Here is a 51629-nt window from a genome sequence, read left to right on the forward strand (position 1 = left end):
CCACTCTCCCAGAGCACAAGTACTGGGGAACTCAGAACCCTGTTGTCATCCACAGAATCTGAGCAGACTCTTCTCCTCCTGCCTCCAGGGCACATGTCATGGGCTGGATGGTGAGTGTGGAGGTTGGACATAGAGGGTCTGTGTTGCAGTAGAAAGAGCCCAGGTTCTAAGATTCAGAGAGAACTGGGTTTAAATTCAGGCTTCAGGACTCCAAGACTGTGTGTTTTAGAAAGAATCTTAATCTCTGGAAACCTCCATTCACACAGACAGGGTGGCCATGAGGGTCAGTGGTCACAGAGCAGGTGCTCAAGTCTTGTTTTGTTTCCAGGCCCACAACTGCAGCGTTTCTGAGCATGGATATGACTGTCACAGCCTGGGAGGCCGAGCTCACACCAACCAATGGAATTGATCAGGCCATCCGTCAACATTATACAGAGTTCATAATCCTACAATTACTGACAGTCATCGTGGCCCTGGTGGGGCTGGCAGGGAACGCGGTGTTGCTCTGGCTCCTGGGCTTCCGCATGCGCAGGAATGCCTTCTCTGTCTACATCCTCAACCTGGCGGGGGCCGACTTTCTCTTCCTTTGCTGCCGATTTATACGTAGTCTAGTTTTACTTTTCGACGTCATCTATGTTAGAGTAATTAGCAAATTTCTCTTGCCTGTGTCAGGCCTTGCCTATATCTCAGGCCTGAGCTTTCTCAGCGCCATCAGCACGGAGCGTTGCATGTCTGTCCTGTGGCCCATCTGGTACCGCTGCCACCGCCCCAGACACATGTCCTCTGTCCTCTGTGTCCTGCTCTGGGCCCTGTCCCTGCTGCTGAGCATCCTGGAAGTGAACTACTGTGGCTTCCTGATGAGGAATATGCATCATGTTTGGTGTCCAGTGTTGGATTTCATCAATGTGGCGTGGCTGATTTTGTTATTTGTGCTTCTCTCTGGGTCCAGCCTGGCCTTGATGACCAGGCTGTTGTGTGGCTCCCACCGGGTGCCACCCACCAGGCTCTACATGACCATCGTGATCACGGTACTGGTCTTCTTCCTCTGTGGCATGCCCTTTGGCATCCACTGGTTCCTCATAGTCTGGTTTCCAAATGAATCTAATGCCCTCTTTCATCTTTCCATGATTGTAGCACTTCTGTCCTCTATCAATAGCTGTGCCAACCCCATCATTTATTTCTTTGTTGGCTCCTTCAGGCAGCGATGGTGGAAGCAGAGACACACCCTGAGGCTGGTTCTCCAGAGGGCTCTGCAAGACACTCCTGAAGTGGATGAACATGGAGAAAGCCTTCCTGGGGAAACCCTGGAAATGTCGGGAACCAGTCTGGGGCAGTGATGAAGAGCCTGTGTCCTGATCAGTCTGAAGTAACTTTGAGACTTACTACTGCCCTGCCAAGCTTGGAAAGTATCTAGTCTTCTCTCAGCCTCAGCCTCAGAATGCTTCAGTGATTCCCCAATCTCTTCAAATAGTTTGTTTTTAATCTGGCTGCTCTAGTTTTTCTCAGAGAAAGCATTAGTCCGAACATTATACCTCTCCATGGTTCTTGACATTACCAATAAATTTCTCATGTGATCTGAATTTCTTTATTGAATGCTTTTTCTTTACAATCTTCATTGCAACAAAAAGAACCCTGTACAAATCAGACAAATCCAGGTCTGAAGTCCTGGTTCTGCAGCTCTCCTCTCCAAGCCTCAGTTAATTCATTGGAAAATGCTATGAAATTATCTACTCATAGGATCATAGTGGGGAATAAATTAGAAAACAAATGAAAAGGACTCCACCAGGTGCCAAATATGACAAATATTTCATAAACATCAGCAGTTAATTCATGTAAAGCCTCTAATATATTATTGACTTCTCAGGTAATATTTAATAAGTTAAAACAAAAGAATCCCTGTCCAAAATCATAGATAGTCATTCAAAAACTAGAGGCTCGATGCACGAAATCCGTGCATGGTGTGTGTGTGTGTGTGTGTGTGTGTGTGTGTGTGTCCCTCAGCCTAGCCTGCACCCTCTCCAATCTGGGACCCCTCAAGGAATGTCCTACTACCCGTTAAGGCCTGATGGGGCCTAAACGGGCAGTGGGACATCCCTCTCACAATCCAGGACTGTGGGCTCCCAACCACTCACCTGCCTGCCTGCCTGATTGCCCCTAACCACTTCTGCCTGTCAGCCTGATCACCCCCTAACCACTCCCCTACCAGCCTGATAGATGCCTAACTGCTCCCCTGCTGGCCCGATTGCCCCTAACTGCCCACCCCTGCTAGCCTGGTCACCCCCAACTGCCCTCCTCTGAAGGCCAGGATGCCGCTAACTATCCTCCCCTGCAGGCCTGGTTGCCCACAACTGCCCTCCTCTGCTGGTCCGGACACCCCTAACTTCCCTCCCTTGCCAGCCTGGTCACCCCTAACTGCCCTCCCTTGCCGACCCCATTGCCCCTAACTGCCCTTCTCTGCCAACTGGTTCACCCCTAACTGCCCTTCCTTACTGGTTGCCCCTAACGGTCCTCCCCTGAAGGCCTGGTCGCCCTCAACTGCCCTCCCCTGCTAACTTGGTCACCCCTAACTACCCTCCCCTGCCAGCCTGGTCACCCCTAACTGCCCTCCCCTAACAGCCTGGTTGCCAACAATTGCCCTCCCCTAACAGCCTGGTTGCCAACAATTGCCCTCCCCTTCAGGCCTAGTCATCCACAATAGCCCTCCCCTAAAGGCCCAGTCACCCCTAACTTCCCTCCCTTGCCAGCCTGGTCGCCCTAACTTCCCTCCCATGCCGGCCTTATTGTCCCTAATTGTCCTTCCCTTCTGACCTGGTCACCCCTAACTGCCCTCCCCTGCTGGCCTGGTTGGCCCTATCGGTCCTCCCCTGAAGACCTGGTCGACCCCAACAGCTCTCCTCTGCTGACCTGGTCACGCCTAACTGCCCTCCCTTGCCAGACTGGTCACCCCTAACTGCCCTCCCCTGCCAGCCTGGTCAACCACAACAGCCCTCCCCTGCAGGCCTAGTCACCCTCAACTGCCCTCCCCTGAAGGCCTGGTCACCCCTAACTGCCCTCCACTGCTGGCCTGGTTGCCCCCAACTGCCCTTCCCTGCAGGCCTGGTCCCCTCCAACTGCCCTCCCATGCAGGCCTGGTCACCCCCAACTACCCTCCCCTGCTGGCCCAGTCATCCCTAACTGCCCTCCCTTGCCAGCCTGGTTGCTGCTAACTGCCCACTCCTGCTAGCCCCATCACCCACAAAGGCCCTCTCCTGCAGGCCTGGTCACCCCCAACTTCCATTCCCTGAAGGCGTGGTCACCCACAACAACCCTCCCATGAAGGCCTGGTTCCCCCCACTGCCCTCCCCTGCTGGCCTGGTCACTCCCAACTGCCCTCCCCTAAAGGCCTGGTTGCCCCTAACTGCTCTCACCTGCTGGTCTGGTTCCCCCAACTACCTTCCCCTGCAGGCCTGGTTCCCACAAACTGCCCTCCCCTGCAGGCCAGGGTCCCCTCCAACTGGCCTGCCCTGCAGGCCTGATCTCCCACAACTGCCCTCCCTGCTAGCCATCTTGTGCTGGGAATCTTGTGTCCAAATTGGGGTGGCCATCTTTGACCACATGGGGGCAGCCATCTTATGTGTTGGAGTAATGGTCAATTTGCATATAACCTAGTTATTATATAAGATTGTTCTACCTGATTGGGTAGGAAAGGAAGATTCCCTATGTTTCTCTCAAACTATAGGTCCCTTAGTTTCATGCTTAGTGCTGTGGATTGGGGCATTCTACAGGGTAAAAGTTTGAATAAATGAGTTGGCCTACCTCTAATCTCATTGGGTTTTCTGGGTTTAGGGGAAATGATATCCTTAGATAAGCACAGTCAGGAAATTGGGCCTGCGAAAGGTCCTTTGGTAGCATTTGTCCACGGGCTCTTCTCTGCCTGGATCACCACCTGGCACAGTATAGGCACACAGTACTAGTAGAGTTGGGTAAACAAAGAAATGAGTGAATAAGTTTCTCTCATTGTTTCAAATGCTTCATAGTTAAGTTTTTAAGGAAATGTCATGTACCTCAATTTGGCTGCAGCATGAGCACATGAAAGGAAGTCATAGGAGCTAAAGCTGAAAACACTGTTTGTCCCCACATCATGTGAAAATAATCTAGCTAACAAATACCTTGGGGAAAGAGAGAGGTGAAAAGTTGTGCCTGTGGTGTGCTACATTCTTTATCTGTTAAAAGGGAACACAATATACACAGTTGTTGATATCGATAAGTCACAACTAGAAAGGAGATTTCATTACAATTACACAAAGCAATAAAATAACTTGTAAAAGAGTTAAAATGGGAACTGTAAACATCGGTTGCTATTAGTGATTGAGATTAGGAGAGACTTTACATGTTTATTTTATACTAGAGGCCCAGTGCACGAAATCTGTGCACGGGGGGGCGGGGGGGCGCAGTTTGGGGGGGGGGGCGGTCGGGGGGTGGTGTCCCTCAGCCCAGCCTGCACCCTCTCCAATCTGGGACATCCCTCTCACAATCCAGGACTGCTGGCTTCCAAATGCTCACCTGTCTGCCTTCCTGATTGCCCCTAACTGCTTCTGCCTGCCAGCCTGATCACCCCCTAACCACTCCCTTGCCAGCCTGATTGATGTCTAACTGCTCCCCTGCCATCCTGTTTGCCCCCAACTTCCCTCCTCTGCCAGCCTGGTCACCTCTAACTGCCCTCCCCTGCAGGCTTGATCGCCCCCAACTGCCCTCCCTTGCAGGCCTGGTCCCTCCCAACTGCCTTCCCCTGCTGGCCTGATCGCCCACAACTGCCCTCCTTTGCAGGCCTGCTCCCTCCCAACTGCCCTCCCCTGCTGGCCATCTTGTGGTAGCCATCTTGTGTCCACATGGGGGCAGGATCTTTGACCACATGGGAGCAGCCATCTTGTGTGTTGGAGTGATGGTCAATCTGCATATTACTCTTTTATTAGATAGAATAGAGGCCTGGTGCATGGGTGAGGGCTGGCTGATTTGCCCTGAAGGGTGTCCAGGATCAGAGTGGGGGTTCCCTTGGGGCATGGGGCAGCCTGGGCGAGGGGCCTGTGGTGGTTTTCAGGCTAGCCACGCCCCCCCAGCAACCCAAGTGAAGCCCTGGTATCTGGGGTTTATTTACCTTCTATAATTGAAACTTTGTAGCCTTAAGCAGAGGCATGAGCCGGCCAAGGTGTAGAAAGCTTGGCTTCCTCCATCACCTGGTAAACCCAAGCCTCCTTCCTGCTTTCTCCATGGCTGCAACCATCTTGGTTGGGTTAATTTGCATACTCTCTCTGATTGGCTGGTGGGCGTGGCTTGTGGGCATGGCTTGTCGGTGGAGCGGAGTGATGGTTAATTTGCATATTACTCTTTTATTAGATAGGATACACTTGTGTCCTCTGAAATAAACTAATGTGCTTACATCCCTCCTGGGAGTAAATGGAAACAGATCAGATGAGCTCGGCCATGAAAGCCCTAAATGCCAACAAACTCTTCTTTAGCTATGGAAGCTCATGTTGCTTCTCGGGTGGGCTTCCTGCACACGCCCACAGTGGGCAGTAACAGGCTCCATTTCAAACATTCCTCACATGAGGGGGCCCAGATGGGGTAAGATGGAGAGAGGAAGAGATAAGTCATTGAAATTAGGGCAAATGGGAAACATCTTGAGAGGCCCTTGTCTCACATCTTTAGAATCTCACTTGCCAGGGTCCCTTGACAGGAAGTCACAAGGGCTGCTCAGCATCTTGATAAGCCTCTCTTGGTCATTAGATTCCACTCCTGCTCCTGCAGACACCTCCTATCCAGGGGTAGGAGAGCATCCTCTGGTGTTCAGCACTCCCTGGAAAGCTCCTCTTTTTCTACTCAGCACCTTCAACTGGAAGAAAAGAGTTGCTCAGGTAAGGGTCCGCTCAGAACTATCTTCTTTCAATGGCAGTTTTGTTTTCTCCCTTTTACTCACATGGTCATGAGTACATCTTGGGGTGGAGCATGGAAGGAGCCACGGGCACCCATGAAGGAGAGTCCAGAGACATGAAGCTCCCTCAGGGAGGCTTTGGATGCTGGTAGCTTAGGCTGTGAAGGACCCAGGTCCTTTCTGCTTCACAGACTTTGTTTTCAAACATGAATTTTTGTTAATAACCTCAAGTTTCTCATATTACCTTGCTGTTCTATGCATTTGTTCATTTGTTTGTTCTATGCATGTATCTTTCCTGTCCCAGCCAAAAACACAAGGCACAAACACATAAGGCAATTGAAGAGAGTTTAATAAAAAGACTGTGTATAAAGGGTGAGCAGCACTAAGGGAAATCAATAGAGGATACAGAGGCCCCTAAAGATAAGTCATAATAGGGAGCTATTGCATTGCACATCCTGAAGTATAAAGGGAATGATAGGTTGCCAGAACACAGGGAGGGCTGTGGCTGTACCGGTGGTCGTCACTATGACCAAAAATAAAGGCCCACAGCCAGGGGCTCTCCCCTTAGGTAGAGTAACACCACCATGGCAAACTCACAGCCTGATAGCAGAGAGGCAGGGAGTTGAAACTCAATCAACCTCCTCCTGCCCTACAATCAGCTGTCAGTGTCAGCCTTTTCTGAGAGCAACCAGGAGCAGAGGGAAAGGGAGCCCAGTGGTGAGGCAAAGAGATGTGTCCTCCCAGGATGCAGCGGTGGGTAGTGAGCCTGGAAATGAAATTTGACGTCAAATGAAGAGAATCTATTTTTCTTATAAACTCTTCCTAGTTGCTTTTCCGGGGACTTTTTCTCTCTCACTGTGATTAGATCAACTTGTTATTACATCTCATTTATTTGATCTGTTTTCACCCACTACTGGGTGTCATGTCTTAGAAATAATATCTCATCATAAATGCCTTGAGGATAGAATGTATGTTGTTTTAAAAGAGGGTTGTATACAAATATTATTAAGAATTTCAATTGATGATTTTGGTAGCACTGAAAGGAAATGCAAGAGAGGTTACTAGAAATTGACTGGTGATTACAAGGCATCAGACACCAGTGCTCTTTCAAATCACTGCTCCCCAGCCCTAGAGAGGTGACTTCATTCTCATGCAAGACTTCCAGACTCATCAGCATTCCATCCAGAGGAGAAGAGGGGAAGGAAAAGCACAACCTAAAATTGATTACATCCCTTGTGCTCACCTCCCATTGGCTACCACCTGGTCACATGATGCTATCAAATGGGAATAAAAACTCGGATTAGAATCCATATTCTGGTCTAAAAATGTCAGAACTATTATGTAAGAGAGAAGGAAATGGGTATTTAGACCAACGAGTATTTTTTACACCCCTGCAGTTCTCTCATGTTCTGAGCTCACATGAAGATTTTGCTCAGGTGCTCATCCCACAATGAGGCAGAGAACAGTGGTAAAGCCTCAGGCTGGGCTCCAGGAGACCAGGGCTGGCATTGGAACTGCTGTTCACCCTGTGATCTCAGGGAAATCCCTTGGATCTTTCAGCCTCAGCTTCTTCCTGTGTTAAAGGATGATATTATAACAGATGGTCTCTGAGGAACATGTGCTCGATGCCAGGGATACAATAGTGAACTATCACAACAAAGAAAAAAGACAAAGCCCAGACAGATCTAGTCATCATTATTAAGTTTTGAGTTTAAATAGGGAGACAAGCCCTAGCAGGTTTGACTCAGGGGTTAGAGTGGCAGCCCACAGATGGAAGGGTAGCGGGTTCGATTCTACTGGGTGAGCCTGCCCAGGCTGAACCTGGCAAGAATTGACTGATTGGGTCTGTCCAGAGGCAAGAAGGGGCTCCTGGAATCTCTGGTCTGTTCTCAGCTGGATTCCACCCACTTCTTCTTCCACACTTGATAAGCTTCACTTCTTTGTTATTTTTGAAATTTGCCTATTCCAGTCTAATAAAACACACAAATGAGTTCCCATGTTAGATTTGTCCCTAAGAGTTACTTCCTTCCTGTGCCACCACCCCCTATGTGTACTGGAAAAACCACCCTGGTAGTGGGACTGCAGGGCAGGCGAAGGGCGAATAATCTGACACAGACTTGTGGTCCAGATCCAGGCTCTTCCACTTGTGTACGTGAGAACTGGAGCATGTCATTCAGCCTCCTTGTACTTGTCTTTTCTTCTATGCCAGATGGGAGTAAGCACAGCACTGCCTCATAGGGCTGTTAGGAGGATTTAAAGAGGTAATACCATGTAAGCACTCATCAGCTGCTACTCTTCACCTATGTGTGAGTTGGTTTGTGTTCCTCACCTAAATTCTGCAAGAGCTTCCCTCTTTTCATCCAAAGCCCTTTGTAAATTAAAACTAAGCACTTCTTAACTCCACCACCACCAGGAGAATTCTCTTACACAATGCTTTGATCTGCAAGGAAATCTCTACTCCAAATCAAACGCAGGGACAATGAGTAGGTTTCCCATTTAACGTATCATAGGAAAACCACTTAATAATGCCCCTTCTGTATTTCTGTCTCAACTACCTCTGTTCACACCCTTGGCCATCTCTGTCTCTCTCCTTCCCAAAATGGCTTCTTTCTCCTCTAAAATGCAGAGAAGTTTAATTGCCCTGAATCCTCTCACACTTAATAGGAGGTGTCTACAGGCATAAAAATATTCTTTCAAACACACAAGAGCGTTTCACAGAATGAATGCTTAGAAATGGAATTTTGTTTCTGTTACATATGTGTTTTTTGGTGGTGGAATTACAAGTGCTGACTTCTGTTTTACATTTAAAATTCTTCATTTAAAAAATTATGATATTATATTCTATCCAAATTTTTTTCATCCCTTGGACTCGTCATTTTTTCATTTATGCATTCATTCATTTGTGAATTTAAATTTTACTGACAGCCCCATTGTGTTCCCACACAGACTTGAACCGTGGGGATAAAACAATGGGAAGAATAATCACTGTCTATCCTCATAAAGATGACACACTGGGACATTTCTAATGCAAGAGTTTTGGGTGTCCTCACTCTGACCTAACAAGGGGTCTCATTCCCTTCATGAGCCTAAATCATAACCTCCTTTCTGCCTGGTGAGTAGACCACTCTCAGTCACTGAGATTGCGGGGTCAGTGGTCACAGAGCGGGTGCTCAAGTCTTGTTTTGTTTCCAGTCCCACAACTGCAGCGTTTCTGAGCATGGATATGACTGTCACAGCCTGGGAGGCCGAGCTCACACCAACCAATGGAAGTGATGAGGACTTTTATCAGCATTATACAGAGAACATAATCCTGAAAGTACTGTCAGCCATCGTGGCCCTGGTGGGGCTGGCAGGGAACGCGGTGGTGCTCTGGCTCCTGGGCTTCCGCATGCGCAGGAACGCCTTCTCTGTCTACATCCTCAACCTGGCGGGGGCCGACTTCCTCTTCCTCTGCAGTCAGATTATATATTTTTTAGAGACAATTTTCGACTTATATTTTGTCCCCAGTGTAGTCTACAGATTTCTCTTGCCTGTGTCAATCTTTGCCTACATCTCAGGCGTGAGTTTTCTCAGCGCCATCAGCACAGAGCGCTGCGTGTCTGTCCTGTGGCCCATCTGGTACCGCTGCCGCCGCCCCAGTCACATGTCCGCTGTCACGTGTGCCCTGCTCTGGGCCCTGTCCCTACTGATGACCATCCTGGATAAAATTAACTGTTTCCATCTGTTCGATTCATTAAACCATCCCGTGTGTCAGGTATTTGACTTCATCAGAGTGCCGTGGTTTATTTTTTTATTTGTGCTTCTCTCTGGGTCCAGCCTGGTCCTGATGACCAGACTGCTGTGTGGCCGCCACCGGGTACCACTAACCAGGCTCTACGTGACCATCATGCTCTCAATGCTGGTCTTCCTGCCCTTGGGCATCACCTGGCTCCTCTCATTCTGGTTTTCAGATGACTTTAATACCAACCATCTTTCCATGACGATATTACTTCTGTCCTGTGTTAACAGCTGTGCCAACCCCATCATTTACTTCTTAGTTGGCTCCTTCAGGCAGCGATGGCGGAAACGGAAACACACCCTGAGGCTGGTTCTCCAGAGGGCTCTGCAGGACACTCCTGAGGTGGATGAACCTGGAGAAAGCCTTCCTGAGGAAACCCTGGAAATGTCGGGAACCAGTCTGGGGCAGGGATGAGAGCCTCTGTCCTGATCAGTCTGAAGTAACTTTGAGACTCACTGCTGCCCTGCCAGGCTTGGAAAGTATCTATTCTTCTCTGAGCCTCAGCCCCAAAATACTTCAGTGATGCTCCAATCTCTTCAAATAGATTGTTTTTAATAAAGCTTTCTAGTTTTTCTCAGAGAAAATATTAGTTCAAACATTATACCTCTCCATTGTCCTTGACATTACCAATAAATTTCTCATGTGCTCTGAATTTCTTTATTGAAGGCTTTTTCTTTACAATCTTCATTGCAACAGAAAGAATCCCTGCCCAAATCAGACAAATCCAGGTCGAAGTCCTGGTTCTGCAGCTCTCGTCTCCAAGCCTCAGTTAATTCATCTGCAAAATGTAGTTGAAATCATCTGCTCATAGGATCATAGTGGGGAATAAATAAGAAAATGGATCAAAAGGACTCAGCCAGGTACCACATATTACTAAATATTTCATAAACATCAGCTGTTAATATTCGTGACGCCTCTTATATATTATTGGCTTAGAGGCGATATATAATAAGTAAAAAAAAAAAAAAAAAAAGAATCCTTGTCCAAATACATAAACTAATGTTCAGAATTTTTCTACCTGATTGGATAGAAAAAGAAGATTCATTATTTTGCTCTCAGACTATATGCCCTTTAGATTCATGTTTAGTGCTATGATTGGGGGCATTCTATATGTAAAAAGCTTGAATAAATGGTTGGCATACTTCTAATCTCATTGGGTTCTCTAGGTTTAGGGAAAATATCCTTGGAGAGAGTCTCTACCTGCATAAGCACAGACCAGGAAATTGGGCTTATGAAAGTCCTCCAATGGCATTTGTCTACAGCATGGTGACAAGTTGGCTTGTAGTAAAGAAAACCATGGCCTTTACCTTTGAGAAATGATGAATGGTTATAGCTCTCACCTCGACCAGTGTAGAGTCTAGCACTATGTCCCACCAATTCCAATGTGGCCATTGTAAACTCAGGATCAATTTTAAAATAGAAATTATCTTGGAAAACAATTTTTAGTAGCATGCAGATAGTAGTTTTGGTATACTCTGTAAGCCTCGAGATGTTGTACAGATTATTCTGGCTGTGGATTGTAGTCAGTTTCAAGGCCAATCCCCAGGAGTTGAAAACATCTGATCCTGCCCTGTTCATGTCATTGTATTGGTATAAACTTAGGTTCATTACAGAATTGTGGACTATTCTCTGACACTGGTTACTCCTTCCTCAGAGAACTCAGGCAGACGTGGAGGGTCCACTATGACAATGTCTCAACAGACAGGGCTGTCTGTTCTTCACAGACAGTCACGATCTCCACTTACTACATATTTCTCAGGGAGAGAAATTCACAAATGAATATGAGTCCTCTGGAGACACTACAGGTAGCTGTGAAAATGATACTAAATACAGTTTTCAATTTTTCAAACCAAATATATCCATCAGAACTAGGTCTCCCTACACTTGATGCAATGCTCTTTCCAGTTCATCACTCTACTGATTCTGTGCCCTACATGCACCCCCTTCTTTTCCAGATGCTGTATTAGGCATGGCTGTAGGTAAGGGGTTCTTCAGCTGGATGACAGGGTGGTGGAAGAAGGTAGGAAGATTGTGCATGTCATCACTGCACCAGTCGGAGCACTTTGATGTGACACCACCAGCTTACACTGAGGGTGCTTATGAGATTCAGCCCTGTGAGACTTATGATCCTTTCCGATGTACAGCTTTGAAGAACCCTGTAGGAAAATTTCACCACATTTTTTTGAACCAAAGACTGTTAGGTTTCACCTGGGCAACTGGTTATTTTTATGTCAGGGGCATACCTCTTCGTGTTGTCTGCAAGAAAACATAAGACTTCTGGATGCTCAAGCCCAGACATTGCAGCCACAATGAACACATGTGGCCCCAACCTTCCTCTATGGAACACTTATAACATTGTCCCAGAATGTCTGGTTTATATGTCTCCCTCTTCCACCACATTGTGAGGTCTTGAGGAACAGATAGCATGCCTTTGAAACCCAGTGATGGTCTGGGCCTGCAATGTAGGAGACGCTAAGCAACAATTTTTCTCAAGAAGCTCCTGCCTGATAATCATGATGTTTTCTTGAAAAGATTGGATTTTAAAAAAAGGAAAAAGAAAAGACTGGCTCTATCATAGGTCTCACTGAAGCTCCTGCAGGCATCTCCCACTCAAGTTAACAGAAAGTGTTCTCTGGAATCGGTCAATAGGAGGAAGGCACTTAACTTTCATTGCAGTCACATCGCTGCTTCCAGGGAGAAGAATGGAAGGGAGGAAAGAGTCTGCTCATTAGCTGCCTCCTTTCCAAAACCAGTGCTGGCTTTTCCTGTGACTTCATCTTGGGTGGGTCATGCAGGACATCCAGGAATTTCCTTCAGGAAGAGAGGAAGGATATGAAAATCCCTCATGGCACTTTTTGGGAGCTGTCATCAACAACTATTTATTTATGCATTACTTCAACAAGCATCATTAAAACATTTGTGACCAAGCACTGTATTTCTATGCAGAGCAAAAACCCTTTCTAAAATATTTTCTCAGTAGAATGTGTAACCAACCCTTTCCATTCCATTGAGAAAAGGTATTGATTTACATCCAATAAATGCTGAGCCCTCAAGGTTACTCACTGATTCCCTAGTGCACATGGACCTCAGAGCCCTGAGTTATCTGCTTCACAAGAAGCAATTGGGTCTGTTTCCAATACTCCTTATGCCATTGGGCTTATCCATGTACTTACCTCATTTGTCAAAATACAATGTAAATCAATAAAAAATGATTATGAAGGGAAAATTATAGTTCTAATGAAAAGTAAATGAGTGTTCAATTAAGAGAAGTCTCAGAAATATTGTTATTGAAATGGGCATACATCTGACAACTATTCTAGATAGAAAACATTTAGCAGTATTGAGAAATATCCTCATGCAGGATGAAATACACATGATTTTATGATCTCCACTTACTACATATAAATAACAAATCATAGGCAAGGGTTGATGGATGTGCTTTCTGCAAGCAAGACACAGTGCAATTCTATATGCTGACCCACACTCCAAGGAAATTCCTTCCCTCTCTTTTATTTGTGGTGAATGAATTCAAGGTAATAATATAATATGTATATTACAAATATATCCTTCTTCATAATTGCTCTTTAACAGATCTTTATAGTGAACCTATCCAGTTGAATATATCAAGCATGCATTTTATAGCAAATTCACTCAGTCACTCTCCTGTTATTTCTATAAGTAATAACTGAGCATCTGCTATACTCCAGCCCCTGTGCCAGGCCTTAGAGATTCAAAGACAGCATCAACTCCAGCTGTAGAAGAAAGCAGTCTAGTGCAGTGCACTGTCGTACAATATGGTACATGCCATCATAGGGTTATGTTTGGGGAGCAGAGGAGAAGTCATCTAAAAATTCTAAGTTGCCTTGCCTCCATCATGAAAAGACCAATAGCCAGTCCAGGAGATGCATGACAATATAGATCCAGGTGGCTCCTCCTATTGGAAAACATCCTCAGCAAAAGCTTTACCATTTATGAAATAGCAAGAGTCACTATACCAAATCTACTAACAGCCCCCAGTCTACACTCTGACATCCACCAATACACAATTCATGAAGACATTTTTCAAGGAGAGTGCCTGCAGGAGCTTAGGTCACAGGCCTTGCTCCACTACCTATTCCCGAACCCGTTGGTCCAGCAGAGGAAGCCCTGTCTCCACCCAGCCCACTTAGCAACCAGAGACCCTGGAATATGCAGAAATGCAGAACCTGTGTGTGCTAGATTTGGATCACTAGACCTGCAGTTTAGGAATCTAGATTTTCATGATGACTCCCTGAGAAACTTGGGTCACAAGCCCAGTCTAGGCAATCCAAGAAATAGTGAGATTAGGAGGTTGCCTCAGCCTGAATCACATGCCATTTGTGCTCAGGTATCAGTTTTCAAATAAAAAGGTAGACTTTGACTTTACCAGAGATGTGGACTGGAGGTAACTTCTGTTGCAAGTCAGGCTGGAAGTAAATGACATAGAGACTAAAACAAAACAAAACAAAACAAAACAAAACAAAACAAAACAAAACCATGCCGGTTTAGAACAGTAGATGGAGTGTTGGCCCACAGGCTGAAGGGTGCCAGGTTTCATTCTGGTCAAGGGCATGTACCTTGACTGCAGGTTATGTACCCGGTTAGTGTTCCTGCGGACATAGATGTTTCTCTCCCTCTCTCTCTTTTTCTCCCCCTCCTTTCCTCTCTATCTAACAATTATGGAAAAATATCCTCAGGTGAGATTAAAAATAAATAAATAAAAATAAAAACCATTAAACTTTTAATTTAAAAAAGCCCTAGCCTGTTTGGCTCAGTGGCACTCCACTTTTCCAGTGCTGCTGGCCCTCACTGGGCAAAGCCTCCTCCCAGGCTCTGACCAGGCCAAATCAATGACTGATTCTCCCCTGCCAGACTCAGCCACAGAGGCCCAGGTTTTCCAGCCCACAGCCTTGCCCCTTGACTCAGGTCGCTGCAAGGCAGGGGAGAATCAGTCATTCCACAGGGTATGGAAGGCAGGCCTCCACTGCTCTCCAGGTGGACAGGACCTCCTTCCCAGGCCACACTGTCCAGTCTCCATCTGGCTCTCCTTCAAACATTCCTCTAGACAGGACACTCCTCAGGACCACTGGTCAGGGTGCCTGTCTGACAGCTCCACAGGCCCTGAGCTGCCCTGCATGGCTCCCACCCACAGACTCTCATGAAAGGAACTCCTGACGAATGTGCTTTGAGGAATGGAAGACATGAGATGTGAAATGCGAAGGTGAGAAAAAACATTGGATATTATGAAAATACATTTGAACAAACACTATGGAAAACAATACCTGTTTATTGTCTTTGGGGAAAACAGAGTCAAAATCCAGTCCTAGGGCCCAGTAGGTTGGGAGGATGGAAACAGAGGTTGAGTTTCCTAAGGTCTTGGTGTTTGGTGTTCATGAGTATGGCAGACTTCTGGGGTGAGCTGTATGGTTTGCCCACTGCACCAAACAAAGGCAGAGGAGGGGAAGGGGCCCACATACAATCCGCTGGTTGTGTCCAGGTGCAGGGCTCTGACTACTGGGAAGGAAGGGGCACATTTTTCTTCACACAAAGGCAAGGTCAGGGCTTCTCAGCTCAGAAAGAAGACCTTCTCCTAATCTGCATTAATGTGCTAGAAGCGGACACTTTTACAAGGTAAAACTACTCATTTCTTTAGTTTTTACACAAATGTGTTACGTAGCTAAGGCATTTACTGGTGTTTACTGGAAAATAGACAGAGAGTGTAAAACTTCCATACAAAGTGAGGAGAAAATAAACATGCTGTGTAAAGCCCCTGATGGACTGGGCAGCACAAAACTTCCTACGCAGCTCCCACTCCTTTATGAAATCTTCCAAAAATAGGAAGATCAGAGACCTGTTTCTAGGGAGACGAAGGTTTTCATGCCTGCTGACTAAACTGGCAGGGTGTGGCAGCATCTCCTACCAGTGTGGGTCTGTGAAAAGAGGCTCATGTGAGCAGATTCCCTTTTCAGGCAGAGTTTTGCTTGGAATGGCCAATCCCATAAGAATAGCACTTTCCTCACGGCCTGAAACACAGGGTATTGGACTAACGGATATATGATCATCTGAGGTGAAAATATCTCAGTGGAGATTCTTTTTCTCTATGTGTGTGTACTTTTGGACTATGATTTTGCCAGGCTTTACTGAGATATATTTGTCATATAACATTATATTAGTTTCAAGTGTACAACAAAATGATTCAATATTTGTGTATGTTGTAAAATAACCATAGCAATATGCCTAGTTAACATCCATCACCACACATAGATTTTTTTTTTCTCTTGTGATGAGAACAGTTAAGATTTACTTACTTGGCCACTTCCCAATATACAAAACAGTATTATAAACTAATAGAGGTTGGGTGCACGAAATTTGTTTAGGGGAGGTGGGGCAGGGGTGTCCCTCAGCCCAGCCTGCACCTCTTCATTCTGGGACTCCTCAGAAGATGTCCAACTGCTGGTTTAGGCCCAATGCATGTAGAATCGGACCTAAACTGGAAGTCAGACATCCTTCTCACAATCAAGGACTGCTGGCTCCCAATTGCTAGCCTGCCTGCCTGCCGAATTGCCCCTAACCGCTTCTGCCTGCCAGCCTGATCACCCCCTAACAACTTCCCTGCAATGCCTAACTGCTCCCCTGCCAGCTCGATTGCCCCTAACTTGCCTTCCCTGCTGGCCTGGTGACCCCTAACTGTCCTCCCGTGCTGGCCTGGTTACCGCTAACTGCCCTCCCCTGCCAGCCTGGTTGCCACTAACTGTCCTCCCCTGCAGGGCTGGTCCCCCCCAACTGCCCTCCCCTGCAAGCCTGGTCCTCCTCAACTGCCCTAATCTGCAGGCCTCGTCCCCCCCCCCCAACTGCCCTCCCCTGCAGGACAGGTCCCCCCAAACTGCCCTCTGCTGCCAACCCGGTCACCCCTAACTGCCCTCCCCTACAGGCCTGGTACCCCCACCTGCCTTCCCCTGCCAGCCCGATTGCTCCCAACTGCCCTCCCCTGCTAGCCCGGTCACCCCTAACTGCCCTCCCTTGACAGCCTGATCACCCACAATGGCCCTCCCCTGCCAGCCTGGTCCCCCCAACTACGCTCCCCTACAGGCCTGGCCCCCCCACAACAGCCCTCCCCTTCAGGCCTGGTCCCCCTCAACTGCCCTCCCCAGCAGGCCTGGTTCCCCCAAACTGCCCTCCCATGCAGGCCTTGTTGCCCCATAACTGCCCTCCCCTGCAGGCCTAGTCCCCACAAATGCCATCCCCTGTCAGCCTGGTCACCCCTAAATGCTCTCTCCTGTTGGCCTGGTCGCCCCCAACTACGCTCCCCTACAGGCCTGGTTCCCCACAAATGCCCTCCCCTGCAGGCCTGATCCCCCACAACTGTCCTCCCTGCAGCCCTGGTACCCCGCACCTGCCCTCTTCTTCTGGCCATCTTGTGACGGCCATCCTGTGTCCATATGGGGGCAGCCATCTTTGACCACAGGGGGGCAGCCATCATGTGTGTTGGAATGATGGTCAATTTGCATATACCTCTTTATATAGGATACTCTTGTGTCCTCTAAAATAAACTAAAGTGCATACATTACTCCTGGGAGTAAATGGAAACAGATCAGATGAATAAGGCCATGCAAAGCCCTGAATGCCAAGCAAACTCTTCTTTAGCTATGGAAGCTCACTTTGCCTGTTGGGTGGGCTTCCTACACAGCTACAGAGGGCAGTGACAGGCTCCAGTTCAAACACTAATCACTGGAGGAAGACCAGATGGGGTAAGATGGAGAGAGGAAGAGATAAGTCATTGGACATCTCATGAGGCCCTTGTCTCACATCTACAGAATCTCATTTGCCAGTGACCTTTGGGCAGGAAGTCACAGGAGCTGCCCAGCATTTTGATAAGTCTCTCTTGGTCATCAGGTTCCACTCGTGCTCCTGCAGACATCTCCTATCCAGGGATAGGAGAGCATTCTCTGGTGTTCAGCACTCCCTGGAAAGCTCCTCCTTTTCTACTCACCACCTTCAACTAGAAGATGGTGCTCAGGTAAGAGTTGGCTCAGAACTATCTTCTCTCAAAAACACTTTTGTTTTCTCCCTCTTAGTCCACATGGTCACAAGTTTATCTTGGGGTGGAGCATGCAAGGAGCCATGGGCACCCATGAAGGAAAGTCCAGAGACAGGAAGCTCCCTCAGGGCAGCTTTTGGTGCTGGTAGCTTGTGCTGTGAGAGACCCAGATCCTTTCTGCTTCAAAGACATTGTTTTCAAATATTAATTGTTGTTAATAACCTCAGGTTTCACACATTACCTTGCTGTTCTATGAGTTTGTTTGTTATATGCGTGTATCTTTCCTGTCCCAGCCAAAAACACAAGGCACAAACAAATAGAACAATTGAAAAGAATTGAATAAAAACACTGTACAGGAAGGGTGAGAAGGATGAGACACCTAAAGATTAGTCAAATAGGGAGCTATTGCCATTGGGCATCCTGAAGTGTTAAGGGAAAGATAATTTGCCAGAACTCAGGGAGGGCTGTGGCTGTAGCAGTGGTCATAACTATAACTGAAAAAAAAGCCTCAGACAGGGGCTCTCCCCTTAGGTAGAGTAACACCACCATGGCAAATTCACAGCCTGACAAAAGAGAAGCAGGGAGTTAAAACCTCAATCACCCTCCTCCTGCCCTCCAATCAACTCTCAGTGTCACCTTTCCTGAAAGAAACCAGGAGCCAGAGGGAATGGGAGCCCAGCGGGGAGGCAAAGAGATGTGTCCTCCCAGGATGCAGTGGTGGATAGAGAAGCTGAAAATGAAATTTGACATCAAATGAAGAGAATCCAGTTTTCTTATAGCCTCTTCTTAGTTCTTTTTCCTAGAACTTTTTCTCTCTCACTGTGATTAGAATAACTTGTTATTACATCTTTTTTTTAGTTTAATTTTATTTTATTGTTTAAAGTATTACACATAGTAGTACATATATCTCCTTTTTCCTCCCATTGACCTTCCCCCAGCCTCCCCTACTCTTTCTCTCATGCCCTCATCCCACCTCCCCCACAGTGTCTTGTGTCCATTGGTTATGCTTATATGCATGCATACAAGTCCTTTGGTTGATCTCTTTCCCCCACTCTCCAACACTCCCCAGCCTTCCCGCTGTAATTTGACCATCTGTTTGATGCTTTACTGCCTCTGTATCTATCCTTTTGTTTATCAGGTTATAATGTTCTTTATTTTCCATAAATGAGTGACATCATGTGGTATTTTTCTTTCATTGCCTGGCTTATTTCACTTAGCATAATGCTCTCCAGTTCCATCCATTCTGATGCAAATGTTTAGACTTCCTTCTTTTTTATAACAGCGTGGTATTCCATTGTGTAGATGTACCATAGTTTTCTAATCCACTCATCTGCTGATGGGAATTTAGGCTGTTTCCAAATCTTAGCTATAGTGAATTGTGCTGCTATGAACATAGGGGTTCATATATCTTTTCTGATTGGTGTTTCTAGTTTCTTGGGATATATTCCTAGGAGTGGGATTACTGGGTCAAATGGGAGTTCCAGTTTTAGTTTTTTGAGGAAACTCCATACTGTTCTCCACAGCGGCTGCACCAGTCTGCATTCCCACCAGCAGTGCATGAGGATTCCTTTTTCTCCGCATGCTCGCCAGAACTTGCCATTTGTTGATTTGTTGATGATAGCCATTCTGACCGGTGTGAGATGGTACCGCATTGTCATTTTGATTTGCATCTCTCGGATAATTAGTGATTTTGAGCATGTTTTCATGTGTCTCTTGGCCTTCTGTCTTCTTTCGAAAAGATTCTATTTAGGTTAGTTGCCCATTTTTTTATTGGATCATTTATCTTCCTTTTATTAAGTTGTATAAGTTGCCTATAGATGTTGGAAATTAAACCTTTATCAGTGATAACATTTGCAAATATGTTCTCCCATACAGTGGGCTTTCTTGTTGTTTTGTTGATGGTTTCTTTTGCTGTGCAAAAGCTTTTTATTTTGATGTAGTCCCATTTGTTTATTTTCTCTTTAGTTTCCATTGCCCTAAAAGCAGTATCGGTAAAGAAATTGCTTCAGCATATGTCTGAGATTTCACTGCCTATGGATTCTTCTATTATTTTAGTGGTTTCATGTCTTATGTTTAAGTCCTTTATCCATTTTGAGTTTATTTTTGTGTATGGTGTAACTTGGTGGTATAGTTTCATTTTTTTGCATGTATCTGTCCAGTTTTCCCAACACCATTTATTGACGAGACTGTCTTGACTCCATTGTATGTTCATGCCTCCTTTGTCAAACATTAATTGAGCATAGTGGTTTGGGTTGATTTCTGGGTTCTCTATTCTATTCCATTGGTCTATATGTCTGTTCTTGTGCCAGTACCAGGCTGTTTTGAGAAGAGTGGCTTTGTAATACAGCTTGAGGTCTGGTATTGAGATCCCACCTACTTTGTTCTTCTTTCTCAGGATTGCTGAGGCTATTCGGGGTCTTTTTTTTTTTTATTCCAGATGAATTTTTGGAGAGTTCTTTCTAGGTCTCTGAAATATGCCGTTGGTATTTTAATGGGGCGTTCATTGAATCTATAGATTGCTGTGGGTAGTATGGACATTTTAATGATGTTGATACTACCAATCAATGAACATGGTATGTTCTTCCATCTGTTTATGTCTTCCTCTATCTCTTTTTTCAGTGTCGTGTAGTTTTCCACATATAGGTCTTTTACCTCCTTAGTTAAATTTATTCTTAGGTATCTTAATTTTTTTTTTTTTGGTTTGATGGTAAATGGGATTGCTTTTCTGGTCTCTCTTACTGTAAGTTCACTATTGGTGTATAGAAATGCCATAGATTTCTTGGTGTTAATTTTGTATTCTGCTACATTACCGAATTCATTTATTAAGTCAAATAGTTTTTTGATGGAGTCTTTGGTGTTTTTTATGTACGATATCATGTGATCTGCGAATAGGGATAGTTTTACTTCTTCTTTTCCAATTTTGATGCCTTTTATTTCTTCTTCTTGCAAAATTGCAATGGCTAATACTTCCAGTACTATGTCAAACAGGAGTGGTGAGAGTGGGCATTTCTGTCTTGTTCCTATTCTTAGGGGAAATGGTTTTAGTTTTTGCCCGTTGAGTATAATGTTGTCTGTGGGTTTGTCATATATGGCTTTTATTATGTTGAGGTATGATCCTTCTATTCCCACCTTGCTGAGAGTTTTTATCAAAAATAGGTGTTGAATTTTGTCAAATGCTTTTTTTGCATCAATTGATATGACTATGTGATTTTTATCTCTCAATTTGTTTATGTGATGTATCACATTTATTGACTTGCAAATATTATACCATCCTTGCATCCCTGGGATGACTCCTACTTGTTCATGGTGTATGATCTTTCTGGTGTACTGCTGGATCTGATTTGCTAGAATTTTGTTGAGGATTTTGGCATCTATGTTTATGAGGAATATTGGCCTGTAATTCTTTTTCATTGTGTTGTCTTTATCTGGCTTTGGTATTAGGGTGATGCTGGCTTCATAAAATGAGCTTGGAAGTGTTCCTTCTTCATTAATTTTTTGGAATAGTCTGAGGAGGATAGGTTTTAGTTCTTCTTGAATGTTTGGTAAAATTCTCCTGTGAAGCCATCTGGCCCCGAGCTTTTGTTTGCTGGAATCTTTTTGATGACTGCTTCAATTTCTTCAATAGTTATTGGCCAATTGAGATTTTTAGATTATTCCTGATTGAGTTTTGAAAGGTTGTATTTTTCTAGGAATATGTCCATTTCCTCCAGGTTGTCCAGTTTGTTGGAAGAGAGTTGTTCAAAGTATTTTTTAACAATCCTTTGTATTTCTCTGTGGTCTGTTGTTATTCCTCCTCTTTCATTTCTGATTTTGCTTATTTGGGTCCTCTCTCTTTGCTTCTTGGTGAGCCTGGCTAGAGGTTCATCAATCTTGTTTATCCTTTCAAAGAACCAACTCTTGGTTTTGTTGATCTTTTGTATTGTTTTTTTGTTTGTTTGTTTTTGGTCTCTATGTTGTTTATCTCCACTCTGATCTTTATTATTTCCTTCCTTCTGCTTACACTGGGCTTTTCTTGTTGCTCTCTTTCTACCTCTTTGAGTAGTAGGGTTAGGTAACTTATTACTATTGTTTCTTGTTTTTTGCAGTAGTTTTGTAAAGCTATGAACTTCCCTCTCAAGACTGCTTTCACTGTGTCCCATAGATTTGGGATTGTTGTGTTTTCATTGTCGTTTGTTGCCATGATGTTTTTTATTTCTTCTTTGATCTCTCTGGTAACCCAATCATTGTTTAATAGCATTCTATTTAGTCTCCATGTGTTTGATTTTTTTTGTGATTGTTTTTATTGTAGTTGATTTCCAGTTTTATGCCATTGTGATCTGAGAAGATGCTTGATATGATTTCTATCTTCTTGAATTTGAAGAGACTTTGCCTGTGACCCAATATATGGTCTATCTTTGAAAATGACCCATGTGCACTTGAGAAGAATGTATATTCTGTGGCTTTGGAATGAAATGTTTTGAAAATGTCAATTAATTCCATCTGGTCTAGTGAGTCATTTAGGATTGATGTTTCTTTGCTGATTTTTTCTTTAGAGGATTTGTCCAATGGTGATAGTGGGGTATTAAGGTCCCCTACAATGATTATGTTGCTGTCAATCTCTCCCTTGATATCCTCCAGGGTTTTTTTTTTTTATGTATTTGGGTGCTCCTGTATTGGGTGCATATATGTTTACCAGAGTTATTTCTTCTTGTTGGATTGCTCCCCTTAGTATTATGAAGTGGCCTTCTTTATCTCTTATTATGTCCTTCACTTTGAGATCTAATTTGACAGATATAAGTATTGCTACCCAAGCTTTTTTTTCTTTTCCATTCGCCTGAAAAACCCTTTTTCCATCCCTTCACCATCAATCTGTATGCGTCTTTTTTTCTGAGGTGGGTTTTCTGTACACAGCAGATATATGGGTTATATTTTCTTATCCACTCAGTTACCCTATGTCTTTTGATTGGGGCATTTAATCCATTTACATTTAAAGTTATTATTGATAGGTACTTGATTTTTATTCTTTACCCCTGAGTTCCTTCTTTACTTCTTATTTCTTCCTTTTACAGCAGATCCTTTAGCATTTCTTGCATTGCTGGTTTGGTTTTAATAAATTCCCTTAGTCCTTTTTTGTCTGTGAAGCTCCTGACTTTACCCTCAATTTTGATTGATAGCCTTGCTGGGTACAGTATTCTTGGATTCAGAAGCTTTCTTTGCATGACTTTGTATATTTCATTCCATTCCCTTCTTGCCTGATGTGTTTCTGTTGAGAAATCAGTCGCTAGTCTGATGGGGGTCCTTTGTAGGTAACTTTCTGTCTTTCTCCAGCCACTTTTAAGATTCTTACTTTGTCGTTGGTGTTTACCAATTTAATTATAATGTGCCTTGGCGTCGGTCTTTTAGGGTTCATTTTGTTTGGGACTCTGTGAGCTTCTTGGATTTGTGTGAGTTTTTTCTTCCCTGTATAATGACAGGGAACTTTTCCGTCATTATTTCTTCATACAGATTTTCTATTCCTTGCTCAGTTTCCTCTCCTTCTGGCAGCCCTATTATGTGGATGTTGTTTCATTTCGTGTTGTCCCAAAGTTCTCTTAGACTCTCCTCCTGCTTTTCAATTTTTTTTTTCTAGAAGCTGCTCTGCTTGGGTATTTTTTCCTACCTTGTCTTATAGCTCACTGATGCGGTCCTCTGTTTCTTCTAGTCTACTATTGATGCTTTCTATTGAGTTCTTTAGAGCAGCAATGTCATTTTTTCATTTCTTCTTGGTACTTCTTCATTTCCTCTTGGTTCTTACACATATTATTGAATTTGTCTTCCATTTTTTCAACCACCTTATGACCATTTCTCTGAATTCTTTCTCTGACAGGTTGCTTTCCCCCATTTCGTTTACTTCCTTTTCTGGTGATGCCTGCTTTTCTTTCATTTGTGGGCTGTTTCTTTGCCTCCCCATGATCTCTCTTCTCTGGGTGTCTAGTTATGTAGTTCTCTCTCTCCTGTGTTGATTTAAAGGCACAAAATACAACACAACAAGGCACAACGCACAAGACACTGAACACAAATGTATTCACTATACTAATAACCCCTAATAAAGGTGACCACCAGAGGAAAAGATTTAGGGGATAAGAAAGAAAGAAGAAGAGAAGAAAAAAACAAAAAGAGAGAGAGAAAAAAAAGGAATGCAGAAATGAAATTGGGAAAGCAAAGTAAGAGAGAAAAGAAAGAGAATAAAAAAGAAGAGGGGGGGGAAACTATATGGGGAGAAAACTCCAATAAAACAGCCACTAATCCCAGCAAATGCAGCAACAAATACCTAGAGATGAATGCAAACTACAAACAACAACTAATATCAAGTGAGGTGAGTGAAAACAGAAGCAAAAATCAAACAAAAACAACAACAAAAAAGAAAACAAAAAGCAATCTCACAAACAAGGATTAAAAAAACCAATATACTCAACAATCAAGCAAACAACAACAAAGGACAGAGAGAACAAAATTTTGGATAGTTAAGAAAGAGAAGAGAGAGGTGTGTATGGACTTAGTGCAGGGGATTGGAAATTAGATATATAAGTAGGGTGAAATTTTAACAGGAGGTAAAAAGAAGGAATGGGGAAAATCTAAAGCAGGAATAGGGTAAGAGAAACAGGACAACAAAAGGGGGAAAGTGAGGAAGAGAGTGATGGCATAAAGGTAAAGTTGAGATAGAGTAAAATTATGCTAAAGGAAAGATGAAAATAGAATGTAGAACACTACTCCCAAAATAAAATAAAGAGAAAGTAAAGTTACACTTTAAAGAAAAGGTAAATATTAGTAGTAATAATACTGATTAAAAATAAAAATGTAATAATTAAAAAGGTAAAATCAAGTGAGGAAAAAAAGAAAAATTTTAGTTTCTTAAGCAAAAGATGAAAAAAATAAAAATAAAAATTTGCAGTAGTGAAGGTCATTCACTTCCTCTACTGTTCTGTTTGGCACGCCTGTTTCCTAGTCAGGACAGTATTGAAGTTCCCTGTGTTCTACTGCTCCTCAATGTTCTAGGCCAGTGGTCGGCAAACTGCGGCTCGCAAGGCACATGCGGCTCCTTGGCCCCTTGAGTGTGGCTCTTCCACAAAATACCACGTGTGGGCATGCACATACAGTGAGATTGAAACTTCGCGCCCCATGCTCAGAAGTCGGTTTTCGGCTCTCAAAAGAAATTTCAATCATTGTACTGTTGATATTTGGCTCTGTTGACTAATGAGTTTGCCGACCACTGTTCTAGTCCACAGTCCTTATTTTCAAGCAGGCATTATTTCTCTGTTTCTTATACTCCTTTATTTGTGTATACACAAGAGTCAATTTGTGATTCAACCCCTGGATGGCAGTGTTTCTGGATTGACCTCTAGGACTATAGCCTCTCTAGCTAGTGTTTAGATTTGGGGGAATACCAGTTTGGGGGAATGGGCTGCCCCAGAACTGGTTCTCTGATTGTTATTCCCTGCTCTGATCCCCAGGTTCCACAAAAACAACTTTCCCCTGCAGTCTCTTAGAGTGTCCCCAATTGGGTGATCCTATGTATTGGTCTTAGTAATCAAAAGCACAGATTTAAAGAGGAAAAAAAAAAAGGAGAGAAAAAGAGCCAGAGTAAGTGCACAAACTCCGGTGCTGTGGCACAAGTCTGTGCAGTCTTTTCTTCCCCTTGGGTCTAAGCAGCCAGCACACTGTTAAATTTTTTTTTCAGGCTGCCCTTTTGCACCCAGTTCACCTATGGGTTGCTTTTTAAAGTTCCCTTCTGTTAGCAGCCCTGCAGATTCCCTTCCACATTCGTGCATCACGCCAGCCCCAACAGCCATGGACTTTTTTCTAGGTGGAGACTTCCCAGGTCCTCCAGCTCCCGTGTGCACATTTCTCTCTCCTGCCAGGACCACAGACCTCACCTTATCCCAGGTGAAATCTGACCTTTCCGTGAGCTGGCACAGAGCTCCTCCGAATCCGCGTGCTCGTACCACTTGGGGACTGGTGTTCCCAGGTTCGCAGCTATTCACTGGGTGCCGTTATTGTAGGGTCCCAGAATTTTCAGGTTTTGGACAACATCCACTCTCCCCTTCAAGATGGCGTGATCTCCGTGTCAGAGCCAGTCACTCCGGAAGGGATCCCAGCAGCAGTGGAGGCTGTCTGGTCAGGGGAACCCCGCCTGGCAATCCCCCACAGTCCCCTGGAGTATAGCTGTGCCTTAACTCACAAACACACCCCATGCGACCATACACTCTCCCTTTGTTCTCTCACTCACGCACTATCTGGCAGTCTGCCTTCCCATCAGCAGCTATCATCCTTCTCCTATTATTACATCTTATTTATTTGATCTGTTGGCACCCCCTACTGGGTGTCACGTCTTAGAAATAATATCTCTCATCATAAATGCCTTGAGGATGGAATGTACATTATTTTTCAAGGTGGTTGTATACAAACATTTTTAAGAATTTCAATTTATGATTTTGGTAGCCCTAGAAAGTAATGTATGAGAGTTTATTAGAACTTGACTGGTAATTTCAAGGCATCAGACACCTGTGCTCTTTCAAATCACTGCTCCCAGCCATAGAGAGGTGACTTCATTCTCATGCAGGGTTCCCAGACACATCAGCATTTCATCCAGAGGAGAAGAGGGGAAGGAAAAGTACAACCTAAAATTGGTTACATCACTTGTGCTAACCTCCCATTGGCTACCACCTGGTCACATGTTGCCATCAAGCATGAATGGAATCTAGGATTAGAATCCATTTTCTGGTCTAAAACTCGCAGAACTATTATGTCAGAGAGAAGGAAATGGGTATTTAGACCAACTAGCATTTTGTGCACCCCTGCAGTTCTCTCCTGTTCTGAGCTCACATGAAGACTTTACTTAGGTGCTCATCCCACAATGAGGCAGAGAACAGTGTTAAGCCTCAGGCTGGGCTCCAGGAGACCAGGGCTGGCATTGGACCTGCTGTTCACTCTGTGATCTCAGGGAAATCCTTTGGTTCTTTCAGCCTCAGCTTATTCCTGTGATAAAGGATGATATTATAAAAGATGGTCTCTGAGGGACCGACCTGTGCTAGATACCAAGGATACAATAGTGAACAACAACAACAAAGAAAAAAAGACAAAGCCAGACAGATATAGTCATTATTATTGATTTTTGAGTTTAAAAGCCCTAGCAAGTTTGACTCAGTGGTTAGAGCAGTGCCCACAGATTGAAGAGTAGCGGGTTCGATTCTACTGGGTGAACCTGTGCTGGCTGAACCTGGCAAGAATTGACAGATTGGGGGGAGAAACCAAAATGGCGGCATAGTTAAACACCTAAATTGCTGCCTCACACAAAAATTTCAAAACTACAACTAAAAGACAAAATGGACATCATCCAGAACCACAGGAATGCTGGCTGAGTGGAAATTCTACAACTAGAAGGAAAGAGAAAAGCACACTGAGACTCAGAGGAATTGCAGAAGGCAGAGGTACAAAGGCACGCGTGGAGAGGTCGGGCAACTGAGTACGGGGCTGGCTTTCTCAAGCAAGAGGGAGACTAAAGCTCCTGACAGATCTGAACTCCAGTTCCGGGCGAGACTTTGCAGAACCAGACTCATTTGGGGAGAAACTGGACTGTCTGGCAGCGGGCGGAACTCGAAGGCGGATTTCTCTCAGAGGTGTTTGCAACAATTACCATGGGACACTGAGACACAGGGGCCTATTAGGACAGGGCTGATGGGAAACTAATGCTGTCTGCTTCGCCCTGAGACTCTGCCCCATCCAAGCTGAGCACAGAGGCTTTTGCAAGTCTTGTCTCATAAGGGTGTCTCCAGCACAGAAGTTCTACAATCGTAGACACAGCTGATCCTCACAGCCAATTGGCCTGGAGGTCAATTCCTCCCAGTGATACCAACAACAATCAAAGCTTAACTACAACAAGACTGTGCACACAACCTACAAAAGGGTGCACCAAGAGTGTCCACCTCAGATAACTGGGGAGACTGAGCCACTGGGTCCTACAGCACACCTAGCACACAAAGCCACTCTATCAATTCACGGAAGCAGCCAAAATGCGGAGACAAAAAAAACAGATCACAAATGAAAGAAATGGAGGACAGCAAACAACCGGATATAGAGTTCAAAACCACGGTTATAAGGTTTTTCAAGAATTTTCTAGGAAAGGCTGATAAATTTAGCGAGACCCTCGAGGATATGAAAAAGGACCAAGTAGAAATTAAGCATACACTGACTGAAATAAAAGATATTATACAGCGATCTAAAACCAGATAGACGATCGCAAGAATCAAGTCAAAGATTTTAAATACAAAGAAGCAAAAACCACAAAACTGAAAAAGAAAAAAGAATCCAAAAATATGAAGATAGTATAAGGAGCATCCGGGACAACTTCAAGTGTACCAACATCCGAAATATGGGGGTGCCAGAAGAAGAGAGAGAGCAAGATACTGAAAACCTATTTGAAGAAATAATGACTGAAAACTTCCCCCACCTGGTGAAAGAAATAGAGTTACAAGTCCAGGAAGCGCACAGAACCCCAAACAAAAGGAATCCAAAGAGGACCGCACCAAGACACATCATAATTAAAATGTCAAGAGCAAAAGACAAAGAGAGAATATGAAAGGGTACAAGAGAAAAACAGTTAGTTACCTGCAAGGGAGCACACATAAGACTGTCAGCTGATTTCTCAACAGAAACTATGCAGGCCCGATGGGAGTGGCAAGAAATATTCAAAGTGATGTATAGCAAGAAACTACAACCAAGATTACTCTACCCAGCAAAGATATCATTCAGAATTGAAGGGCAGATAAAGAGCTTCACAGATAAGAAAAAGTTAAAGGAGTTCATCACCGCCAAACCAGTGTTATATGAAATGCTGAAAGGTATTCTTTAAGAAGAAGAAGAAGGAAAAAAAAAGGTAAAGATAAAAATTATGAACAACAAATACATATCTATCAACAAGTGAATCTAAAAATCAAGTGAATAAAAAATCTGATGAACAGAATAAACTGGTGAATATAATAGAAGCAGGGGTATAGAAAGGAAGTGGACTGACAATTAATTATCGGAAGAAAAGGAGTGTGGGGGGTGAGGGAAGAGACTGGACAAAAGTTGTACACCTATGGATGAGGACAGTGGGGTAGGGGGGGTAAGAGCAGAGTGTGGGGTGGGAACCGGGTGGAGGGGAGTAATGGGGTGGGAAGAGGAACAATTGTAATAATCAAAACAATAAAGATTTATTAAATTAAAAAAATAAATAAATAAAATAAAAATATTTGTAAAAAAAAAAAATTGACATGTTGGGTTTTTCCAGAGGCAAGAAGCACCACCTGTAATCTCTGGTCTGGTCTCAGCTGGATTCCACCCACTTCTTATTCCACACTGGATAAGCTTCACTTCTTTGTATTTACCAAATTTGCCTATTTCAGCTTAATAAAACACACAAATGAGTTGCCATTTGAGATATGTCCCTGAGAGTTACTTGCTTCTTGCCCCAGCAACCCCATGTGTACAGGACACACCACCCTGGTAGTGGGGCCGCAGGGCAGGGGAAGGGCGAAGACTCTGACACAGACCTCTGCAATCAGATCCAGGCTCTTCCACTTGTGCACATGAGAACTGCAGCATGTCATTCAGCCCCCTTGTACTTGTCTTTTCCTTTATGCCAGATGGGAGTAAGCATAGCACTGCCTCATAGGGCTATCTGGAGAATTAAAAGAGGTAATACCATGTAAGCACTCATCAGCTGCTACTCTTCACCTATGTGTGAGTTGGTTTGTGTTTCTCACCTAAATTCTGCAAGAGCGTCCCTCTTTTCATCCAAAGCCCTTTGTAAAACAGAACTAAGCACTTCTTACCTGCACCACCACCAGGAGAATTCTCTTACACAAATGCTTCAATCTGCAAGGCTTTCCTATTACATGTATCATAGGAAAACCAGTTAATAATGCCCCTTCTGTATTTCTGTCTCAACTACCTGTATTCACGCCATTGGCCACCTCTCTCTCTCCTTCCCAAAATGGCTTCTTTCATTCAGTCTTGAATCCTCTCCCTCCTGGATAGGAGATGTCTACAGGCATAAAAATATTCTTTCAAACACAAAAGAGCTTTTCACAGAATGAATACTGAGAAATGGAATTTTGTTTTTGTTACATATGTGTGTTTTTGGGTGGTGGAGTTCAAAGTGCTGCCTTCTCTTTTACTAGTACATTTAAAATTCTTCATTTTAAAAATATTATATTATAGTAAATCCAAATTTCTTTCTTCCTTTAGCTCCTCATTCATTCCTTCATTCATTTGTGGATTAAAATTTTATTAACAGCCCCATTGTGTTCCCACACAGACTTGGGCCCTGGGGACAAAACAATGGGAAGAGTAATCACTGTCTTTCCTCATAAAGATGACACACTGGGACATTTCTAATATAAGAGCTTTTGCGTGTCCTCACTCTGTCCTAACAAGGGGTCTTATTCCCTTCATGAGCCTAAATCATAACCACCTTTCTCCCTGATGAGTAGACCACTCACAGTTACTGAGATTGCCCTGGGCTTCTGATAGCCTGCTGTCAAACAAAGCCACTCTACCAGAGCACAATTACTGGGGAACTCAGAAGCTTGTTGTCATCCACAGGACCTGAGCAGTTTCTTCTCCTCCTGCCTCCAGGACACACATCATGGACTGGATGGTGAGTGGAGAGGTTGGACATACAGGGCCCGTGTTGCAGTAGAAAGAGCCCAGGCTTCAGGACTCCAAGACTGTGTGTTTCAGAAAGGATCTTAACCTCTGGAAGCCTCCATTCGCCACAGACAGGGTGGCCATGAGGGTCAGTGGTCACAGAGCAGGTGCTCAAGTCTTGTTTTGTTTCCAGGCCCACAACTGCAGCGTTTCTGAGCATGGATATGACTGTCACAGCCTCGGAGACCAACCTCACAACAACCAATAGAATTGATCAGGCCATTCATCAACATTATACAGAGTTCATAATCCTGCAATTACTGACAGTCATCGTGGCCCTGGTGGGGCTGGCAGGGAACTCGGTGGTGCTGTGGCTCTTGGGCCTCCGCATGCGCAGGAACGCCTTCTCTGTCTACATCCTCAACTTGGCGGGGGCCGACTTCCTCTTCCTCTGCTGCCGATTTATACGTAGTCTAGTTTTACTTTTCGACGTCAACTTTGTTAGAGTAATTAGCAGATTTCTCTTGCCTGTGTCAGTCTTTGCCTATATCTCAGGCCTGAGCTTTCTCAGCGCCATCAGCACGGAGCGCTGCATGTCTGTCTTGTGGCCCATCTGGTACCGCTGCCACCGCCCCAGACACATGTCCTCTGTCCTCTGCGTCCTGCTCTGGGCCCTGTCCCTGCTGCTGAGCATCCTGGAAGGGAACTATTGTGGATTCCAGAGTTGGAATGTGTATCATGTTTGGTGTCCAGTGTTGGATTTCATCAATGTGGCGTGGCTGATTTTGTTATTTGTGCTTCTCTCTGGGTCCAGTCTGGCCCTGATGTCCAGATTGTTGTGTGGCTCCCACCGGGTGCCGCCCACCAGGCTCTACATGACCGTTGTGATCACGGTACTGGTCTTCCTCCTCTGTGGCCTGCCCTTTGGCATCCACTGGTTCCTCATAGTCTGGTTTCCAAATGAATCTCATGCCCTCTTTCATCTTTCCATGATTGTAGCACTTCTGTCCTCTATCAATAGCTGTGCCAACCCCATCATTTACTTCTTCGTTGGCTCCTTCAGGCAGCGATGGTGGAAGCAGAGACACACTCTGAGGCTGGTTCTCCAGAGGGCTCTGCAGGACACTCCTGAAGTGGATGAACATGGAGAAAGCCTTCCTGGAGAAACCCTGGAAATGTCGGGAACCAGTCTGGGGCAGTGATGAAGAGCCTGTGTCCTGATCAGTCTGAAGTAACTTTGAGACTCACTGCTGCCCTGCCAAGCTTGGAAAGTATCTAGTCTTCTCTCAGCCTCAGCCTCAGAATGCTTCAGTGATTTCCCAATCTCTTCAAATAGGTTGTTTTTTATCTGGCCATTCAAGTTTTTTCTCAGAGAAAGCATTAGTCCGAACATTATACCTCTCCGTGGTTCTTGACATTAACAATAAATTTCTCATGTGATCTGAATTTCTTTATTGAATGCTTTTTCTTTACAATCTTCATTGCAACAGAAAGAATCCCTGTCCAAATCAGACAAATCCAGGTCTGAAGTCCTGGTTCTGCAGCTCTCCTCTCCAAGCCTCAGTTAATTCATTGTAAAATGCTGTGAAATCATCTACTCATAGGATCATAGTGGGGAATAAATTAGAAAACAAATGAAAAGGACTCCACCAGGTGCCAAATATAACAAATATTTCATAAACATCCACAGTTAATATATGTGAAGCCTCTAATATATTATTGACTTCTGAGGTAATATTTAATAAGTTTAAAAAAAAAAGAATCCCTGTCCAAAATCATAGATCAGTGATGGGCAACCTTTTGAGCTTGGTGTGTCAAACTTCGCCATAAAACTGAGCATAACTCAGGTAGTGTGTCACTTTGAGGAAAAAACATTATTTCACAAATGTTTCATCCTCAGGAGCAGCAAATGTTTCATCCTCGGCATGTGGCCGCCTCAGCAGCCGCGTGTCATCAGAAATGGCTATGCGTGTCAGTGCTGACACACGTGTCATAGGTTTGCCATCACTGTCATAGATAGTCATTCGAAAACTAGAGGCTCAATGCATGAAATTCGTGCATGGTGTCTGTGTCTGTGTGTGTGTGTGTGTGTGTGTGTGTGTGTGTGTGTGTCCCTCAGCCCAGACTGCACCCTCTCTAATCTGGGACCCCTCGAGGAATGTCCTACTATCCATTAAGGCCCGATCCCATTAAAGGAGCAGTGGGACATCCCTCTCACAATCCAGGACTACTGGCTCCCAACTGCTCACCTGCCTGACTGCCTGATTGCCCCTAACCACTTCTGCCTGCCAGCCTGATCACCCCCTAACCACTCCCCTACCAGCCTGATAGATGCCTAACTGCTCCCCTGCTGGCCCAATTGCCCCTAACTGGCCTCCCCTGCCGGCCTTATTGCCCCTAATTGTCCTTCCATTTTGACCTGGTCGACCCCAACTGCCCTCCCCTGCTAGCCCGGTTACCCCTAACTACCCTCCCTTGCCAGCCTGGTCACCCCTAACTGCCCTCCCCTGCCAGACTGGTCAACCACAACCAGCCCTCCCCTGCAGGCTTAGTCACCATCAACTGCCCTTCCCTGAAGGCCTGGTCACCACAACTTCCCTCCCCTGGAGGCCTGGTACCCCCAACTGTCCTCCCCTTCAGCCTGGTCACCCCCAACTGCCCTCCCCTGCTGGCCCAGTCATCCCTAACTCCCCTCCCTTGCCAGCCTGGTTGCTGCTAACTGCCCTCCCTTGTCAGCCCAGTCACCCACAAAGGCCCTCTCCTGCAGGCCTGGTCACCCCCAACTGCGCTCCCCTGCCAGCCCAGTCACCCACAAAGGCCCCCTCCTAAAGGCCTGGTCACCACCAACTGCCCTCCCCTGAAGGCATGGTCACCCACAATAGCCCTCCCATGAAGGTCTGGTTCCCCCCACAGCCCTCCCCTGCTGGCCTGGTCGCTCCCAACTGCCCTCTCCTAAAGGCCTGGTTCCCCCCAACTACTCTCCCCAGCAGGCCTGGTTCCCCCCAACTGCACTCCCCTGCAGGCCAGAATCCCCCCCACCAACTGGCTTGCCCTGCAGGCCTGATCACCCACAACTGCCCTCCCTGCTAGCCATCTTGTGCCAGGCATCTTGTGTCCACATTGGGGTGGCCATCTTTGACCACATGGGGACAGCCATCTTGTGTGTTGGAATGATGGTCAATTTGCATATTACCTCGTTATTATATAAGATTGTTCTACCTGATTGGGTATGAAAGGAAGATTCCCTATGTTTCTCTCAGACTATAGGCCCTTTAGATTCATGCTTAGTGCTGTGGTTTGGGGCATTCTACAGGGTAAAAGTTTGAATAAATGAGTTGGCCTACCTCTAATCTCATTGGGTTCTCTGGGTTTAGGAAAAATGATATACTTAGATAAGCACAGTCAGGAAATTGGGCCTGCAAAAAGTCCTCTGGTAGCATTTGTCCACAGCATCTTCTCTGCCTGGATCTGGCACACAGTACTAGTAGAGTTGGGTAAACACAGAAATGAGTGAATAAGTTTCTCTCATTGTTTCAAATGCTTCATAGTTAAGTTTTTAAGGAAATGTCATGTACCTCAATTTGGCTGCAGCATGAGCACATGAAAGGAAGTCATAGGAGCTAAAGCTAAAAACACTGTTTGTCCCCATATCATGTGAAAATAATCTAGCTAACAAATACCTTGGGGAAAGAGAGAGGTGAAAAGTTGTGCCTGTGGTGTGCTACATTCTTTATCTGTTAAAGTTGTGCCTGTGGTGTGCTACATTCTTTATCTGTGCCTGTGGTGTGCTACATTCTTTATCTCTTTGGTGTGCTACACAATATACACAGTTGTTGATATCGATAAGTCACAACTAGAAAGGAGGTTTCATTACACAAAGCTATAAAATAACTTATAAAAGAGCTAAAATGAGAAGTGTAAACATCGGTTGCTATTGGTGATTGAGATTAGGAGAGACTTTACATTTTTATTTTATATACTCTTGTGTCCTCTGAAATAAACTAATGTGCATAAATTCTTCCTGGGAGTAAATGGAAACAGATCAGATGAGCTCGGCCATGAAAGCCCTAAATGCCAACAAACGCTTCTTTAGCTATGGAGGCTCACGTTGCTTGTTGGGTGGGCTTCCTGCACAGGCTCACAGTGGGCAGTAACAGGCTCCAGTTCAAATATTCCTCACAGGAGGGGGACCAGATGGGGTAGAATGGGGAGAGGAAGAGATAAGTCATTGAACTTAGGGCAAATGGGAAACATCTCGCAAGGCCCTTGTCTCACATCTCCAGAATCTCACTTGCCAGTGCCCCTTGTGCAGGAAGTCACAGGGGTTGCCCAGCATCTTGATAAGCCTCTCTTGTTCATCAGGTTCCACTCCTGCTCCTCCAGACACCTCCAATCCAGGGGTAGGAGAGCATTCTCTGGTGTTCAGCACTCCCTGGAAAGCTCCTCTTTTTCTATTCAACACCTTCAACCAGAAGATGGTGCTCAGGTAAGAGTCCACTCAGAACTATCTTCTTTCAATGTCAGTTTTGTTTTCTCTCCCTTAATCCACATGGTCACGAGTGCATCTTGGGGCGCAGCATGCAAGTAGCCATGAGCATCCATGAAGGAGAGTCCAGAGACATGAAGCTCCCTCAGGAAAGCTTTGGATGCTGGTAGCATAGGCTGTGAGAGACCTAGGTCCTTTCTGCTTCACAGACTTTGTTTTCAAACGTGAATTGTTGTTAATAACATCAGGTTTCACATATTACCTTGCTGTTCTATGAGTTTGTTTGTTCATTTGTTTGTTCTATGCATGTATCTTTCCTGTCCCAGCCAAAAACACAAGGCACAAACACATAAGGCAAAGACAATTTAATAGAAAGACTGTGTATAAAGGGTGAGTAGGACTAAGGGAAATCAATAGAGGATACAGAGGTCCCTAAAGACAAATCATAATAAAGAGCTAATGCCATTGCACATCCTGAAGTATAAAGGGAAAGTTAAGTTGACAGAACACAGGGAAGGCTGTGGCTGTACCGGTGGTCCTCACTATGACCAAAAATAAAGGCCCACAGACAGGGGCTATTTCCTTAGGTAGAGTAACACCACCATGGCAAACTCACAGCCTGACAGCAGAGAGGCAGGGAATTGAACCTCAATCACCCTCCTCAGCTGTCAGTGTCACCCTTTCCTGAGAGCAACCAGGAGCAGAGGGAAAGGGAGCCCAGTGGTGAGGCAAAGAGATGTGTCCTCCCAGGATGCAGTGGTGGATAGTGAAGCTGGAAATGAAATTTGATATCAAATGAAGAGAATCCATTTTTCTTATAGGCTCTTCCTAGTTGCTTTTCCGGGGACTTTTTCTCTCTCACTGTGATTAGATCAACTTGTTATTACATCTCCTTTATTTGATCTGTTGGCACCCACTACTGGGTGTCACGTCTTAGAAATAATATCTCTCATCAAAAATTCCTTGAAGATGGAATGAACGTTGTTTTAAAAGGGGGTTCTATACAAATATTTTTAAGAATTTCAATTGATGATTTTGGTAACCCTAGAAGGAAATGCAAGAGAGGTTACTAGAAATTGACTGGTGATTTCAAGGCATCAGACACTGCTCCCCAGCCCTAGAGAGGAGACTTCATTCTCATGCAGGGCTCCCAGACTCATCAGCATTCCATCCAGAGAAGAAGAGGGGAAGGAAAAGCACAACCTAATTGGTTACATAACTTGTGCTCACCTCCCATTGGCTACCACCTGGTCACATGATGCCAACAAACGGGAATGGAAACTGGGATTAAAATCCATATTCTGGTATAAAAATGTCAGACCTATTATGTGAGAGAATAGGAAGTGGTATTTAGAGCAACTAGTATTTTCTGCACTCCTGCAGTTCTCTCGTGTTCTGAGTTCACATGAAGACTTTACTCAGGTGCTCACCCCACAATGAGCCAGAGAACAGTGGTAAAGCCTCAGGCTGGGCTCCAGGAGACCAGGGCTGGCATTGGAACTGCTGTTCACCCTGTGATCTCAGGGAAATCCGTTGGCTCTTTCGGCCTCAGCTTCTTCCTGTGATAAAGGATGATATTATAACAGATGGTCTCTAAGGGACATGTGCTCGATGCCAGGGATACAGTAGTGAACTATCACAACAAAGAAAAAAGACAAAACCCAGACAGATCTAGTCATCATTATTGAGTTTTGAGTTTAAATAGGGAGACAAGCCCTAGCAGGTTTGACTCAGGGGTTAGAGTGGCAGCCCACAGATGGAAGGGTAGCGGGTTCGATTCTACTGGGTGAGCCTGCCCAGGCTGAACCTGGCAAGAATTGACTGATTGGGTCTGTCCAGAGGCAAGAAGGAGCTCCTGCAATCTCTGGTCTGTTCTCAGCTAGATTCGACCCACTTCTTCCTCCACACTTTATAAGCTTCACCTCTTTGTTATTTGTGAAATAACTTGTGCCTATTCCAGTTTAATAAAACACACAAATGAGCTCCCATGCTACATTTGCCCTAAGAGTTACTTGCTTCTTGTGCCACCACCCGCTATGTGTACTGGAAAAACCACCCTAGTAGTGGGCTGCAGAGCAGGTGAAGGGCGAAGACTCTAACACAGACCTGTGGGTCCAGATCCAGGATCTTCCACTTGTGCACGTGAGAACGGGAGCATGTCATTCAACCTCCTTGTGCTTGTCTTTTCTTCTATGCCAGATAGGAGTGAGCATAGTACTGGCCTCATAGGGCTATTAGGAGTATTAAAAGAGGTAATACCATGTAAGCACTCATCAGCTGCTACTCTTCACCTATGTGTGAGTTGGTTTGTGTTTCTCACCTAAATGCTGCAAGAGCTTCCCTCTATTCATCCATAGCCCTTTGTAAAATAGAACTAAGCACTTCTTATCTGCACCACCACCAGGAGAATTCTCTTACAAAAATGATTTGTTCTGCAAGGAAATCTCTACTCCAAATCAAATGCAGGGACAATTGAGTGGGTTTCCCATTACACGTATCATAGGAAAACCACTTAATAATGCCCCTTCTGTATTTCTGTCTCAACTACCTCTATTCACACCCTGGCCACCTCTGTCTCTCCTTCCCAAAATGACTTCTTTCTCCTCTAAAATGCAGAGAAATTTAATTCAGTCCTGAATCCTTTCCCACTTGATAGGAGGTGTCTACAGGCATAAAAATATTCTTTCAAACACACAAGAGCGTTTCACAGAAGGAATACTTAGAACTGGAATTTTGTTTTTGTTACATATGTGTTTTTTGGTGATGGAGTTACAAGTGCTGACTTCTGTTTTTCATTTAAAATTCTTCATTTAAAAATTTATTATATTCTATTCAATCCAAATTTTCTTCTTCCCTTGGGCTCCTCATTCGTTCATTCATGCATTCATTCATTTGTGGATTAAAATTTTATTAACTGCCCCATTGTGTTCCCACACAGACTTGGGCCCTGGGAACTCAACAGTGGGAAGAGTAATCACTGTCTATTCCCATAAAGATGACACACTGGGACATTTCTAATATAAGAGCTTTGTATGTCCTCACTCTGTCCTAACAAGGGGTCTCATTCCCTTCATGAGCCTAAGTCATAACCTCCTTTCTCCCTGGTGAGTAGACCACTCTCAGTCACAGAGATTTCCCTGGGGTTTCTGACAGCCTGCTGTCAAACAAAGCCACTCTCCCAGAACACAAGTACTGGGGAACTCAGAACCCTGTTGTCATCCACAGGACCAGTGCAGACTCTTCTCCTGCCTCCAGGGCACATGTCATGGGCTAGATGGTGAGTGGAGAGGTTGGACATGGAGAACCCGTGTTGCAGGAGAAAGAGCCCAGGTTCTAAGATTCAGAGAGAACTGGATTTAAATTCAGGCTTCAGGACGCCAAGACTGCGTGTTTCAGAAAGAATCTTAACCTCTGGAAGCCTCCATTCGCCACAGACAGGGTGGCCATGAGGGTCAGTGGTCACAGAGCAGGTGCTCAAGTCTTGTTTTGTTTCCAGGCCGACAACTGCAGCGTTTCTGAGCATGGATATGACTGTCACAGCCTGGGAGGCCGAGCTCACACCAACCAATGGAAGTGATCAGGACTTTTATCAGCATTATACAGAGAACATAATCCTGGAAGTACTGTCAGTCATCGTGGCCCTGGTGGGGCTGGCAGGGAACGCGGTGGTGCTCTGGCTCCTGGGCTTCCGCATGCGCAGGAACGCCTTCTCTGTCTACATCCTCAACCTGGCGGGGGCCGACTTCCTCTTCCTCTGCAGTCAGATTGTATATTTTTTAGATGCAATTTTCCACTTAGATTTTGGCCCCAATGAAGTCTACATATTTTTCACTGCTGTGGCAGTGTTTGCCTACATCTCAGGCCTGAGTTTTCTCAGCGCCATCAGCACAGAGCGCTGTGTGTCTATCCTGTGGCCCATCTGGTACCGCTGCCGCCGCCCCAGGCCCCTGTCAGCTGTCATGTGTGCCCTGCTGTGGTCCCTGTCCCTACTGCTGACCATCCTGGATAAGAGTATCTGTTTCCTTCTGTCGGATTTTATAAGCCTTTCCGTGTGTCAGGTATTTAATTTCATCACTGTGGCGTGGCTGATTTTGTTATTTGTGCTTCTCTCTGGATCCAGCCTGGCCCTGATGACCAGACTGCTGTGTGGCCCCCACCAGGTACCGCGAACCAGGCTCTACGTGACCATCGTGCTCACGGTGCTGGTCTTCCTCCTCTGCGACCTGCCCATGGGCATCATCTGGTTCCTCTTATTCTGGATTCCAAGTGACTTTAATGCCCTCCATCGTTCCATGAACATATCATTTCTGTCCTGTATCAACAGCTGTGCCAACCCCATCATTTATTTCTTTGTTGGCTCCTTCAGGCAGCGATGGTGGAAGCAGAGACACACCCTGAGGCTGGTTCTCCAGAGGGCTCTGCAGGACACTCCTGAGGTGGATGAACCTGGAGAAAGCCTTCCTGGGGAAACCCTGGAAATGTCAAGAAGCAGTCCAGGGCAGGGATGAGAGCCTCTGTCCTGATCAGTCCGAAGTAACTTTGAGTCTCACTGCTGCCCTGCCAGGCTTGGAAAGTATCTATTCTTCTCTGAGCCTCAGCCCCAAAATGCTTCAGTGATGCCCCAATCTCTTCAAATAGGTTTTTTTTAAAAAGCTGTTCTAGTTTTTCTCAGAGAAAGTATTAGTTCAAATGTTTTACCTCTCCATTGTCCTTGACATTACCAATAAATTTCTCATGTGCTCTGAATTTCTTTATTGAAGGCTTTTTCTTTACAATCTTCATTGCAACAGAAAGAATCTCTGTCCAAATCAGAAAAATCCAGGTCAAAGTCCTGGTTCTGCAGCTCTCCTCTCTAAGCCTCAGTTAATTCATCTGCAAAATGTACTTGAAATCATCTGCTCATAGGATCATAGTGGGGAATAAATAAGAAAATTGATGAAAAGGACTCAGCCAGCATTATGCTAAGTGAAATAAGCCAGGCAGAGAAAGATAAATAACTCATGATCTCACTCATTTGTGGAATATAATGAACAACATAAACTGATGAACAAAAATAAATCCAGAGAAACATCAATCAGAACGTCAAACCTCAGGGAAGGTAGGGGACAGTGGGGGTAAGGGGGAGAGATCAACCAAAGGACTTATATGCATGCATATAAGCCTAATCAATAGATACAGACAACAGGGAGGTGGGGGCATGAATGGGAGGTGGGAGGTAATGGGGGAATAAGGACACATATCTAATACCTTAATCAATAAAGAAATTTTTAAAAAAGAAATTGAAAAAAAAGAAAAGGATTCAGCCAGGTGCCAAATATGACTAAATATTTCATAAACATCAGCTGTTAATATTCGTGAAGGCTCTAACATATTATTGGCTTAGAGGCGATATATAATAATAGAAAGTGTTCTCTGGAATCGGTCAATAGGAGGAAGGCACTTAACTTTCATTGCAGTCACATTGCTGCTTCCAGGGAGAAGAATGGAGGGGCGGAAAGAGCCTGCTCATGAGCTGCCTCCTTTCCAAAGCCAGTGACTTCATCTTAGGTGGGTCATGCAGAACATCCAGGAATTTCCTTCAGGAAGAGAGGAAGGATATGAAAGTCCCTCGTGGCACTTTTTGGGAGCTGTCATCAACAACTATTTATTTATGCATTACTTCAACAAGCATCATTAAAACATTTGTGACCAAGCACTGTATTTCTATGCAGAGCAAAAACCCTTTCTAAAATATTTTCTCAGTAGAATGTGTAACCAACCCTTTCCATTCCATTGAGAAAAGGTATTGATTTACATCCAATAAATGCTGAGCCCTCAAGGTTACTCACTGATTCCCTAGTGCACATGGACCTCAGAGCCCTGAGTTATCTGCTTCACAAGAAGCAATTGGGTCTGTTTCCAATACTGCTTATGCCATTGGGCTTATCCATGTACTTACCTCATTTGTCAAAATACAATGTAAATCAATAAAAAATGATTATGAAGGGAAAATTATAGTTCTAATGAAAAGTAAATGAGTGTTCAATTAAGAGAAGTCTCAGAAATATTCTTATTGAAATGGGCATACATCTGACAACTATTCTAGATAGAAAACATTTAGCAGTATTGAGAAATATCCTCATGCAGGATGAAATACATATGATTTTATGATCTCCACTTACTACATATAAACAGCAAATCATAGGCAAGGCTTGATGAATGTGCTTTCTGCAAGCAAGTCAGAGTACAATTCTATATGCTGACCCACACTCCAAGGAAATTCCTTCCCTCTCTTTCATTTGTGGTGAATGAATTCAAGGTAATAGTATAATATGTATATTATAAATATATCCTTCTTTATAAATATATCCTTTAACAGATCTTTACAGTGAATGTATCCACTTGAATATATCAAGAATGCATTTCATAGCAAATTCACTCAGTCATTCTCCTGTTATTTCTATAAGTAATAACTGAGCATCTGCTATGCTCCAGCCCCTGTGCCAGGCCCTAGAGATTCAAAGACAGCATCCTCTCAGGCTGTAGAAGAAAGCAGTCTAGTGCAGCGCAGACTGTCATACAATATGGTTGTGCCATCATAGGGTTGTGTTTGAGGGGCAGAGGAGAAGTCATCTAAAAATTCTAAGTTGTCTTGCCTCCATCATGAAGAGCCCAACAGCCAGCCCAGCAGACGCATAGCAGTATAGATTCAGGTGGCTCCTCCTGATGGACAACATCCTCAACAAAAGCTTTACCATTTATGAAATAGCTAGAGTCACTACGCCAAATCTACTAACAGCCCCCAGTCTACACTCTGACATCCACCAATACACAATTCATGAAGACATTTTTCAAGGAGAGTGCCTGCAGGTGCTTAGGTCACAGGCCTTGCTCCACTACCTATTCCCGAACCCGTTGGTCCAGCACAGGAAGCCCTGTCTTGACCCAGCCTACTTTAGCAACAAGAGATCCTAGAATATGCAGAAATGCAGAACCTGTGTGTGCTAGATTTGGAGCACTGGACCTGGAGTGTAGGAACCGAGATTTTCATGATGACTCCCTGAGAAACTTGGGTCACAAGCCCAGTCTAGGCAATTCAAGCAAACACTGAGATTATGAGGTTGCCTCAGCCTGAATCACATGCCATTTGTGCTCAGTTATCAGTTTTCAAATAAGAAGGTAAAGTTTGACTTTACCAGATATGTGGACTGGAGGTAACTTCTGTTGCAAGTCAGGCTGGAAGTAAATGACATAGAGACTAAAACAAAACAAAACAAAACAAAACCATGCCGGTTTGGAACAGAGATGGAGTGTTGGCCCACAGGCTAAAGGATCCCAGGTTTCATTCTGGTCAAGGGCATAATATACCTTGACTCCAGGTTATGTACCTGGTTAGGGTGCCGGCGGACATCGATGTTTCTCTCTCTCTTTTTCTCCCCCTCCTTGCCTCTCTATCTAAAAATCAATGGAAAAAACATCCTCAGGTGAGGATTAAAAATAAATAAATAAAAATAAAAACCATTAAACTTTCATAAAAACAAAAAGCCCTAGCCTGTTTGGCTCAGTGGCAAACCACTTTTCCAGTGCTGCTGGCCCTCACTGGGCAAAGCCTCCTCCCAGGCTCTGACCAGGCCAAATGTTCTAGTCCCCAGGGCTGCCAGACTCAGCTTCGGAGGCCCAGGTTTTACAGCCCACAGCCTTGCCCCTTGACTCAGGTCGCTGCAAGGCAGGGGAGAATCAGTTATTCCACAGGGTATGGAAGGCAGGCCTCCACTGCTCTCCAGGTGGACAGGACCTCCTTCCCAGGCCACACTGTCCAGTCTCCATCTGGCTCTCCTTCAAACATTTCTCTAGACAGGACACCCCTCAGGACCACTGGTCAGGGTGCCTGTCTGACAGCTCCACAGGCCCTGAGCTGCCCTGCATGGCTCCCACCCACAGACTCTCATGAAAGGAACTCCTGACGAATGTGCTTTGAGGAATAGAAGACATGAGATGTGAAATTCGAAGGTGAGCTAAAACATTGGATATTATGGGAATACATTTGAACAAACACTATTGAAAACAATACCTGTTCAATTTCTTTGGGGAGAAACAGAGTCAAAATCCAGTCCTAGAGCCCAGTAGGATGGGAGGATGGAAACAGAGGTTGAGTTTCCTAAGGTCTTGGTGTTTGGTGTTCATGAGGAGGGAAGACTTCTGGGGTGAGCTGTATGGTTTGCCCACTGCACCAAACAAAGGCAGAGGAGGGGAAGGGGCCCACATACAATCCGCTGGTTAACCTTGTGTCCAGGTGCAGGGCTCTGACTACTGGGAAGGAAGGGGCACATTTTTCTTCACACAAAGGCGAGGTCAGGGCTGCTCAGCTCAGAAAGAAGACCTTCTCCTAATCTGCATTAAGTGCTAGAAGTGGACACTTTTACAAGGTAAAACTACTCATTTCTTTAGATTTTTACACAAATGTGTTAAGTAGCTAAGGCAATTGACTGGTAAATAGACAGAGAGTGTAAAACTCCCAGATAAGTTGAGAAAATAAACATGCTCTTTAAAGCCCCTGATGGACTGGACAGCACAGAACTTCCTATGCAGCTCCCACTCCTTTATGAAATCTTCCAAAAATAGGAACATCAGGACCTGTTTCTGGTGAGATGAAGGTTTTCATGCCTGCTGACTAAACTGGCAGGGCGTGGCAGCATCTCCTACCAGTGTGGGTCTGTGTAAAGAGCAGCTTTCCTTTTCAGAGTTTTGCTTGGAACGGCCAATCCCATAAGAATAGCACTTTCCTCACGGCCTGAAACACAGGGTATTGGGCTAGCGGATATATGATCATTTGAGGGTGAAAATATCTTAGTGGAGATTCTTTTTCTCTATGTGTGTATACTTTTGGAATATGATTTTGCCAGCTTTTTACTGAGATATATTTGTCATATAACATTACTAGAGGCCCAGTGCATGATTGAATCATGCACGTGTAGGGTCCCCTACACGCTTTCGCTTTTGATCACGGGGGAGCTGGGTGCCTGTCCGCTGGTGCACCAGGCCTTTCAGAAGCTTCCGGTGTGGCGAAGGCTTCTGAAAGGCCTGGTGCCTGAGTGGACAGGCACCCAGCTCCCCCGCTTTTGATGGTCCGCGGTGGGACGTGAGCTCACTGCCCCAGAGGCCCCTTCTGTGCCGCAGCAGAGCCATGGCACAGACGCTGAGCTTGAGCTGCCGCTGGCAACGCGAGCTCAGCGTCCCACCCAGTCGGCCACCCGGGCCACCCCGAGTCCCGCCCCCCCCGCGCCTCCTGGCCAATCACGGGCATAGCGAAGGTATGGTCAATTTGCATATTTGTCTATTATTAGGTAGGATATTAGTTTCAAGTGTACAACAAAATGATTCAATATTTGTGTATGTTGTAAAATAATCATCACAATATGCCTAGTTAACATCCATCACCACACATAGATACTTTTTTTTCTCTTGTGATGAGAATCTTTAAGATTTAATCTCTTGGCCACTTCCCAATATACAAAACAGTATTTTAAACTATAGTCACCATGTTTTACATTACCTGCCCAGGCCTTTTGTATTTTGTAACTATGAGTTACTATGGGGGTCTTTCTTTCCCTTTCTATTAAATTTATTAAGTTAGTTGGGTAAACACAGAAATGAGTGAATAACATTGGTTAAGAAATTATCTAAGTTTCAGCCCTGGCCAGTTTGGCTCAGTGAATAGAGCATCAGCCTGCGGAATGAAGGGTCCTAGGTTTGATTGTGGTTAAGGGCACATTCCTGGGTTGAAGGCTTGATCCCCAGCAGGGAGTATGCAGGAAGCAGCCAATCAATGATTCTCTCTCATCATTGATGTTTCTTTTTCTCTCTCCTCTCTTCCTCTCTGAAATCAATAAAAAATTTTTTTTAAAAAAAAGAAATTATCTAAGTTTCAGGTGTCCAGTTCTATAATACATCATCTGTATATTGTACTGTGCGTTCACTACCCCAGTCAAGTCTCCTTCCATCACCATTTATGCCCCCTTTACCATCTTCTACCTACACCCAACCCCCTCTCAGTGGAGCTGCAATTACCCTTTACCATCATCTATAAGTTTTAGCATTATTTTTTCATGTTTAAGAAGCAAGATTATCTAGGAACTGAGTTGGTCAAATTCTTATTTGTTGTTAGGGTTCTTTCTAGGTAATGGGCAGAAGATATAGAAATATATTTTTTATACATAATGAATATGTAAAAATTTATGTTATAAATTTTAGTTTTGTGTCCAAATACTCATTGTAAGTATGTTTTCAGTTTCTTGTTTGATTTGTTGATGGCCTTATTCATGAAAAAAAATTTACTTTTGAATAGTTTTCTAATCAATATATTCATCTATGACTTTGGAGTTTTGTTCGTGGTTTGGAAAACATTCTCCAACCAAGGTTACAAAAGAAATCACCCCATTCCTTTCTAATTCTCCATTATTTCTTTATACATATGTAAATGTACAAACCTCTTAAATGTAACAGGGTGTAAGAGATGAAATTTTATGTGGATTTACCTTTGATTCCCTGAGACTTGCTATCTATCTCTCTGTTTGTATATTAACACAACATAGCTGTTTACACTGATGGTATAGAATAGCCTCTAATATCTGTTAAGGCTGATAGTCTTCATTGATTTCTGTTTTCTCTAGAAGTTGTGACATTTAATTTAGAGAATTGTGTCATATATATATGAAAGAATTGAGATATATATATATACATATATATATACATATGTATATATATATCTCAATTCTTTCATATGTATATGACACAATTTTATATATATATATATATATATATATATATATATATATATATATATATATATGAATTTTATTCCTAGCCATCTTTCTGAGCTGTCTTTCACTGTCATGATTGTCAGTTTATTCTCTGGGGTTTGCCAGGGGGGTTATCCTGCCAGAATCTCCTAAACCAACACTTTCAATCTTCCAGGCTCACCATCCCCTGGAACCATGCCTGTCATAATCAGCAATGACTCTATACTGCATGTTCCAAGTTTAATTTCTAGTCTTCATCTTACACAGTCTCTCAAGTTAGATTCAGACCATTGCTCACTCCCATGTTACCAAACAATTTCTCAGTTCAGCCTCAGGATTCTGTGCTCTCCTCCTTTACTGCCTACTTCTTAGCTGCTTCTTACATCTGTGTTGGCTGGGCCCTCCTCTTCTCCCAGGGCTCTGGAGAGTGCAGGCCCTAATGCTGAGTTTCCAAACTCTTCTCCATCAACACTCTCTCCCAGGGTGAGCTCACCCAGCTCGTCTGGAATGTATGGACATAGACCCTGTATTATTCTTCCCTGCCTGGAACAGTGCCTGGCACAGCATAGGCACACAGTACAGTTGGGTATACTCAGAAATGAGTGATTAAGTTTCATTATTTCAAATGCTTCGTAGTTAAGTTTTTAAGGAAATGCCATGTAACTCAATTTGTCTGCAGCATGGGTACATGAAAGGAAGTCATAATAGCTAAAGCTGAAAACACTGGATGTCCCCACATCATGTGAAAATAATCTAGCTAACAAATGTCAGGAAGACAGAGGGACATCCAGTGACTGACTGGTCGTGCCTGTGGTGCGCTAAATTCCTTATCTGTTAAAAGGGAACACAGTATACACAGTTGTTGGTATCGATAAATCAAAACTAGAAAGGAGGCTATATTATGAAAAGCTATAAAATAAGTTGTAAAAGAGTTAAAGTGGGAACTGTAAACATCATTTGCTATTGGTGATTGAGATTAGGAGAGTCTTTACATTTTTATTTTATATACTCTTGTGTCCTCTGAAATAAACTAATGTGCCTACATTACTCTTGGGAGTAAATGGAAACAGATCAGATAAGCCAGGCCATGCAAGCCCTGAATGCCAAGCAAACTCTTTGTTAGCTATGGAAGCTCACGTTGCTTGTTGGGTGGACTTCCTGAACTCACCCAAGTGGGCAGTGACAGGGTCCAGTTCAAACATTCCTCACATGAGGGGGCCCAGATGGGGTAAGATAGAGAGAGGAAGAGATAAGTTATTGGACTCAGGGCAAATGAGAAGCATTTCATGAGGCCCTTGTCTCATATCCACAGAATCTCATTTGCCAGTGACCCTTGGGCAGGAAGTCACAGGGGCCGCCCAGCATCTTGATAAGCCTCTCTTGGTCATCAGGTATCACTCCTGCTACTGCAGACACCTCCTATCCAGGGGTAGGAGAGCATTCTCTGGTGTTCAGCACTCCCTGGAAAGCTCCTCTTCTTCTACTCACCACCTTCAACTAGAAGATGGTGCTCAGGTAAGAGTTGGCTCAGAACTATGTTCTTCCAATGGCAGTTTTGTTTTCTCCCTCTTAGTACATAGTCACAAGTGTATCTTGGGGTGGAGCGTGCAAGAAGCCATGGGCACCCATGAAGGAGAGTCCAGAGACATGAAGCTCCCTCAGGGAAGCTTTGGGTGCTACTAGCTTAGGCTGTGAGGGACTCAAGTCCTTTTTGCTTCACAGACATTGTTTTCAAACCAGAATTGTTGTTAGTAACCTCAGGTTCCACACATTACCTCCCTGTTCCACAAGTTTGTTTGTTACATGTAAGTATGTTTCTTTCTCAGCCAAAAACACAAGGTAGAAACAAATAGGGCAATTGAAGAGAGTTTAATAAAAATAAAAAAAATAAAAAACTTTGTAGAAAGGGTGAGCAGGATGAGACACCTAAAGATTAGTCATAATAGGGAGCTATTGCCATTGCGCATCCTGAAGTGTAAATGGAAGGATAAGTTGCCAGAACACAGGGAGAGCTGTAACTGTAGCGGTGGTCCTCACTATGACCATAAAAAAGGCCCACAGACAGAGTCTATCTCCTTAGGTAGAGTAACATCACCACGGCAAACTCACAGCCTGACAGCAGAGAGGCAGGGAGTTAAAACCTCAATCACCCTCCTCCGGCCCTACAATCAGCTGTCAGGGTGACCTTTCCTGAGAGCAACCAGGAGCCAGAGGGAAGTGAGGCAAAGAGATGTGTCCCCCCTGGATGCAGCCTAGGGTAGAAAGCTAGAAATGAAATTTGTCGTCAAATGAAGAGAATCCAGTTTTCTTGTAGCCTCTTCTTAGTTGCTTTTCTTGGGACTTTTTCTCTCTCACTATGATTACATCAACTTGTTATTACATCTCATTTATTTGATCTGTTGGCACCCCCTACTGGGTGTCACGTCTTAGAAATAATATCTCTCATCATTCATGCTTTGAGGATGCAATGTACATTACTTTTCAAGGTGGTTGTATAGAAATATTTTTAAGAATTTGAATTGATGATTTTGATAACCCTAGAAGGAAATGCAAGAGAAGTTACTAGAACTTGACTGGTGATTTCAAAGCATCAGAAACCAGTGCTCTTTCAAATCACTGTTCCCATCCCAAGAGAGGTGACTTCATTCTCATGCAGGGTTCCCAGACTCATCAGCATTCCATCCAGAGGAGAAGAGGGGAAGGAAAAGCACAACCTAAAATTGTTACATCACTTATGCTCACTTCCCATTGGCTACCACCTGGTCACAAGGTGCCATCAAGCTGAATGGAAACTGGGATTAGAATCCATTTTCTGGTCTAAAACTCGCAGAACTATTATGTGAGAGAGAAGGAAATGGGTATTTAGACCAACTAGCATTTTCTGCACCCCTGCAGTTCTCTCAGGTTCTGAGTTCACAATGAAGATTTTGCTCAGGTGCTCATCCCACAATGAGGCAGAGAACAGTGTTAAGCCTCAGGCTGGGCTCCAGGAGACCAGGGCTGCTGTTCACCCTGTGATCTCAGGGAAATCCTTCCTGCTCTTTCAGCCTCAGCTTCTTCCTGTGTTAAAGGATGGTATTATAAAAGATGGTCTCTAAGGGACATGTGCTCAATGCCAAGGATACAATAGTGAACAATAACAACAAAGAAAAAAAGACAAAGCCCAGACAGATCCAGTCATTATTATTGAGTTTTGACTTTAAAAAGGGAGGCAAGCCCTAGCAGGTTTGACTCAGGGGTTAGAGTGGTGCCCACAGACTGAGGGGTAACAGGTTCAATTCTACTGGGTGAGTATGCGCTGCCTGAACCTGGCAAGAATAGACTGATTGGGTCTGTCCAGAGGCAAGAAGAAGTTCCTGGAATCTCTGGTCTGTTCTCAGCTGGATTCCACCCACTTCTTCTTACACACTGGATAAGCTTCACTCCCTTGTTATTTATAAAATTTGCCTATTCTAGCTTAATAAAACACACAAATAAGTTGCCACTTTAGATTTGTCCCTAAGAGTTATTTGCTTCCTGCCCCCCCCCACCCACCCACATGTGTACCGGACACACCACCCTGGTAGTGGGGCTGCAGGGCAGGCGAAGAGCGAGTAATCTGACATAGACCTGTGGGTCCAGATCCAGGCTCTTCCACTTGTGCACGTGAGAACTGAGCATGTCATTCAACCTCCTTGTGCTTGTCTTTTCCTCTATGCCAGATGGGAGTAAGCATAGTACTGGCCTCATAGGGCTATGTGGAGGATTAAAAGAGGTAATACCATGTAACCACTCATCAACTGCTACTCTTCACCTATGAGCTGGTTTGTGTTTCTCACCTAAATTCTACAAGAGCGTCTCTCTTTTCATCCAAAGCCCTTTGTAAAATAGAACTAAGCACTTTTTAACTCCACCACCACCACCATCACAATTTTCATACACAAATGCCTTGATCTGCAAAGAAATCCCTACTCCAAATCTCAATTAGGGATAATGAGTGGGTTTTCTATTACAGGTGTCAGAGGAAAACAAGTTAGTAATGCCCCTTCTGTATTTCTGTTTCAACTACCTCTATTCACACCCTTAGCCACCTCTCTCTGTCCTTCCCAAAATGGCTTCTTTCTCCTCTAAAATGCAGAGAAATTTATTTCAGTCCTCAATCCTCTCCCACCTAGATAGGAGGTATCTGCAGGCATAAAAATTTATTTTGAACACATAAGAGCTTTTCACAGAATGAGTAATAAGAAATAGGATTTTCTTTTCATTACATATGTGTTTTTTGGTGGTGGAGTTAAAAGTGCTGACTTCTGTTTTACATTTAAAATTCTTCATTTAAAAATTTATTATATTCTATTCAATCCAAATTTTCTTCCTCCCTTGGGCTCCTCATTCATTCGTTCATGCATTCATTCATTTGTGGATTAAAATTTTATTGACAGCCCCATTGTGTTCCCACACAGACTTGGGCCCTGGGGACACAACAGTGGAAAGAGTAATCACTGTCTATCCCCATAAAGATGACACACTGGGACATTTCTAATGCAAGAGTTTTGGGTGTCCTCACTCTGTCCTAACAAGGGGTCTCATTCCCTTCATGAGCCTAAGTCATACTCTCCTTTCTCCCTGGTGAGTAGACCACTCTCAGTCACTGATATTGCCCTGGGGCTTCTGACAGCCTGCTGTCAAACAAAGCCACTCTCCCAGAGCACAAGTACTGGGGAACTCAGAACCCTGTTGTCCTCCACAGGACCTCTGCAGACTCTTCTCCTCCTGCCTCCAGAGCACATGTCAGGGGCTGGATGGTGAGTGGAGAGGTTGGACATAGAGGGTCTGTGTTGCAGGAGAAAGAGCCCAGGTTCTAAGATTCAGAGAGAACTGGATTTAAATTCAGGCTCCAGGACTCCAAGACTGTGTGGTTCAGGAAGAATCTTAACCTCTGGAAGCCTCCATTCGCCACAGACAGGGTGGCCATGAGGGTCAGTGGTCATAGAGCAGGTGCTCAAGTCTTGTTTTGTTTCCAGGCCCACAACTGCAGCGTTTCTGAGCATGGATATGACTGTCACAGCCTGGGAGGCCGAGCTCACCCCAACCAATGGAAGTGATCAGGCCTTTCATCAACTTTATACAGAGAACATAATCCTGGAAGTACTGTCAGCCATCGTGGCCCTGGTGGGGCTGGCAGGGAACGGAGGCCTGCATGTCTGTCCTGTGTCCCTTCTGGTACCGCTGCCGCCGCCCCAGACATCTGTCAACCATCACATGTGCCCTGCTGTGTTCCCTGTCCCTACTGCTGAGCATCCTGTATAAAAATATCTGTTACCTTCTGTTGGATTTTTTAAGCTTTTCTGTGTGTCAGTTATTTGATTTCATCACTGTGATGTGGGTGATTTTGTTATTTGTGCTTCTCTCTGGGTCCAGCCTGGTCCTGATGACCAGACTATTGTGTGGCTCCCACCGGGTGCCGCTAACCAGGCTCTACGCGACCATCGTGCTCACAGTGCTGACCTTCCTCCTCTGTGGCATGCCCTACGGCATCATGTCCTTCCTAAGTGATTATGAGAACATCTTCCATCTTTACCTGACTGCAGTACCCCTGTCCTGTATCAACAGCTGTGCCAACCCCATCATTTACTTCTTCGTTGGCTCCTTCAGGCAGCGATGGTGCAAGCGAAGACACACCCTAAGGCTCATTCTCCAGAGGGCTCTGCAGGACACTCCTGAGGTGGAGGAACCTGGAGAAAGCCTTCCTGGGGAAACCCTGGAAATGTCGGGAAGCAGTCGGGGACAGTGATGAGAGCCTCTGTCCTGATCAGTCTGAAGTAACTTTGAGACTCACTGCTGCTCTGACAAGCTTGGAAAATATCTAGTCTTCTCTCGGCCTCAGCCTCAGAATGCTTCAGTGATTCCCCAGTCTCTTCAAATAGTTTGTTTTTAACCTGGCTGCTCTAGTTTTTCTCAGAGAAAGCATTAGTCTGAAAGTTATACCTCTCCATCGT

The 51629-nt window shown here is 44.5% G+C and overlaps 4 protein-coding genes across 4 annotated transcripts; all 4 read left to right on the forward strand.

The window, feature by feature from the left end:
* Positions 1 to 332: 332 nt before the first annotated feature.
* LOC307109032 (mas-related G-protein coupled receptor member X1-like) lies at positions 333 to 1337 on the forward strand (the record flags this gene model as incomplete). Its single annotated transcript, XM_079787539.1, has 1 exon — positions 333 to 1337. Exon 1 carries the CDS (start codon positions 354 to 356, stop codon positions 1335 to 1337), a length of 984 nt encoding a protein of 327 aa, XP_079643665.1. The 5' UTR covers positions 333 to 353.
* A 7770-nt stretch (positions 1338 to 9107) lies between these two features.
* Positions 9108 to 10100, forward strand: LOC307109034 (mas-related G-protein coupled receptor member X1-like; the record flags this gene model as incomplete). The annotated part of the gene is made up of 1 exon (XM_079787541.1): positions 9108 to 10100. Exon 1 carries the CDS (start codon positions 9126 to 9128, stop codon positions 10098 to 10100), a length of 975 nt encoding a protein of 324 aa, XP_079643667.1. The 5' UTR covers positions 9108 to 9125.
* Positions 10101 to 30587: 20487 nt separating this feature from the next.
* On the forward strand, positions 30588 to 31592 carry LOC307109033 (mas-related G-protein coupled receptor member X1-like; the record flags this gene model as incomplete). The annotated part of the gene is made up of 1 exon (XM_079787540.1): positions 30588 to 31592. The coding sequence occupies exon 1, from the start codon at positions 30609 to 30611 to the stop codon at positions 31590 to 31592; it is 984 nt and encodes a 327-aa protein (XP_079643666.1). The 5' UTR covers positions 30588 to 30608.
* A 6784-nt stretch (positions 31593 to 38376) lies between these two features.
* LOC307110333 (mas-related G-protein coupled receptor member X1-like) lies at positions 38377 to 51424 on the forward strand (the record flags this gene model as incomplete). Its single annotated transcript, XM_079789413.1, has 2 exons — positions 38377 to 38775; positions 50831 to 51424. Exons 1-2 carry the CDS (start codon positions 38398 to 38400, stop codon positions 51422 to 51424), a joined length of 972 nt encoding a protein of 323 aa, XP_079645539.1. The 5' UTR covers positions 38377 to 38397.
* Between the last annotated feature and the right edge of the window lie 205 nt (positions 51425 to 51629).

The sequence above is a fragment of the Cnephaeus nilssonii genome (genome assembly GCF_951640355.1).
Source record: "Cnephaeus nilssonii genome assembly, chromosome: 13".
NCBI lineage: Eukaryota > Metazoa > Chordata > Mammalia > Chiroptera > Vespertilionidae > Cnephaeus > Cnephaeus nilssonii.